At 40.9% G+C, this 72,089-nt stretch overlaps 4 protein-coding genes across 8 annotated transcripts in view; 1 reads left to right on the forward strand and 3 right to left on the reverse strand.

Annotated features, from left to right (window-relative positions):
* The first annotated feature begins 3,203 nt into the window (after positions 1–3,203).
* On the forward strand, positions 3,204–53,045 carry LOC131235284 (serine/threonine-protein kinase ATG1t). 5 transcript variants are annotated; one of them, XM_058232418.1, is made up of 9 exons: positions 3,204–3,537; positions 36,183–36,300; positions 36,396–36,454; positions 36,848–36,912; positions 37,920–38,013; positions 51,703–51,783; positions 51,870–51,981; positions 52,116–52,197; positions 52,418–53,045. In XM_058232418.1, exons 1-9 carry the CDS (start codon positions 3,265–3,267, stop codon positions 52,452–52,454), a joined length of 921 nt encoding a protein of 306 aa, XP_058088401.1. In that variant the 5' UTR covers positions 3,204–3,264; the 3' UTR covers positions 52,455–53,045. The 5 variants fall into 5 exon arrangements, with proteins under 5 accessions (XP_058088401.1, XP_058088403.1, XP_058088402.1 ...); XM_058232420.1 differs by having other exon boundaries at positions 3,205–3,537; positions 52,268–53,045; XM_058232419.1 differs by having other exon boundaries at positions 3,205–3,537; positions 52,292–53,045.
* LOC131235285 (uncharacterized) lies at positions 20,334–22,105 on the reverse strand. The gene is made up of 3 exons (XM_058232424.1): positions 20,933–22,105; positions 20,774–20,849; positions 20,334–20,696 (listed from the first exon to the last, which is right to left on the reverse strand). The coding sequence occupies exons 1-3, from the start codon at positions 21,083–21,085 to the stop codon at positions 20,443–20,445; spliced, it is 483 nt and encodes a 160-aa protein (XP_058088407.1). The 5' UTR covers positions 21,086–22,105; the 3' UTR covers positions 20,334–20,442.
* On the reverse strand, positions 52,982–55,541 carry LOC131235283 (pentatricopeptide repeat-containing protein At2g20540). Its single transcript, XM_058232417.1, has one exon. It carries the CDS (start codon positions 54,651–54,653, stop codon positions 53,040–53,042), a length of 1,614 nt encoding a protein of 537 aa, XP_058088400.1. The 5' UTR covers positions 54,654–55,541; the 3' UTR covers positions 52,982–53,039.
* Positions 55,542–63,029: 7,488 nt separating this feature from the next.
* The window catches only part of LOC131234771 (RNA-binding protein 1-like), a 15,538-nt gene continuing 6,478 nt past the window's right edge, over positions 63,030–72,089 (reverse strand). Inside the window, exons 5-6 of the mRNA XM_058231722.1 lie at positions 66,751–66,832; positions 63,030–63,458 (exon numbers count right to left, since the gene is read on the reverse strand). Of these exons, the coding sequence (XP_058087705.1) occupies positions 63,331–63,458; positions 66,751–66,832 (210 nt within the window). The 3' untranslated portion in view covers positions 63,030–63,330. The remainder of the gene's footprint in view (positions 63,459–66,750; positions 66,833–72,089) is intronic.

The following is a 72,089-nucleotide window of genomic DNA, read 5'->3' on the forward strand; positions in this document are numbered from 1 at the left end:
GGATAGGTTGGATGACAAACAAACAAATGGTTGTATTGTTGTATATGTTCATTTCTCTTAATTAAAGGGAATCTGTTCCCTTTTAATTTCGCATCAACCATAAATTGAAAAGATAGAATCCTCCTCCCAATGTTAGTTTTTGTCTATGGTCCATCTACAGTGGAGCCCACTATTTGGATGGTTTGGATTAGTTCATATTTATGGTCATTTTTCTATTAATATAGTAGGTAATCTGACTCTTATTCAAGAGTTTTTTCGTCCCAAACACCTGTTACCAGAAGGGCGTGCAACATATTTCTGTTAATATAGTTGGTAATCTATTAACCTTCGTGGTGAATTTCACTCACTTCGTGGTCAATTTAATTTACTTCATTCACTTCGCGGTCAATTTCATTCACTTGATGGTCAATTTCATTCACTTCGCAATCAATTTCAATCAGTCCGTGGTAAATTTCATTCACTTCATTCACTTTGTGGTCAATTTCAATCACTTCGCGGTCAATTTTATTCACTTCATTCACTTCGCGGTAAACTTCATTCACTTCACGGTGAATTTCATTCACTTCGCAGTGAATTCCACTCACTTTGCGGTGAATTTCATTCACTTCGTGGTGAACTTCACTCTTTTCGCAGTGAATTTCATTCACTTTGAGATCAATTTCACTTCGTCGTCAATCAATTTCACGATGTTCGCGGTCAATTTCAGTTATTTTGCGGTCAATTTCATTCACTTCGCGGTCAATTTCAATCAGTTCGCGGTAATTTCATTCACTTTATTTACTTCGCGGTCAATTTCATTCACTTCGTGGTCAATTTCATTCGCTTCGCGGTCAATTTCACTCACTTCATTCACTTCGCGGTTAATTTCATTTACTTCGCAATGAATTTCATTCACTTTGCAGTCAATTTCAATCAGTTCGCGATCAATTTCATTCACTTTATTCACTTCGCGGTGAATTTCACTCACTTCACGGTCAATTTCATTCACTGCATTCACTTCACAAAGTGAGTGAACTTGACCGTGAAGTGAATGAACTTAACCGCGAAGTGAATGAAATTCACCGCGAAGTGAGTGAACTTCACTACAAAGTGAGTGAAATTCACCACGAAGTGAGTGAACTTGACCGCGAAGTGAGTGAACTTCATCGCGAACAAAGTAAAATTAACTGCGAACAGAGTTAAATTGACCGCGAACTAAGTTAAATTGACCGCGGCCTAAGTGAAATTAACTGAGGACTGCTTGAAATTGATATCTTGACAGAGAACTGTGTGAAATTGACCGATAACTTAGTCAAATTAACCGATAACTGCTTCAAATTGACATTGTGTTGACCAAGAACTTGCAGAAATTGGCTGATAACTTCATGAGCAAGTTCTCGATCAATTTCAGTCACTTACCAGTCAATTTCACTTCGTTCGCGGTCAATTTAACTTGGTTCACAGTCAATTTCAGTCAGTCCTCGGTCAATTTTCACCAATAGTGAGTTCTCGGTCAACTTTACTCAGTTATCGGTCAGTTTCACGATGTTCACGGTCAATTTCACGATGTTCGTGGTCAATTTAGCTCAGTTGAAGACGTTATTTCCAAGTAGTTATCAGTTAATTTTACTTTGTCGTTGGTCAATTTTACGATGTTTGCGGTCAATTTTAATCACTTTGTGGTGAATTTCAACAACTTCGCGGTGAATTTCATTCACTTCGCGGTCAATTTAAATCACTTCACAGTGAATTTCATTCACTTTGTGGTTAATTTTAATCACTTCGCAGTAAACTTCACTCTTTTTGCGGTGAATTTCATTCACTTCACAGTCAATTTCACTTCGCCATCAGTCAATTTCACGATGTTCGCGATCAATTTTAGTCACTTCGTGGTTGATTTCAATCACTTCGTGTCAAATTTCATTCACTTTGCGGTCAATTTAAATCACTTCATGGTGAATTTCATTCACTTCGCGGTTTATTTTAATCACTTCGTGGTGAACTTCACTCTTTTCGCGATGAACTTCACTCTTTTTGTGGTGAATTTCATTCATTTCGCGGTCAATTTCTTTGCAGTCAATTTCAATCAGTTCGTGGTAAACTTCTTTCACTTCACAGTGAATTTCATTCACTTCGCGGTGAATTCCACTCACTTCGCGGTGAATTTCATTCACTTTGCGGTCAATTTCAGTCTGTGTGCAGTAAACTTTATTCACTTAACGGTAAATTTCATTCACTTCGCGGTGAATTCCACTCACTTCGCAGTCAACTTCACTCACTTCGCGGTGAACTTTATTCACTTCGCGGTGAATTCCATGGTGAATTCCATTCACTTTGCGGTGAATTCCACTCATTTCGCGTGGAATTTCACTCACTTCGCGGTGAATTTTACTCACTTCGCAGTCAATTTCGCTCCGATAAAAGTGCATCGTATAGCAGGGGATTAGTTTGGTAAGGTAAGTTTGGACAGATGTAATAAGGTAAGTGGCTTAAAAGTGAGGTGTACATTAGGAAAAAAGCTCTTTTTATTATAATAAAAAAATGTACTTATATGAACTAGATTTCAATTCATATAAGATGTATTTGGGATCAAATGTACTCTCCCAAATGCACCAATCACTGTCTATTAGCACTAATTACCACCAATTACTTGCTCTGTAATATGACCTCTACTAGCGTGAAGAGAAAATACAAATATATAAACTCATTTCAAGCTTTATTGGATCTTAATCAGGTTCCAACCATGAGTTTTCTTATCCATTGCCAACATTTCTTCCATTGCCAACATTTCTTGTAATCGTAGCCCTTAGCCTAACATGATGAGCTGGCACAAACGGATTGGTAGAGTGAATAGAGGACGAAAACCATTTGCCCATAGAGCTTGGTGTTGGGGACCTAGTCGATACTGTAGGTGCACACAACACTTGATGGGCATGCGCTTAGAAATAATACACGTGGCATAAATTAAAGCAAATTAAACTGATTAATTTGTGGGAACCACTTCCGTTAAGTTGCGGGTTTATCTTGAACAATCCGGGTGGTGTACGTACACTTGTTTTCTGAAACTAAGCCACTTTGACAATTTTTATTTATTTATCATTTCCAACCGTTGGATAAATGCAAATAAATATAATATTTAGATAACCGAATAAGATTAATTTTTCGTTAATGGTTGTAGCTGGCTGCGTGTCATCCATCACCACTGCCAGAGTATCAAAGTAGTCCGCCGAGTAGGAGGATGGTTATTTTGGGACAGAGAGGGAAAGAGAGTGACAGGAGAAGGGAATGTCTGGAGAGGAAGAGGCGGCGAGCAGCAGCGGCGATGACGATGATGTTGTTGTTTTTGTTGGAAATTATGCAACGAAAGGGAGAGTAAAAGGAGGGAATATGTCTGTTGTTTGGAAAGCTGTGCATAGACGGAGCGGTCAGGAGGTTGTACTGAAGCAGGTCTACCTATCGAGGCTGAACAGGACTCTCAGGGATTCCTTGGATTGTGAGCTCAGCTTCCTCTCCTCTGTCCACCATCCTAACATCATCCGCCTTCTCGACGTTTTCCAGGTCTCCTTTCCCTTCCTCGCTCCTTCTCTCTCTCTCTCTCTCTCTCTCTCTCTCTCTCTCTTCTTCTTCTTCTTCTTCTTCTTCTTTTCAATGATCCAAACCGTTTATGTGATAGGGAATCCCTTGGATAGGGGATACCCGAAAAATTCTCCGGATCAAATATTTCTACCCTTCAACTACACAAAAATTACACCGTCCATTTTTCAAAGGAAAATAGCCAAATTTCAAACGGTTCAAATTATCAAATTTAGGAATTTTACTGTACGAATTGAGGGGGAACTGTATCAATGGTTTGGATCGTTGTAAGACGATCCAGATTCGTAGGCTGAAGTCCCGGGGTATCACATTAAAATACGTCAGGATGCATTCGAGCAAACCTCTCCACTTCAGCCATCCTTTCGTTTTGAGCGATTCTTGAAATACCCATTTGGTATTTTTCTTGGATTACAAACTCAATTTCAAAGGTTCAAAATATTGCCACGTTTCCCATGAAATGATGTTCTTAGGGGTCGTTTAGGTGCCTGTAAATGGTTTAAGGTGTAAATGATTTACACCCGTAAATCCTTTACAGCCTGTCCTGTTTAGCTTTAAGCTGTAAATGATTTACTGGTAAATGATTGTCTGTGTTTGGATAGCCTGTAAATTGTTTAACTCCTGTAAATGTAGAGCCTGTAAAGGAAATCCAAACTTTTTGCCTGTAAATGAGATGGGGATAAATGCTGTAAATCAATGATTTACATGCAAAAAAGGCCATCCAACCACAGTTTAAATGATTTACCTGTAAATCATTTACAACTTGGCCCATTACAGGCATCCAAACAAGTCATCTTCCATGTGACCGCCCTCATGAATTTCTTTGCTAGAATAGTCAAAGCTTCCTTGAAAGGCTTGGCCTCCAGCATCACCTTAAAAAAATAAAATAAAGGAACATTTGGATGACTCCTACATCAGGCTCAACCCGATTTTAACTTGGGCAGGGTTAGGGTTGGGTTGGGTAGGGTAGGTTCATTTTTTATTTTTATTTTTAAGGTGATCTATATTTGGGCTGAGTTCGTGGTGAATCATAATTGACCTGGTGCAACGGAAGTATGCATATGAAACTTGACCACTCTAATGTAGAAGAGTTTTGATCATCCGTTGTGTGCTTCATGTCAATGTCTCTGGAGCAGGTTTCACCACCCAAATACGGAGACTTGGGTTGGGTGACTTGGGTCGGGTAGGGTAGGGTTTGGATTGGTAATATGGAAATGGGTCTAGCTTGGGTTGAAAATTGGGTCAGTTAGAAAAAAAGGTCTCTTATTATTTAGAATATGTACTGCATGTGCGAACAAGATTCTGAAACAATTGATCATCACTTTATCTTTTGCCCATTTACCCAAAAGGTGTGGGATCATTTCTTAGCGGCCACTACTATATCTTGGGTGATGCCGGGGTTGGTTTGAGATCTTCTTTGGGCTTGGCACGGAGGCGGAGGGGGGGATGCAGTTTCAGTCAAGATGGTTTTTGACTTTGCTTGCGGTTTGGTGGGCTACTTGGGTGGAAAGGAACTAAAGGGACTTCTGGAATCAATCTCGGCCGGTTGATTCAGTTGTGGCAGGGGTGTGCTTGTCGCTGTCCAAATGGGATGGTGTGTAGCGGACCTCTTATTTGAGCATTGGTCTTCAGCCTTGTTGGGGCTGCAGGTTTTTTTCCCCCCTTTTGTTTTTGTTGTATTTTTTCCTGCCTAGCAGTTGCTAGTAGGTCTTTAATAAAATTTTCATCAGTCTTCAAAAAAAAAAAAAAGAAGGGTCAGTCAAGTTAGCAATAGAGTTGTCTGGGTTGGGTTTCAGACTTTCAGTTGACCTAAAGCAATGATTCCTCGAACTTCATTTTTTATGAGAGACCATTTAATGGGCCCACTTCTTTACCTCGTAACAGTCTTCAGCACATAACTACATACATCATCAACTCTTTACAAGTTCCCAACAATGTGCAGATGCAAGCATTCACCATAGGATTGTCCTCTTTCCAACTGACTCCCATGTTGAGATGTGGAGCCACATCTGGACGGCTGCTCGACCAGTCGAGTGGCCTGCTTGACCGGTTGAGTGGCCCACTTGACCAGTCGTGGACTGGCTCGACTCGTTTTCCAGCGAGTTGGGATTTTGGATTTTTGATGTGCTCGACCAATCGTGGGATGTGCTCGAACGGTCAAGGGTGCCACTCTACCGGTCGAAGACTCTGCACGACCAGTCGAGCTTACGCAGATTTGAGTCCGGATTTGATACGGACTGCGGAAATTTGAGTCGGTTTTCGCAGAGGTGCGAAAGGGGAGTTGCCTAAACTATAAATAGGTGTCCCTAGGGCTTTTCTAGGGGATGAGAAATAATTCTAAGGTGTGGGCAAAGGGTTTTCTCTGTACTTCCAAGGGAGAGGTTAGTATATTGCCTTGTAATCTTCGTTTTTCTTCATAGTGGAAGTTTGCATCCGTGGTTTTTTACCCTTGTTGGGGTTTTTCCATGTATATCTTGTCTTGTGGTTTGTTTGGAATGTTTTGATTCTTTTTCTAGTTTATATTTCTTCTTGTTTATCGTTTGTGGGTGAGACCGAAGATTGGATCTCAGTTCAGTGCGTTGTTGGCGTGCTGCGCAACAACTGGTATCAGAGCTATTAGTTTAGTTCTATTGGGAGCGATGACGGAAGAAGGGAAGACTAGAATTGAGAAGTTTGATGGTTCAAACTTTGCCTTCTGGAAGATGCAGATGGAGGATTATCTGTATCAGAAGGACCTTTATATTCCTCTAGGAGGAAAAGAGAAGAAACCAGAAAAGATGACAGATGATGAATGGTTTTTATTGGATCGGAAGGCTTTAGGAACGATCCGACTCTCTTTGTCTAAGAGCGTCGCCTTCAATATATCCAAGATGAAAACTATAAAAGAATTAATGGAAGCCCTAGCCACCATGTATGAAAAGCCCTCAGCGTCCAACAAGGTTCATCTTATGAAACAACTATTCAACATGAAGATGTCAGATGGTGGGAGCGTGACTAAACATCTAAACGAGTTCAATACAGTCACAAGCTAGTTGGAATCCGTTGGCGTTGTTTTTTAGGATGCGTTCAGGGCGTTATTGATCTTATTCAGTCTGTCAGACAATTGGGATGGTTTGGTGATTGCTGTGAGCAATTCTTCAGGGTCGACAAAATTGAAATTTGATGATCTGACCGGTCTAATTCTCAGCGAAGAATCTAGAAGAAAGGCATCAGGAGTTTCAGGGGATTCAGGAAATGCTCTAAACGTTGAAGGAGGAGGAAGATTGCTGAACAAATGAGGCAATAAACACGGACATTCTAAGTCGAGGAAGAAGTCTAAGGAACCGAAAGACAAAGACGGGTGTTGGCATTGCGGTAAGAAGGGGCACATGAAACATGATTGCAGGGCGTTCAAGAAACAAGAAGGAAGCTCTCAAGGCGGGAAGGATTCAGTGAATCTATCTGAGGAGAGTGACACAGGCGGTGATCTTGTCTCTTGATGCGAGGAATGAGTCTTGGGTCATAGAATCGGGTGCTTCGTTTCATGCTACTTCGTGTAAGAAAGTTCTACATAATTATGTATCAGGTGACTTCGGGAGAGTCTACTTGGGTGATGATGAGCCGTGCAGTATCGTTGGAAAGGGAGACGTTCATATAAATTAGAAAGACAGAATGGTTTTGAAATTGAAGGATGTCAGATATGTACCGAGTTTGAGACGAAATTTGATCTCAGTGGGGCAGTTGGCCGATACCGGTTATGTGACGACATTCACCATTGATTCCTGGAAGATCAAAAAAGGTGCCTTAGTGATATCTCGAGGTAAGAAGGAAAGGTACTTTGTACGTGACTGCAGGATCGTATAGTTCACTCGCAGTCGCATTAACTGGAGTGAATGGGCAGTTATGGCATCAGAGGTTGGGACATAGGAGTGAGAAAGGGATGAAAGTACTATTGTCAAAAGGGAAGCTACCAGGGCTGAAGTCTATTGATTTGGAATTCTGCGAGGATTGCGTGTATGGCAAGCAGAAGAGGGTAAGCTTCAAGAAGACAAGACGCGCTCCAAAGACGCATCTGTTGGAGCTTGCACACAATGATGTGTGGGGACCGGCACAGGTATCATCTTTTGGTGGCTCACGTTATTTTGTTTCTTTAATTGATGATGTTAGTAGAAAACTGTGGGTTTATTTCTTAAAACATAAATCTGATGTATTTGATGTATTTAAGAAGTGGAAAGTTATGGTAGAAAACGAGATAGGTAAAACAGTAAAATGTCTCAGATCTGATAATGGGGGAGAATACTGTGATAAGAAATTTGAGTATTGTGCAACAAGTGGAATCAAACATCAGAAAACGATTCCAGGGACACTGCAACAGAATGTTGTGGCTGAGCGCATTAACAGGACCATCCTTGAGCGCGCCATGAGCATGAGGTTACATGCAGGGTTACCCAAGACTTTTTGGGCAGATGCTGTGAATACTGCGACATATCTCATCAATAGAAGTCCCTCAACACTATTGGATGGTGGGCTACCAGAAGAAACGTGGACTAGGAAAAAAGTGAACCTTGCACATCTCAAAACTTATAACAGTGGAATAATAAAGAAAATGATAGCCAAATTAAATAACAATGCAAGAAAGAAAAACAACCTCAAACTTCAGATCTTGAGAGGTTGATACAAACATTATTCTAAGGACAACCTTACACCAAAACAGAGTTTATGGTAGGACAACCTTATTTCTAGAAAGGTCTTTGTATCAAGTCTCAAATCGAAGAGGAATACAAAAACAAATATGAACTCGAATTGAAATAACTTGTAATTAAAGATGTATTGTTCTAGGGACAGCCATACACCATAAAAATGGCAGGGCAACCTTGTTGGAACAACTTTCAAAATGAAATTGAAAAACAAGCTTATAAAGGAATAGCAGAAAGTAAATTCTAAGCTATTACAACATTCTCACAAAGCTTGAAATAATTACAACATTCACCACCATACATACATCCCACAAAAAGAATAAAAACAATTAAAAGAATAAATCAATCAACCACAACTCAAAGGATTTATAGTGGTTCGCTTGTGTGTTCACCAACTGTTATACAACAGCCACACAAAAGCTACTCCACTCCTAATATCCTCACACAGGGGATATTAGCGTTCACTAAAGATAGGTTTTCCCAGGTTCACCCAAAACCCTTACAATTGTGTCTTTGTATGTGGGCTTACACAATTAAAAACCCCCACTTCTGAGTTTTCCTGGCTTTCCTCAGATAACCAATATAACAAGATTTTTCCGGCAAATCTTGAAAGAAACCAAAATAATAGAAAGGAATTTACAATATGTAAAATACGTGAATATCTCCTTCGTTGTAGCAGCCCGGTAGAACCAAATCAAAGAGATGATTGAATGTCCAAGTTCAATGTCCAGTACTCGATTACAATGGTTCTAGATCTAATTGATTTTAAATTAAACCAAATAGGGCTTGCCTTAATTGATTTTGATTCCAAAGAAAGGGAATAACAATTCCTCTTTTCAAATCAAATTGGATAAGAAACAAAATCAATTAAAATAAAGATAAGGAAAGAAGATATTAAATAAGCACACTTAGCTTAAATGGAGCACGGAATTATCTCTCAGAAGTTCGACGAAGATTGGCTTAATACTATAATTAAATCGATGATTTCTTCTGAGATTCGTGCACTATTTATAGGTGAGAAGATCAGTACTTCGACTGGTCTAGAGTGCTCATCGACTAGTCGAAGCCATACCAGATATTTGAAAGATTAGGCGGGATAAGCGCAGACTCTACGATCGGTTGTAGCCCTCCTACGATCGTCGTAGGTCACCTACGATCGTCGTAGGTTTCCTTCGGGGTCGTAGTCCCGAATATCTTGGACTTCGAGTCGTAGATTCTACGATTGGTCGAAGATGCGTCGACACTGTTCCTACGATCGGTCGAAGTTTCGGACTAGTCGAAGGCTAACAATTTTATCCGTAATTTGTAACAAACTTACGATCGATCCAGGAATTTCTTAGACTCGTCGAAGCAAGTCTAGGACTAGTCGAAGCAGACTTAAGACTTCGAAGAAAAGACCAATCACATGTAAAATAACATTCGGCTTATGTATCCGAAATGACCTACTTCTAAGGTCATCCTATGGTCAAACAAACCTCAATCATGAAGTATGGACATTGAAACAAGAGACCATGAAGAATGAGCCTTGAAGTCTTGATGTAGACTAAACCTTGAAGTAGCTCAATCATGAAAGTGGCTTGAGTTTCAGCTTGAGTCTTGAGTTCAGCTTGACTTTCAACTTGAGTCTTGAGTTCAGCTTGAGTCTTGCCTTGTACTTTCTTTTTCTTTTCAGCTTGAGTCTTGTGAGCAGTTCTTGCATTCAAGAGTCTTGTCTTGTGATCAGTTCTTTCATTCAAGATCTTGAGTCTTGTACTTGAGAGCGTTGCTTGATGTGAGCTTAGCTTGTACATGTATGTTGATCCTTGAGAGAGCTTCACTTAAGATCCTTGAGAGAGCTTCACTTAAGCAGGTTATATAAAACATAACAGAGATTTTGTCATCACAAATTTGACAACAAACAGGGATATAAAGTATAGCACTTACAATCTCCCCCTTTGTCAAATTAGTGACAAAACACATAACCAAACAAAAGTAAAACAACTGGTTAAAACATGCAAATCAATAATCAACATACATTCCACAAGATCAAACATATATTCTTCTTGACACCCCACTCCCCCTGAGTAACACTCCCCCTGAGTAACATAACCAATGCTACTCCTCTCACAATCACATTAACAATAAACCATTCTCCCCCTTTTTGTCACAAGATGACAAAGGAGAACTAAATAAAGGAATGAGAGTAAACATGAGGAGGAAATAGAGTATAGCAAAAGAGTCATAGAGATACTCAAGATAGCATCACAGATATCCAGCATAAATATTACATTAAGAACAAATATCCAGCATAGAATCCAACTCAAACTCAATCAAACAAGAGCAAAGTAATAAAGTTATTACATACCAAAAGTCTCATAGAAACTAGTCCGACTTAGAACTTGAAGATGGAGCAGGAATAGAAGGATCAAGTTGGTGCATGCCTTTGTTCAAGCGCCTTAGGTATTTGCGCATGTATTTGAATTGCAAATCATGAGCAACAGACATGTTCTCCAACTTAACATTAATATTCTCAACTTTATCTTCTAATGCACTCGACGTGCATCAACATCGATGGTACAAAAATCGGATCATTAGCAGAGTCGAATCCGGTTCCTCAAAAATATCATCCATATTAATATCAACACCACTTGATCAGACCACCACCACCACCACCTTGTTCGGGAAGGAGATCCAACTTCATCTTATTAATATTTGTATTGTTGAAGATCAGATGATGGATAGGTGCTTCATCAACAGGCATATCGACTAACATATGAGTAGCCAATACAGTCATAAAGTATGCAAATGGAATGTCACTATGACCAGGATGGAGGCGAAACTGAAGAATGAAATGACAGATTAAGGAAGGCAAACAAATCTGAGTACCATTTGAGATAGCATGGATAACACGAACCATAAATGAAGTCAGGTCAGATTTATACTCAAATTGAAGTGAAACCCGTGCTCCACGACTGGTCGTGGGTATCTACGACCGGTCGTAGTACGACTGGTCGTGTATACTGACGACTGGTCATATAAACCCCAAAAATTCAATTTTCTTGCAATTTAAACAAAAATTGAAATTCAATCTAGCAAATATATACAATAATATACAAGAAGGCATAAATTATCAATTTAAAATGCACATGCCAAGATCAAATTTCATCTTTTTGAACCTGCTTTTATCAAGAGGTTTTGTGAAAATATCAGCACGTTGATCTTCAGTAGGAATATATTCTAGAGATATAACTTTTTCTTCTACTAATTCCCTTATATAATGAAATCTAATGTCAATGTGCTTAGTACGAGAATGCTGAATAGGATTTTTTGAAATATTTATCGCACTGGAATTATCACAATGTAATAACATAGAATCCTGTTTAATTCCATAATCACTTAGCATTCGTTGCATCCAAACAAGCTGTGTACACGCATTACCAGCTCATTACCAGTTGTTGAAAGTGATATAGAATTTTGTTTCTTACTAAACCAGAAACTAGACAATTTCCAATGAAAAACAACCACCACCGGTTGATTTTCTATCATCTAGATTACCACCCCAGTCAAGTACCCAACTAATTGAACATTGGTTTCATGAGGATACCAGAGACCGAGATTTACGATTTGCGACATATCTAATAATTCGCTTGACAAAGAATCAAGTGAGATTCTTTTGGATCGATTGATATCTTGCGCAAATACCAACACTTAGAGAAATATCAGTCTACTAGCTTAGATATAACAAACTACCAATCATACTCCGATAAAGTTTTGAGTCAACATTTTTACCATTAGAGTCTTTTGATAGTTTCGTGGTAGTACTCATAGGAGTATCGAAATTCTTGCCATTCTCAAATCCAAATCTCTTGATTAGATTCAAGGCATACTTAGATTGAGAAATGAATATTCCTTCGATTGTTGCTTTACTTGCAATCCAAGGAAATAAGTCAATTCCCCAACCATGCTCATTTCAAACCGTGATTTCATCAAATCTGCAAACTCAGTAGTCAAGTTAGTACAAGTTGATCCATAAATGATATCATCAACATAAATCTGTACCATTAAGATATGATCATTTTGTTTTTTAACAAACAGAGTTTTATCAACAGATCCCATTTGAAAATTATGAGTTAAAAGAAATTTCGTTAGTTTCTCATACCATGCCCTAGGTGCTTGTTTTAATCCATAAAGTACCTTTTAAGCCGATACACATAATCAGTATTTTTGGAATCTTCAAAACCCATTAGCTGTTCAACATAGACTTCTTCATGTAAATCGCCATTTAGAAAAGCACTTTTCACATCCATCGATAGATCTTTATCTTTTTAAAACATGCAATGGATATAAATAGTCCGATAGATTCAAGACGTGATCGGTGCAAAGGTTTCATCGAAATCAATCCCTTCAATTTGAGTATAACCTTGTACCACCAGCCTAGCCTTGTTTCTAATTATATTTCCACATTCGTCCGACTTATTTTTGAAAATCCATTTTGTTCCAATGATGTGTTTATCTTTAGGTCTTGGTACGAGATAACAAACATCATTTCTTATAAATTGGTTGAGTTCATCTTGCATCGCAACAATCCGGTTCTCATCAGCCTGAGCTTCTTTACGTTAGATGGTTCAATTTGGGATGTAAAACATACATAATTACATATATCCTCAAGTTGTCTACAGTGCGAACACCGGTGAGAGGGTTTCCAAGAATTTGTGTGGTTGGATGATCTTTAATAGTCCTCAACTCAGAATCAGTTTGATTTGTTGAAGTATCGGTTTTATCACTGATTAGTACTTCATCATTATCTGAATTAGAAGTTGGTGTGTTTAAATGATCATCAATGACAACATTAATGGATTCTTGAATCACACCGATCCTTTTGTTCAGGACCCTATAAGCTCGATTGTTTAAAGAGTATCCTAGAAAAATACCTTCATCACTCTTCGTATCGAACTTTCCCAAATTTTCACGATCACGTAAAATATAGCACTTCCTGCCAAAAACTCGAAAGTATTTAACAGTAGGCTTTTTATTGAACCACAATTCGTAAGCCGTCTTATTATTATCTTTTTGTGTGTAGACTCGGTTAATAATATAGCAAGTGTGTTGACTGCTTCACCCCAAAGATTTTTAGAGAGCTTCATGCTATTCAACATGACATTAGCCATTTCTTGAAGCACCCTATTCTTCCTTTCTACAATTCCATTTTGTTGTGGAGTTTTGGGAGCAGAGAATTCATGTAATATTCCTTGGTCGGTATAGAACTTCTCAAAATTGCTATTCTCAAATTCGATCCATGATCACTACGAATTTTACTGATTTGAGAAGATTTTTCAGTTTGAATCCTTTTGAGAACTTTTCTTACTTCTTCAAGGGTTTCGGATTTATCCCTTAAGAAGACTACCCAAGTGAATCTGGTAAAGTCATCAACTATTACCAAGATATACTTTTTACCACCACGACTTTCCGTTCTGGTAGGTCCTATCAAGTCCATGTGGAGAAGTTCGAGTGGTCTTGATGTGGTATTTGAATTCACCTTTTTGTGTGAGTTCTTTGTTTGTTTGCCTATCTGGCACTCACCACATATTTTATCTAATTTCTGAAGTTTGGGTAAACCTCTTACAAGTTCTCGTTTGCTCAATCGATATAAATTTCGATAATGTACATGTCCAAGACGTTTGTGCCATAAATCGTCTCGTCCGTATGGACCATGTAACATGTTTGATTAGATGAGCTGGATTCACTAATAATATAGCAATTTTCAGACGTTCTACGTCCAGTTAATATTACAGAACCCTTATTATTTAATATCTCACAGCTTTGATTAGAAAACCGAACATTATGGTTATTATCACATATTTGTGATATACTAAGCAAGTTGTGCTTTAGGCCTTCAACGTATAAAACATTTTTAAACACTAGAAGATTAAAAAGTTAAACCGTACCTTGGCCTAAAATCTTGCAGTTGCTTCCATCACCAAATGTGACTGAACCATCAGTCATATCTTTCAGATCGGTGAATAAAGCTTTGTCACCTGTCATATGCCTGGAGCATCCACTGTCTAGGTACCACTTTGAATGACTTGTTGCTTTGAAAGCAGTGTGAGCAACCAAGCAGGTGACTTTAGGAACCTATTTCATAACTGTTTTGGGTTTAGGAACATAGTTGGTCTTCTTTTGTGTATATTTGTAGGAATGACCTATAGAGTTAGATTTTAATAGCTCCTTGAGTAAATCAACTATCTTTTCAGCTAGTGGATTTCGATTCGATTAAAGTTGACATGGCTGTTTCTAGGTTTTTGAAAAGTTTTTGAATTTTTAGAAAAATCTTGATAAGTACTTTTCCCTTTTGAGTTTGAGGACTCTCCTTTAACAAACATAGGAGGAGTATACTTTTGTTTAGGAGGTTGATTTTTATCATAGCCCAACCCGGATCGATCGCCACATTTTCTTGATCCGGATAACAATTTTTCTAACTTTGGATCACCTTGGGCATATTTCCATGTGTCCTTTAAACTCTGAAGAGAGGAAACTACATTTTTAAGTTTCTCAATTTCAGATTTTAAATCAACAATTTGAGAGTTTTTAAATTCCAAATCGCATTTTGATTTTTCAAAATTATCTGAAATTTGTGATTTTTCTAAGACAAGCGATTCAAAACAATTTTTGAGTTTAGAAAACTTTTCTTTTTGAAGTTTAAGTTTGACAGCAATTTTACAACTTTCCTTATATAGGGCATTGTAAGCATCTTGAAGATCATCTTCATTTTCACATTCACTATTCAGATTTTCTTCACTTGTAGAGTCATTATCTGAAAATGTGAATTTGGCTAGAGTCATAAGAGCTTTGACCTCATTGCCCGACTCGATTTCAGAATCTTCTGATTCAGAACCTTCAGAATCCGATGATTCATCCCATGTAGCCAACATACCCTTCTTCTTGGGTTTGTCCCTTTTAGGACATCTATTTGCTAAGTGCCCATATTCTCGACAGTTGTAACATTGACTATCTTTCAAAGATTTTCGAGATTTGGGTCTAAACTTCTTTTTGTCATTTGATTTTTGAAAATCAACTCTTTTCTTGCTTTTGAAAATTTTGTAAAATTTTTAGCTAAAAGAGCCATGTCATCTTCTGAATCAGAATTTTCTTTTGAATTACATTTAGAAGATTTTAGAGCGATAGATTTACCTTTAGGAGCTTTAAAGTTTAACTCGTAGGTTTGTAGAGAACCAACTAGTTCTTCAACCCTCATATTATCCGTATCACGAAGTTCCTGGATTGCGGTTACTTTAGAATTGAACCGTTCAGGAAGTGAGCGTAGTATTTTTGCACATACTTTACTTTCTGGGATTTTATCGCCAAGACCCCACATTGAGTTTACAATGTCATTCAATCTAGTGTAAAAGTCCATAAACATCTCATTTTCCTCCATATGAATTTCTTCAAATCTGGTTGTGAGGAGTTGGACTTTAGATTTTTTGACAATTGTAGTACCCTCGTGTGTCATTTCTAATGTATCCCAAGCTTGCTTTGCAGTATCACAGGAAATGATTCTTTTGAACTCATCCGGTGATAGTGCGTAAGTAATTGCATTTAGTGCTTTAGCATTTGCACTACTCTCACTTTTCTGAAGGGTGGTCCATTGGTAATATGGTGTGGTTTTCATAGACTTTGAACCATCAACCCCAAGAACTTCCATGATAGGAGGATTCCATTCACCACCGTGGCTTGCCACACATTTTCATCCATTGATTTGAGGAAGATCCTCATTCGGCTTTCCAATAAGCATAGTTGGAGCCATCAAAGGGTGGAGGCCTAGTGATCGAAAGGCTATCAAAATTTGACATCTTAAATAGCTTAAATCGTTAGCTCAGAATTAAATCCAAGAATTAAAAGGAGCTATTAGGCTCGATACCACTTGAAAAGGCCAAGCTATATGTCCTAGAGGGGGTGAATAGGACAATGCCAAATAAAAACTTATAACAGCGGAATAATAAAGTAAATGATAGCCAAATTAAATAATAATGCAGGAAAGAAAAACAACCTCAAAATTCAGATCTTGAGAGGTTGATACAAACGTTATTCTAAGGACAACCTTACACCAAAAACAGAGTTTATGGTAGGACAACCTTATTTCTAGAAAGGTCTTTGTATCAAGTCTCAAATCGAAGAGGAATACAAAAACAAATATGAATTGAATTGAAATAACTTGTAATTAAAGATGTATTGTTCTAGGGACAGCCATACACCATAAACATGGCAGGGCAACCTTGCTTGAACAACTTTCAAAATGAAATTGAAAAACAAGCTTATAAAGGAATAGCAGAAAGTAAATTCTAAGCTATTACAACATTCTCACAAAGCTTGAAATAATTACAACATTCACCACCATACATACATCCCACAAAAAGAATAAAAACAATTAAAAGAATAAATCAATCAACCACAACTCAAAGGATTTATAGTGGTTCGCCTGTGTGTTCACCAACTGTTATCCAACAGCCACACAAAAAGTTACTCCACTCCTAATATCCTCACACAGGGGATATTAGCGTTCACTAAAAATAGGTTTTCCTATGTTCACCCAAAACCCTTACAATTGTGTCTTTGTATGTGGGCTTACACAATTAAAAACCCCACTTCTGAGTTTTCCTGGCTTTCCTCAGATAACCAATATAACAAGATTTTTCTGGCAAATCTTGAAAGAAACCAAAATAATAGAAAGGAATTTACAATATGTAAAATACCCGAATATCTTCTTCGTTGTAGCAGCCCGGTAGAACCAAATCAAAGTAGAATTGAATGTCCAAGTTCAATGTCCAGTACTTGATTACAATGGTTCTAGATCTAATAGATTTTAAATTAAACCAAATAGGGCTTGCCTTAATTGATTTTGATTCCAAAGAAAGGGAATAACAATTCCTCTTTTCAAATCAAATTATAATAGAAACAAAATCAATTAAAATAAAGCTAAGGAAAGAAGATATTAAATAAGCACACTTAGCTTAAATGGAGCACGGAATTATCTCACAAGTTCGACGAAGATTGGCTTGAATACTATAATTAAATCGATGATTTCTTCCGAGATTCGTGCACTATTTATAGGTGAGAAGATCAGTTCTTCGACTCGTCTAGAGTGCTCTTCGACTAGTCAAGCCATCATATATTTGAAAGATTAGGCGGGATAAGCGCAGCTTCTACGATCGGTCGTAGCCCTCCTACGATCGTCGTAGGTCACCTACGATCGGTCGTAGGTTTCCTTCGATCGGTCGAAGAACCTAAAAGGTTCGCTCGACTTCGAGTCGTAGATTCTACGATCGTCGAAGATGCGTAAACACTGCTCCTACGATCGGTCGAATGCATTCCGTGACTAGTCGAAGGCTAATGCATTTTATCCTAATTTGTAACAAACTTACGATCGATCCAGGAAATGTTAGACTGGTCGAAGCAAGTCTAGACTAGTCGAAGCAGACCTAAGACTGGTCAAGAACAGATCAATCACATGTAAAATAACAATCGACTAATGTATCCGAAATGACCTACTTCTAAGGTCATCCTATGGTCAAACAAACCTCAATCATGAAGTATGGAAATTGAAACAAGAGAACATGAAGAATGAGCCTTGAGTTTTGAGTTCAATCATGAAAGTGGCTTGAGTTTCAGCTTGAGTCTTGAGTTCAGCTTGAGTCTTGCCTTGTACTTTCTTTTTCTTTTCAGCTTGAGTCTTGTGAGCAGTTCTTGCATTCAAGAGTCTTGTCTTGTGATCAGTTCTTTCATTCAAGAGTCTTGTCTTGTGATCAGTTCTTTCATTCAAGATCTTGAGTCTTGTACTTGAGAGCGTTGCTTGATGTGAGCTTAGCTTGTACATGTATGTTGATCCTTGAGAGAGCTTCACTTAAGATCCTTGAGAGAGCTTCACTTAAGCAGTTATATAAAACATAACAGAGATTTTGTCACCACAAATTTGTCCCTCAACACTATTGGATGGTGGGCTACTAGAAGAAACGTGGACTAGGAAAAAAGTGAACCTTGCACATCTCAGAGTGTTCGGTTGCACTTCATATGTTCACATTGATGCAGAGTACAGAAACAAGCTGGATGCGAAGTCCAGGAGGTGTACGTTTATAGGCTACGGGCAGCATGATTTTGGCTATAGGTTTTGGGATGCAGAAAACAAGAAAATCATCAGAAGCAAGGACGTAGTTTTAAATGAAAAAGTGATGCATAAGGACAGTGTGCAGGAAAATAAGACCCAGGAAAAAGAATTCGTAGAGTTAGAAGAGTTACCAGACACGGGTGTTACAGCGCCACAGAATGATCATGCACATGAGCATTATGAGGCAGAGCCACAGATACCAATTGTGAGGAGGTCCACTCGGGAGAGGAGACCCACGGTCCGATACTCACCCTCCTTATATTATCTACTGCTGACAGATAATGGTGAACCAGAGTGTTTTGAAGAGGCATTACAGTCGGATACACGGGTTAAGTAGGGGTAGGCCATGGATGATGAGATGGACTCTCTTGAGTCTAATCGTAAATGGGAGCTAGTCACTCTATCCAAGGGTAAGAAAGCTCTTCATAACAAGTGGGTTTATAGACTGAAGGAGGAGCACGATGGTTCAAAACGGTACAAGGCTAGACTAGTTGTGAAAGGGTTTCAATAAAAGGCAGGTATCAATTTCACTGAAATATTTTTATCGGTAGTGAAAATGTCTACGATTTGCATGGTCTTGAGCAGTGTTCAAAATATCGGTATCGCACCATGTATTGCACCCTTGGGATATAGATACGTATCGGTTATCACACGGGATATATCGTTTGTATCGCACTTTTTGGGAAACATGGGGAACATTGAGAAAATGGTTGAATTTTTTTAATGAAACTTTGGGGATTGTTAAAAAAGCCCTTAATACACACTTTTAAATCATAAGATCTCAAAAAAAAAATGCACATAATAAATTTCCTTTGTATAGGGTCTTAAGTTATGTGTTGTTTAATTGAACTAATGCAACTATATTTAAATTGAATGCATGATATTTATAAATATATCAAAGTCATGTATGAAAACACAATCAATTCATTGAAACGCAAAATAAGAAGTAAAAATTGAAAAATATGCATATCAATGATGGGACTGGTTGTGGCCTAGACCCACATAGAGTTGTGCGGTGGCTTGTAATCATCGTCTCCATCTTGATGGGGCTGAGAATAGTACTGCTGCTTCACAAATCGACAATATTGTGCCCAGGTCATAGTAGAGTGGTACTAGTTAAGATACTCTCTGACATAACACTGCATAATTGTCACAGTATATGGCTGATATGGATCTGGGAAGGGCATATATGAAGCTCCCTGGTATCCATATTGTTGGTCATATCCATACTGCTGCTCATATCTCTGCCCATATGCAGAAGTGAACTCCTGACCATAGTTGAAAAATGATGTGCCGTAACTGCTGAAGTCACTCGCCGCATATCCACTAGGTCCTTATCCATGCCCATACTGTGGCACAGAAATCGAGCTACTCTCCTGTGTTTGTGATCCGGATTCATGTTGTGGCCTGTAACTTGAGCTCTCCTTCCTCGTCCGTGATCCAAATCTAGAGCCACCTCGCCTATCACGAACGCTTGTCCCTCATGCATTTTGCCAGCAACTTCTCAAAATCTGAAAGTTTGTCTTTTTTTTTTTTATAGTAGCTTTTGACGCGTGTCTTATTGTAAACAAGACGGGGTCGTGGTTCTCCTGGACGAGAACCATGTTTAGGGTCCTGCGTGGAATGATCGAAATTCTCCTCTCCAGTGAAAGGGCTAAGAGGCCTCTTATCCTGACTCCCACTCGTGCCGCCATCATCCCCGTCGCCATCATCATCATCATTATTATCATCAGAGTCATCTTCACCCTTATCGCTGCCATCACCATCACCAGACCCATTCCCCGCATCACTGTCTGACTCAGTCTCGGTGTCAGGCAATGTCTCCCCGCCCCGTGTCCCGCGTGATAGTGACTGACGCGGGCTACCCACCGGACTCCTCGTCAATGGGTCGAATGCCTCATCAGGAGACCACATGTGCGTCAATATCAATCCCTTGTGCTTCTGCTTCCGCCGCAACGCGTGGCTCTGGTCGTCCATCCGAGGTATCCAAGTCATCTGACCTGACCCACTGGTAAACTGGATCATCCTCATCCCCAACATATGCATGCTGTCCGACCCTCGTCAGGTCCAGTGGGTCTTCCTACGCTTTTCTTCTTTTGCGCGGAGCAGCCTCTCTTGTGACTTCATATTGTAGTGACAATACACTAGCTTTTGAAGCTTTTCATATCCTATTCTATTACGTTTACTTGTGTGGATGAGGGAGAATGTACTCCAATTCCTTTCACAAGGTGACGAGGACACCGTTTGTGCAAGCACACGGACAGCCAGTCGCTGTAAAACCTCGCAGTTAGTTCCATACATGGACCACCATTCGCCTGCATATCATAAATTTCTTTCATTATTTTAGATATTCCAAAATAATATGAAATTTATGTTTATCGCATTAACTCACATGCCATCATGGTGTTCCTTGACATCACCGCAGGGTGGCACCCAAACGTTCTAACCGCGTCGCGGAATCTAACAATCTGTTGATGGCGTATAACAACCAGGATAAGTATGAAATGATTAAGATGAAGATATGGAGAATGTAAGTGCGGAACATATTTACCTCAGTATCAAAGGTGTCTTTCCCCGGACAATCGGGGAATGAGTGATCGTACACCTCATGTACAACCCTCTTTAATGAATCATCTTCGTAGATTTTCCGGCTGTAATGGTATTTGGGGTTCAGGAAATACGCTGAAAACCAATATCTACACATCAGTACAACCCTCGCTTATTATTGCATATAGTAAAGAAAAAAATTGTAAATTAAGTACTTACCAGCCTAATGTAATGGGTGAGAAAGCTTCTTTTCCCAGCGGTCGTCTATTATTGCATGCACCCACTTATAAGCATTGAGAGCTTTAGTTATGATGGCCTCTTTCATCAGCTGTATGGATGGATACAGCGACCCCATCGACGGATTTGTCTCATTCTCCACCATCCTCAACACTATATAAATGGGCTCTAGAAGACCTAGCATGTTACGCACATGATCCCAAAATTCATTTCTCAGCACTAGCTCCTCGATTCTCCAGGTTACTTTCGTCAACCTCTTTTTCCATTCTTCGTAATCATGAGATGCGAAAAGTTCCCGTAACCCCTGTCTGTGTTTGAGGAGGCTACTTAAGGCGATATAATTTGTGGCGAATCGCGTCGCCCCGGGGCGCACTATATCCCCACTTCACCTCTCGCGCATCGCGGCTAATAACCAGGTGTGGTCGTATATGAAGTTTGTAATGAGCCGTGCATTAGTAATTACGGTCTTCACCGACGGCCTATCCCCGATTGCCTCCAACATGAGATCGATGCACTGGGCTGCGCAAGGGGTCCAATACATATGATAATTCGCCTGAATATCCTTTCCCGCCTTGACAAATGCACTCTCATTGTCTATAACAAACTGCACAATGTTTCTCCTCCCAATATCTTGTATGACGTTGTGCATTAGTTTGTAGATGTAATCACCATTTTTAATCTTATTACTCGTATCTATAAATTTTAGGAACACCGCCCGTCCCCTGCAATAGACCATAAAATTTATAATCGACATCTTCGTCGGTCCAGTCCAACCGTTGCACATGACGGTGCAACCGTACGTCTCCCATGACTGCTGATACGAATCAACGTATGTCTTCATTTCTGCATGTTCATCATCCAAGTATTTCCCCATGATCTGTGCGGGTGTGGGCAGCTGCACACCCTCACCCCCACGCTGCACTTATCATATTTTTGAAGTGCGGGCTTGCTGCGATATTTGCGGGGATTTGATCGTATATAAAAAAAATTTACCATAAAATTTTCAACTTTTTTCCTCACATCCCCTCCACTAAACATCTCCTTTATTTTCTTTTTTGTCCCTCCTGCCACTTTGTACATCCTCGGATCTGAAGTTAAATCCAGCACCCGCATGCTACTACTCCTGCCCATGCCTCATATTCCTCCCCGCCTACTACCCTCCCCTGATCCACCCCTAACACTCTCCCCTGCTCCACTACCCCCTACCATACTCCCCCTTGCTCCACTACCCCTTGCCATACTCCCCCTACCACGCTCATGGATAGACCCCTCAAATCTAGGCCTACTCGTGTCCCACCTCCTATCCTGATCTCTCTCTTACTAATCCCGGATAGGCTTTTGAATTGCACGTCTATAATCGGGATCATCATCACCATCGAGATCCACGACATCCTTCTCACCTACGTATGGTGGTCGCCCCAACTCCTCTCTAATCTCCCTGTCCCGTGCATGTCGTTCATTTTTTGTCTTCACATTTTTTTCCAATATGGCCCTCATCTCTTCTCGCACATCGTGTGGGCACTTAGGGCAATCCACAACATTGCGACACCCTCCCGCTAAATGCTCCTTCAAGCGGGTTACCCCCCCACTCCTTGATACATGGCCACATAAATTACATATACTCCCGAATCGATTATCGAGAGTGGGCCGGCCATATTGCCACCCTTTATCTGGTTGTCTCCCTCCTCTGCCTCCCGACCTTTTATCTGTAAAAGAATATTATATTGTGTATGTCCATCATGACATTTCATGAAAGCTTGTTCACCAAGTTTCCATATTATACAGGTGGGCCGTATTTCATGGTACTTTTTGACAATCACATGGTCTATGTTGGTTATCACATGTTTCACGTATTGAAATTTTATTTTTTATTTTTATTTTAAAAAAAAACATAATGAAAAAACAACATAATAGAAAATTGAAAAAAAAAAACATAATGAAAATTACAAAGGCTACATCATAGGATGGATGAGATGTTTATATACAATAGGAATGTGTATAATAGAAAATTGCATGCTGGCATGCTTGAGTATGAACAAGAATAATATTATATTTTTCAACTGAAAACTACTTCAAGAATCCGTGTGCGGCCCACCTTAAGATTATTTTTTATATCCAGGCCGATCATCTGTCTTATTAACTGCTATTTTTCAAGTTATGGTCCATCTATGGTGGGCCTATGATTTGGATGGTGAGGATTGAATTAAATGCAGGCCAGGTGCACAGCAGTGTGCATGTATGTGGATCAGCATACTCTGTCATGCAGTATACATTTGGCCTAGTAGATGATGGTACATGGTGATCCAAACCGTTCATGTGGTGGGCTCCAGCTTGGATGGGAAATAGCCTGAAAAATCTCTCCCATTGATCATCCTGGCCATCTGATTTGGCTGCCATTAAATGTGGACCCTTGGATGCATTGTTTCTGGGCTAAATAATAAATCTGCACCACTTTTGATCCATATATGCTAATCCGATCCGATAAGATCCGATCCGGTCATATAGTATTAGTACTACTTTTTCTGATGATATGGTCCACTTGAGCTTTGCATATGCATAAATTTTTAGGTTCAACCCCTAAAATGATCTGGAAAAACGAATGGACGGTGTGGATCAACCACATGCATTCACGGTGGGACCACATGTATTCGCCGTATATCAAAAGCCAACTCTACTTGATAGAATTCAAAACTTTGCTTGTATCACACGCAAGCTAGTACTGACAGAGTGACGGTGGTGACAGGTTGAGTACCCAGCGGGACTCTTTGTTGAAGTGACGTCACTAGGTTTTGTGGGACCCACCATGATATATGTGTTGTATCCACACCGTCCATCAATTTGTAGAGATCATTTTAGGCCATGAGAGAAGGAATGAGTCAGATCTAAATTTGGAGTGGACCCCACCACAGAAAACAGTGGGAAGAGTAACTCCTACCGTTGAAACCTTCCTAAGGTCCACTATGATGTTTATTTGAGATCCAACGTGTTCACAGGTTAATACAGACATGAAAGAAGGGAAAACACAAATTTCAGTTTGATCGAAAACTTCCATGGGCCTTAGAAAATTTTAATGGTGGGCATCACTCTCTCCACTTCTTTTTTTTTTTTTTTTTTGTGGTGGGGTCCATTTGAGCTTTAGATCTGACTCATTCTTTGGCTCCTGCCCTAAATTGATATCTCCAAATGAATGGACGGTGCGGATATAACACATATATCATGGTGGGTCCCACAGAAATTGGTCACGTCACTTCAGCAGGATTATAGCTACTCAACTAGTAGCTAATCGGCGTCCCACGTGGAAACGGATTGGCTACTCCCCCTGACACCAGTGCTCCGTGGGCCCCACCATGATGTATGTGTTTCATCCATGCCGTCCATCTATTTAAACAAATCATTTTATGGTATAATAACAAAAATGAGTTAAATCCCAATCTTAAGTGGACCACATTATAGGAAACAGTGTTGAATGAGTGTCGACCATTAAAAAACATTTTGGGGCCATAGAAGTTTTGGATCAAGCTGATTTTTGTTTTTTCCCTTCATCTGGGGTTGTATGACCTAATCAACCTATTGGATGTCAAATAAACAGTACAGTGGGCCTTAGGAGGGTTTTAATGATGGATGTCCAATTACTATTGTTTTCATGTGGTGTGGTCCAACTGAGATTTATATACCTCTCATTTTTGGGATCGAGCCATAAAATGATCTGTAAAAATGGATGAACGGAAAAGATGAAACATATACATCATGATGGGGCCCACAGAGCATCGACCACCAGCGACGGGGCTAGTGTCAGGGGGAGTAGCCAATCCGTTCCCGTCCCACGCAAGCCAACTGTGCAGCCAGCTGTTGTAGGTACATGTCGTGCGAAGACGAGCGCGTACGCGCCTTGAGCTCCAAGTTGTACAAACGGCTCAAATGAGATCAAAGTTATATGGGCCCCACCATAACGTTAATTTTCCATCTAATCTACTAATAATGTTAAAAATATATGAATGAAATGGAAAAACAAAATTCATATTGTTACCATTGAAAAATGGACCACACCACTTGAAACAGTGTGAATTGAATGTTACCGTTGAAAAATTCTTGGGGCCCATAAAAGTTTTGGATCAACATTATATTTGTTTTTTGCCCTTCATCCATGTTTAACGTGATCTTATGAACTGTTTGGATGACAAATAAACCTGATATATCGGCCTAGAAATGTTTCAATGGTGGAAATAATTATTTCCACTGTTTCCTGTGGTATGGTCCACTTGGGCTCTGGATAAGCTTCAAATTTTGTATCAATCCCTAAACTGATCTGGAAAACGGATGGACGGTGTGGATAAACCACAAACATTTACAGTGGGCCCAACAAAGTTTAGTCAGCACGATAAGAGCGTACTGAGTAACTCAGTACCCAATCCGATTTCTCTTCGAAGTACCCAATCCAATTTCTCTTCAACAGTCAAAACCTCATCCGCGTCCCTCTCCCTCCCTTTCGAAATGAAAGAGGGCCGTGAGGGTTACGACAGCGAGATTTTGGCGAGGGTTTCGGAAGTGAAGGGTTTCGGAAGGAAGAGGATTCCTCAATTGCATTCAATCCGGCCTGATTTCTCGCCAGAATCTCTAAGATATCCTATTTCGAAGAAAAAATAGAAGAAAATCGGCAAAAGGATAATCGAACTTACCTCCGTCAATCGATGGAACGGCCCACCTCCGAATCTCTGATCGCTATGGCCACAGGTACTCTACGATTTTTCCTCTTTTTTCTTCTTTTTTTTTTTAAAATTTTCTGGTAAACATGCAACCTTTTTTTATTGTCGTTGCGGGTTATTGGCTATAGTGGACTTGTGAGTCCTCTGCAATGAACCCGTGACTCTGTCAAGCTGAGGATATCGTGAAGATATCGATGATATCGCACGAAATCTGCGATATATTGCGTGATATTGGCCGATATATCGTGCGATAACTGAAATTGCGGAATTTTTTAGGCTTCCGGTGGAAATATTGTGGGTTTCGTATCGCTGGGCTGCGATACCGATATTATCGACCGATATTATCGATATTGCGAACACTGGTCTTGAGTATAGTGGCTACAGAGGACTTAACATCTAGAGTAGCTAGATGTTAAGACATCCTTTCTTCATGGGGACCTTGAAGAAGAGATATATATGCATCAGCTGATAGGATAAGTGGCACTAGGAAAGGAGAACAAGGTGTGCAGACTGAAGAAGAGTTTATATGGCCTAAAGTAGGCCCCGAGGCAGTGGTACAAGAAGTTCGACAGTTTCATGTCAGGAAACGGTTTTAGGAGATGTCATGCAGACCACTATTGCTATTTGAAGAAGTTTGATACGTCGTAGATCATCCTTCTTCTGTACGTTGATGATATGCTTGTGGCCGGTTCAAGCATGAAGGACTTCTTAGATCTCAAAAGACAACTGTCTAGAGAATTTGCCATGAAGGATTTAGGAGCTGCAAAACAAATCCTAGGCATGAGGATAAAGTGTGACAGGGAAAACAAGAAAATAGTTTTGTCACAGGCAGAGTACATAGCCAAGGTACTTGATCAATTCAATATGGGAGGTGCTAAGCCGGTTAGCACACCATTAGCCAACCACTTCAAGCTATCTAAGGAGTAAGGTGCAAAGACGTAGGAGGAACGAGACTACATGGCTAAAGTCCCATACGCGTCAGCTATTGAGAGTCTCATGTATGTTATGGTAAGCACGAGGCCAGACATTGCTCAAGCAGTGGGAGTTGTTAGCAGGTTCATGAACAACCTCGGGAAGGAACATTGGGAAGCTTTGAAGTGGATCCTTAGATACGTGGTAGGTACTAAGGATGTAGGGTTGTGTTATGGAGGATCGGAAATTAAGCTACAAGCCTACGTGGATTCAGATTTGGCAGGAGATATCGACAGCAGAAGAAGCACTACAAGTTATGTTTTTCTCTGAGTAGTGCTGCAGTCAGTTGGGTCTCTCAGTTACAGAAGATAGTATCTATCAGTACAACGGAAGCAGAATATGTTGCGGCTACAGAAGCGTGCAAGGAGATGGTGTGGATGCAAGGTTTCATGGAAGAGTTGGGTAAGAAGCAAGCAAATTGCAAGTTGTACAGTGACAGTTAGAGTGCAATACACTTGACTAAGAATTCAGTCTTTCATTCAAGGACCAAGAATATCGACATCAGATATCACTTCATACGTTCGTTACTGGAAGATGGATCGATTACTTTGGAGAAGATTCATACAAGTGAGAATCCTGCGGATATGCTGACCAAGGTGGTCACATGGGAGAAGCTGAAGCTCTGTTCAGCTTTAATTGATCTTCAGGCTTGACGACATGGAGATGGTGCACTTTGAATAAAGAAGACAAAGGTTTATGGCGATGTGTCTCCAAGTGGGAGATTGTTGAGATATGGAGTCACATCTGGACGGCCCGCTCGACCGGTTGAGTGGCCCACTCGACCAGTCGTGGACTGGCTTGACTCGTTTTCCAGCGAGTTGGGATTTTGGATTTCCGAGGTGCTCGACCAGTCATGAGATGTGCTCGATCGGTCGAGGGTGCCGCTCGACTGGTCGAAGACTCCGCACGACCAGTCGAGCTTAAGCAGATTTGAGTCCGGATTTGATACAGACCACGGAAATTTGAGTCGGTTTTCGCAGAGGTGCGAAAGGGGAGTTGCCTAAACTATAAATAGGTGTCCCTAGGGCTTTTCTAGGGGATGAGAAATAATTCTAAGGTGTGGGTAAAGGGTTTTCTCTATATTTCCAAGGGAGAGGTTAGTATATTGCCTTGTAATCTTCGTTTTTCTTCATAGTGGAAGTTTGCATCCGTGGTTTTTTACCCTTGTTGGGGTTTTTCCACGTATATCTTGTCTTGTGGTTTGTTTGGAATGCTTTGATTCTGTTTCTAGTCTATATTTCTTCTTGTTTATCGTTTGTGGGTGAGACCGGAGATTGGATCTCGGTTCACTGCGTTGTTGGCGTGCTGCGCAACATCCCAACCTTTAGAAAATTGTACAATGCTACAAAGTCGTAGAATTCCCCAAGACTCCAAAACCTAAACCAACTTGTAGAAGTTAGCTCAAATTACTATTTCAAATTGGTCTCTTGATGAGCCCTACCCCACTGTGGGATCCTATTATTTTTGTGGGTGGCATTTTTTTCTTCTTTTTTTGAGAGATAACTGAAATTTTACTAAGTGGGTGGCATCTTATTAATGAGTCTTTTGTTTGAATTTGATATCCCACCATTTATGTTGACTTTCAAACAACATATTTGAAACATGTTTTTTTTCTTTATTATTATTATTTTTTTGTTTTCAAAAATATATTTATTCTCTCTTAATTGACAGAGCTTTGCTAGCCCACAAACATGTGCAGTAAAGCTCATGTACATGCCACACGTGCTGGCATCGCATGATATGTCTAAGATCCAATCCACCCATTAGAATAGGAACTCTACGTTGCTGCCCTAGCCCAAGAATCAGGTTGATCCCCTGGTCAGGTGGTGCACAGTTTCAAATACAAATGTATAAACCATCCACCTATTTCCAATATTGTGGCCCACATGCAGATTGGACCAGATTGTATTTTTGGGAAAACCTGTACAAGGCCAGACCAACCTTATGGATGGATTAGATATTGCACCGGAAAACATGTACAAGGTTGGATCAATCTTATGGATGGATTAGATATTGCGCCTATGTGCCATTTTGGCACATGTGTGGTGTGTACATAGCGCCTAGCAAAGTTCTCCTCGATATATCATTAGTTATCATTTGTAATTTATTATATTTGTGTGTGTGTGTGTGTGTGTGTGTGTGTGTGTGTGTGTGTATTGCATTTAATTGATTTATGGAATAAAAGCATGCCTCTCCTCAGCCACTTGGAAACTCACCTGAGTTGGCAAGTTGAGCCCATCTAGTTTGACCTGAGTTGCTAGTTTCCCAACAATGGTTATAATGCCCACAATATCATTGCCTGTGTGAGCACAAGATCGTTCACATAGACTACTCACTTACCTTTTGTTATTTTATAAAACTAGGAATCTTGTCAAACTTGGCCTCGGGAGATTGATTGAGTTCTAAGTGTGTAATCATGTGTAGCTTAGGGCGTGTTTGGATTCGCGTTTGCGGTGTACAGTATTGTATTCAGGTACTGTTCATGTATACGTTGGGTGATTTTCAGAATACATTCATCACAAACATGCCTCAGCCCAATGTTTGGATAGGAGGTATTGTCCTAGCATGTATACAGTTTCTTGTACAGATCAATGTCTGGAAACGACGTATAAGGGCCACACATTGTATATACATATAAATATTGGTAGTCTGTATAGTATTGTCGCAATTTGTAAACTCTCATACATTCTATCCCAGGTGGGGCCCAGTGTGGTTGTTGTGATTAATCCTAGCCGTGCATCACGTTATGATTGAATAATTATGACCGTTCATCCATTGTCCTCAACTTGGATTGATATCTTTAACAATATGAATGTCATAAAAAACTTAAAAATCGTCCTTCAATCTTCCACATGGCCCAGTGTTGTTGTTGTGATTAATCAATGCCCTACCTCACGTTAACAGCAGAATAATCACGACTGTTCATCCATTGTCCCCAACTTGGATTGATGTGTTTAACGGTCTGGATGTCATAAAAAATTACACATCATCCTTCAATCTTGAATACGACGCAGTGTTGTTGTTGTGATTAATCCTAGCCGTCCATCATGTTAACAGCAGAATAATCATGACTGTTCATCCATTGTCCTCAACTTGGATTCACGTGTTTAACGGTCTGGATGTCATAAAAAATGGCCCAGGTTTCTTCAATCTTCCACACGGCCCAGTGTTGTATTTGTGATTAATCATAGCCATCCATTATGTTAGGATTGAATAATCATGACTGCCTATCCATTGTCCCCAACTTGGATTAACGGTATATCTAGCATGAAAAATGGCACATTGTGCTTTCCACAACACGAATGAGAAGCACGAATGCCCGGTTTGCAACGAGGAAGGTGGTAGGAAGGTTATCGTGGCCACTGTATGTGAAAATCTGTCTTCGGAATGGCCTCTTCTCAGTTCATCTCCGACATGCAGACTCTCGGAGATGATCTACGGAGAAGACGGTGTAGAGAATCGCCCGTTCTCCTCATGGCTATATTCCATATGCTGCGTTTTGAAACTCCCTCCCACTTCAATACAATGCATTGAAGAGACAATACAGTTCCCTGCGTAGCCGTCAGTCAATACATTATAATCAAGGAGATTTTTTGGCTCCACGCCGTATTCGCGTGTGGAATTCGTCGGTCGCCCCCTACGAAACAAACACCTGACATGTCACATCAGGGTCTTTAATACAATATTGTACACCTGCTATCGCGAATCCAAACATATATTTTTATATATTTATATATATTATATCGGGAAATGGGACTGAGGTTGACCTCATCGGAGCTCCCATGAGGTCGAGTCGTGTGGACCCCACAATGATGTGTAATGGACATCCACACCGTGCATTTGGTGGGTCCCCTCTAGGTTATGGGATATCCCAAAAATCAGCCATATCTGGAACTCAAGTGGGCCACACCATTTGAAAAAGTGTGAAGTCATGCCTAAAACATCTAAAAGCACTCATTAGAGCCCACCGGAGTTTTGGATATGCTTGAAACTTGGTGTGACCCCTCAACCAACTGGGACACACAATGGATGGGCTGGATTTCTAAACCACATCTCGGCAGGCCCTCAATGGGTGGATACCCACTCTCAAATTTTGTCCATGGTGTGGCCCACCTAAATCATGGATTGGCCTGATTTTTTGGCCCATGGTCCACCATGGAAGGTTGCATCTGATTGATGGGGGGATGTCCGTCACACATCACGGTGGGGTCCACAGAGCTCAGCCTCATCGTACCTTTTCCCATGTATGTGTCTATATATATGTATGTGTATATCTATATGTGTGTGTGTAGATAAATATGTATGTATATTTGAATGATGTTGATACATGAGATATTTTCCATGCAATACCAGTATGTTTCTGTATCCCAAGGGTGCGAAGCAATACCGATACATATAACATTTGTTTGGAGGAGGTGGCTGGTGAAGCTGTGCAAATTTGCGATGTTAAAGCCATTGCTGCAACGCCAACTGCATTGAAAGCTGGCCAAGGACGGCTAGAGCCATAACTCTTCTAGCAACAAAGGAGATCATGTGTCTGAGAGAGCAAGCACCAAAGAGAAAAGTAACGTCCTTTCTTTAGCTAGTATGGCAAAGGGGCCTGTTTTACAATGGAAGGAGTTTGAAAGGATTAAATGCCTTTTCAGCAATGAGTGTAAAACCAACTACGGTGGTTGTCCTAAGCTCCTAGGATGGGGTGTTATTAGCAATTTACAGCTTTTCATTGCACTTGTCACATCCTAGAGGCAAGCTCGAGAAGTTAAGAAGTATAATGGTCCCATTGGAATGAGTTCGCAACGGGAATTAGATTTGTGTGTCGTCATGTGCCCTTTTAGACCCACTGAGCCAACTGTCGATGTTGTTGTGAGTCTTGATGCCAATTCTTGCATTATGGGGAGTCGAGTGCCACTCCTGATTTCCGGATGTTTCTAAGGGCGCGGTCATCTTCAATAGGTGGTGTGAATTATCATGGTAACTTCATGCCTGGCTGATGCCAAGTCTTTAGCGAACTTGTCACCTGAACTTGAGTGGATGTTTAGCCTCCTGAGAATTGCCAACTCTTCTACGAAGGGGATGCACCAGGAGTCTGAGACATTGATGACCTCATGGCTATTGCTAAGTAGATTGAGAGGTTAAGGGGTGAGTTGAACCCTACAGCTACACCCTAAGTTTGTGATCGCTGGCTACGAGTGTTCAAGGAGAACTCTCGAAGGTGTAGAATGGGAGCACCACTATGGTTATGAAGAAGTGGCAGTTCTTGTAGGTCCAAGAATCAGGTTTTCACTTAAGGGCCTGTTTGGATTCGCGGTAGTGGGTGTACAATATTGTATTAAAGACATGATGTGACATGTCGGGTGTTTGTTTCGGAGTGAGCGACCGACGAATTCCACGCGCGCGAATATAGCGTGGAGCCAAAAAATCTCCTCGATTGTAATGTATTGACTAACGGCTACGCAGGGAACTGTACTGTCTCTTCAATGCATTGTATTGAAGTGGGAGGGAGTTTCAAAACGCAGCATATGGAATATAGCCATGAGGAGAACGGGCGATTCTCTACACCGTCTTCTCCGTAGATCATCTCCGAGAGTCTGCATGTCAGAGATGAACTGAGAAGAGGCCCTTCCAAAGACAGATTTCAATATAGTGGCCATGATAACCTTCCTACCACCTTCCTCGTTGCAAACTGGGCATTCGTGCTTCTCATTCGTGTTGCGGAAAGCACAATGTGCTATTTTTGATGTTGGATATACCATTAATCCAAGTTGGGGACAATGGATGGACAGTCATGATTATTCAATCCTAACATGATGGATGGCTATGATTAATCACAACTACAACACTGGGCCGTGTGGAAGATTGAAGAAACCTAGGCCATTTTTTATGACATCCAGACCGTTAAACACGTTAATCCAAGTAGGGGACAATGGATGAACAGTCATGATTGTTCTGTTGTTAACATGATGGACGGCTAGGATTAATCACAACAACAACACTGCGCCGTGTTCAAGATTGAAGGATGATGTGCCATTTTTTATGACATCCAAACCATTAAACATGTCAATCCAAGTTGGGGACAATCGATGAACAGTCATGATTATTCTGCTGTTAACGTGAGGTAGGGCATTGATTAATCACAACAACAACACTGGGCCGTGTGGAAGATTGAAGGACGATTTTTAAGTTTTTTATGACATCCATACCGTTAAAGACGTCAATCCAAGTTGGGGACAATGGATGAACGGTCATGATTATTCAATCATAACGTGATGCACGGCTAGGATTAATCACAACAACCACACTGGGCCCCGCATGGGATAAAATGTATGAGAGTTTACAAATTGCAACAGTACTACACAGACTACCAATATTTATATGTATATACAATGTGTGGCCCTTATACGTTGTTTCTAAACATTGATCTGTACAAGAAACTGTATACATGCTAGGACAATACCTCCTATCCAAACATTGGGCTGAGGCATGTTTGTGATGGATGTATTATGAAAATCACCCAACGTATACATGAACAGTACCTGAATACAATACTGTACACAGCAAACGCGAATTCAAACACGTCCTTAGAGAAGAGATTGCCAAACTCGAGGAGGAGCTTCAGAAAGTAAAGGAGGAGAAGGCCCTCAAACATTATGAGAAGATGCACCTGTCATGCTAAAAGTGGTGGAAAAGCAGACCCGGGAGTTGCCAGCCAGGTTGTTTTGGTAGTGGTATGCAGTGTAGATCTCAGTGGTGGGAATGATGGAGAAGAACGGGTGGCTGATCCAACGGGAAAATCTTGGAAGGATTAGAAGGCACTGGCACTTGCAAAGTGTGACTTTCCAATTTTTTACATATTTATGATATTTAATTCATTGTGTTTTTTGTTTCTAGAAGAAAGTGTAAGACACCTTTTTCTGTGAATTAAATGGTGCTTTTGTTTTGTTTTTGTTTTTTTTAAAAAAAAATAATAATTTAATGCTTGGTTTATTTGCTTGTTTACATGATGACAAAAACGTTACTTTGTTATTCTAATACAATAGTTTACACTGCATATCTTCATAGTTTATAATATACTCATCTTCCTTGGAGTGTATTACATTTATCCTTGGGTGTCTAGAAGGCCACTGCGAAGACAGTTTCAGCTTGTGTTAGACAGCAGCGTATCTAGATCACCCTTGTAGATCAGTAGGCTAATGCTTCATAGTGTACACATGTAGCTAGGAGCATGTGGCATTTTGTTGAGGCTCTTATCCTAAAGGACATCGGCTAGCTTAACATAGCAACTTCGTTATGTAGAGCCCATCAAAAGCTGGGTTGCACTTATCCCCTTGTTCATTGGTAGATGATAGGCCCTGTTAGAGTAGACCATTTTGATGACTTTGGGTCTTTATATTTTGTCTCAAACTCTCCACATGATTTTCGTGTGATTATGATTGTTTGTCACGAGGCAAGGATTAGGTCACCTATTTTGAAGGATCGATAGAAAACCTTCTTATTGAATGCGCCTGCCATGTGGGCTGGATGCATCTCAAACTTTGGAGACATTTTTTGTCTAGTGCGCCGAGTTTCTTGAGATGGGTCTGGCTTTGGTATTGGTGACAAACTCTCTTATCTAATGCACCTCCGTGCAGGCCTGGTACATCTCCATACGGCTTTGGGACATGGCTTGTTTAGTGCAATCAGTTACTGGCATTCTCATCATCATCATCCAAGCCTTATTCCAACTGATTGGGGTTGGAGAAATAACCTCAGTTAAACCAGAGGCCATCAAATGTTTGCTATTTGTATCCACATCTCTTCGGGCCTTTTCCTTGCCCTTTTATAGCCTTCAAATTGTGGACTGACTCAATCCTAATCAGTGTGGTTCTTGGTCTCCAATGCACATGGCCAAACTGCCTAAGTCTTCTTCCCCTCATCTTAATACCCATTGGGCTGCTCATAAGTTCCCTCAAATGTATTCATTTCTAGTTCTATCCTTGTCTTGCCACTCATACATCTCAATATCTTCATTTCAGCTACACCCATTTTACGAACGTGTTGTTCCTTAATTGCTCAACATTTTGTCTCATAAAGCATGGCTGGTCTTATAGCTCTCCTCTAAAATATCCTTTTTAGTTTAATGGTATGTGGATCACACAGAACTCCAAAAGCACATCTCCACTTCATCCACCCTGCTCTAGTCCTTTTCCACCCTATCCTTCCACATCTAATTCTATGAGCAACATCCACCTCAATCTCTCCGTTCTCATGAACTATCGACCCAAGATATTGGGAATGGTCATTTTTGGGATACTTCTTGGCCATCAATCTTAATTAATTCCTCATTTCCACTCCTATTTTTACTAAAATAGCATTCCATCTAATGTATTTATCAGTCTAATTTTAATTCTAAAGCATTCCTCCTTAATTCTGTGTTACGTTTACCCCCTCCCTTGTCTCGTCAATCAAAACTATGTCATCTCCAAATACACCACCGAACCTCTTCTTGCAAATGCCTAGTTAATCTTGACATTCTGATTGATAAAAAAATAAAAAAATCTCAGCATTATCTTCTTGAGTAAGATTTCCCATACTGCAATCCGTAGTGACAACAACTGAGTTTGAGTGCCAGAACAACTGCGTCGAAGACCAAAGAGTAAGGAGTTGCCTGAGTAGGGGGATGGTGTGTCATATGACAAGTTCAGAGACTCTCAGACAGCTTGTTGTGTCAATCTCACTTGCACTTCGAGACTACCTTGTTTATGATCTGGCAGGTGGTCTTGTTGAGTCTTTCAACAAGGCTGTTAGCACTGTTAGAAGGTTGTGTAGTTCTCATGTTTGATGTGATACTTCCGAGAGAACTTCTCAGTGACCCAGATCTTAGAGGACATACATTTTCCATAACAATCCTTTTGGGGATGCCACATTGGTAGGAGAATCTTTATGTGGATAGAGACCACTGCAGCTCTTGTGGTATGCTTTAGGGGCACGTCATCAGCCCACTTCGAGAAGTAGTATGTACTATTGATTTTAAAACTAATGCATTCATTCATCATTGTCCAAATGTGAATGTTGGCTTCACCATGGAGATTTACATTGCTCGTTTGAGTACTGTGGTCACTCATTTAGCATGAGAAAAATTAAGAATCTTAATTAATTAGAGAATGATACTGATAAAAAAGATTCCTAATTTCTTCAAGAAGAATCTTAATTATTCCAATCTCTTAATGTTCAACCCCCTCCCCCCCAACAAAAAAAAAAAAAAAAAGATTCTTCCATACTCCTGTTGTTTATGTGTGCACCTTTATTAACATTTCAGGGCTTTTGATTTAGTGAGGTTAAGAAGTTAAATGCTCTCTATTTCAGGTGGAAGCGTGTGTATTCCTTGTCTTTGAGTTTTGTGCTGGGGGAGATTTAGCATCTTACATTCAGCACAAAGGGAGAGTCGAGGAACAGATTGCTCGGAAATTCATACAGCAGCTTGGTACTTGTGTTTGTTCGCGAACTAATTGATTTGATTGGCAATCTTCTGTTTCTTCTCTTTCAAATGCTAGATAATTAAACTGATGTCTGGTGCAGGAACTGGATTAGAGGTACTACATGCTCACCACATAATACATCGGGACCTGAAACCAGAGGTAGCAAGCTCATTCATCTACTTCCTTGCTTGAAAATTAGCATTCTTTGAAAGAGTTAATTGGCATATTAATGCACACAATTCAATGAACAATAATCCAAACTGTGAAAATCATGGTTGCCACTTTTGGGTGCATCATTGATGTCTGTTTTGCTGGATGATCCTAAATATGATTAATGGATATCTGTTTGTTGAATCTAGTACCTTGGCTATTTTTCATTTTAACCATTTGTTGATGGCCATCAATTGGATAGTTAGGATCATCACTGCAGTTTTGAATTTTGGGTTGTGACTCAGTATCTTGGCTGTGAGCATCTGTGTGGTTTGTCTTACCCTTTTATTGTTCAAATCTCTTCTTGAGATTGTGTTTGATCTGGTGCTTTTATCGTTACAGAATATTCTACTCTCTACCTCTGACAGTGATTCTGTGTTAAAGATAGCAGATTTTGGTCTTGCAAGGTAATTCAAGAAATTTTATTGCCACACTTAACCATTAGGGGTTTTGTAGCTGGAGCTTTGCTAATCCTGCATGCTTGTGCAATAAAGCTCATGTAAATGCCAAAGATGTGCCAGCATGGTATGATAGATCCAAGATCCAATCCATCCATAAAAAAAGGCACTACTATGGTGATGCCCTGCCCAATAAGTGGGTTGATCCACTGATCAAGTGGGCCACAATTTCAACACAAATGTACAGCTCTGAAAAACTTGGCTTAAGTTTTCCACCCCATCCACCTTTTTCCAATATTGGGGCCCACATGCTGAGGGGAGAAGATTTATTATTGCGAAAAACATGTAAAAGGTTGGACCATCCTGATGGATGATGAATTGGATCTCACACCTATGTGCCATGCTGGCACGTGTGGTGTGTTCATGAGCTTTATTGCACACACATATGCACTTAGCAAAACGCATGTACACGCCAAACATGTGCCAGCATGGTTCGATAGATCCAGGATCCAATCCATCCATAAAAAGACACTACTATTGTGATGCCCTGCCCAATAAGCAGGTTGATCCACTGATCAAGTGGGCCACAGTTTCAACACAAATGTACAGCTCTGAAAAACTTGGCTGAAGTTTTCCAACCCATCCACCTTTTTCTGATATTGGGGCCCACATGCTGAGGGGAGAAGATTTATTATTGCGAAAACATGTAGAAGGTTGGACCATCCTGATGGATGGATTGGATCTCACGCCTATGTGCCATGCTGGCACGTGTGGTGTGTTCATGAGCTTTATTGCACACACATATGCACTTAGCAAAGCTCTTGTAACATTCAATATAAGTTATTTCTTGGGTCCGGCTCCATGGCTCAATGGTAGACAGGCTCTGTTTCAACATTGAGATCATGGGATTGAGTACCCATGTGGTGAGGGTGTGTGTGTGTGTGTGTAAGTTATTTCTTATTTGCGTTATTTAAGAGCTCTAAATAATTCATGATTCCTTTCAATTTGCGTGACAGAATTGTACATCCCGGGGACTATGCTGAGACAGTTTGTGGTTCACCCTTGTACATGGCTCCAGAAGTCCTACAATTTCAAAAGTACAATGAAAAGGTAGCTGCAATGTGACCTAGATAAATATTCTTACTATGATGCACATTTCATGCAATTTCCATGAAGTGCAATCTTTTTGTTACATGCATGCAACAAACACACATGACAATCAAGACCATTGGTCTGGTGGACCACCATGTGGATGGGCCATTCTATAGACAAAAATTGCATTGTTTGGATGATCCTATCCATCTGCCCATTGTCTGTTTTCCTTGTTGTATGGATGGTTGCATAGCTTCTCTCCTCATCTAATTAGGGACATGCGTGGAGTGGATTCATGCTCAATGGGGCTGTTTGGCATTGCATGCTCTAAGCAACAACTGTTCACATATCTCCCTTTGTCAGTGTTACTTGGACTTGTGGCATAGATACAGTGTCAAAGTGTCCTGAAGTGTTCGACACGACCAACTCAAATATTCTAGTCACATGGACATTCCCATACATAAATAGAAAATTTTTTCATAAAAAAAAATAATAATAAAACAATGAGAATGTTAAAGGTTTGCGAAGAACCAAGAATGAAACAGATGAGGTGGGCGAGATATGCTAAGGCTGGCTTGCTAATGAAGCTAAACAATGAACGGACAGAGAACTTTCCCAAGCCATTCCTCACCCAAATCATCGAATCCTCTTCTTGAGAAGAAGGATAGACGCTCTTAAGACGGTTAACAAACTGGTGAACTCGACAATCTTCTCATCCGTCATATTCCTACAAAAAGGAGGGTTCCACCCCACTGAGCCATCGCCAAAAGAAATAGAAACTTGTCACGGAAATGAAGTGATTAGGAGCAAGGTGAGACAATCTAGGAAAAAGCTCGTGGAGAGCATAGTCATCGCACCAAGTGTCCACCAAAAAAACGAATGCGAAGACCATTGGTCCATTGCCCAACGAAAAAGAAACCCCCCTACGAACTAGATGATTTGTTGCTACAATCACTTTCTAAATATGAGACACTTGATATAGCGAGGGTCTTTTTACAAACCACCCACCCTCTTGGACCCCGTACTTACTAGCAATAAGCTCCCTCCAAAGCCTTCCCTCTTCTGAGCCAAATCTCCAAACCCACTTCAAGAGAAGTGCTAAATTCATATCACCCGGCCTTTTAAAATTGACCCCACCCTCCTAAACGGCTGGCATGCCTCTTCCCACTTTAGGAGATGGAACTTCCTACTACCGTTGCACCTTTTTAGAAGAAATCTCTTCTTAGCTTTTTGAGCTTATCCAAAACATCTTTCGGACATTTGAAAAGAGGCATAAAATACATGGGCATATTAGTAAAAGCCACCTTGATTAGAGTCAGCCGACCTATACTTCTAACGAGCCGTTCACTTGTGCCAAAGGTTCTTACGTGGCTTCCCAATGCAAATAGACAACACTAAGTATGTTGAACGAAAAGACCTAGACTTACACAAAATAAAAATAAAAATGCACACAAGATGGCGGAGATCTTCATCACTAACATGAACTCCCAAAGTCTCCCTAAAAATTAGAGGTCCATCACGACATAGTGGTTTACATGAACATCTTCCCTAAAAAAATTAGAGAATCCCAACAAAAGAAGAATAAGAAAGCTTGTGTTTATTATTATTATTATTATAAATATATATATGTATGGGTCTCAAGGAGAGATGAGGTCCTAAGCCTTTGATAGTCGAGTTATCATGGCTCGAATAGATGGTTTCTCCTACATATTTAATAATTGGCAGTCCTCCGTTTTAGGCCTCCTGGGATTTGTCCTTACCAGAAGCCCAAGTTTTTAAAAAAATTGGCGTTCTAAAGAAATGAGTCTTTCGGAAATAACGACTTCGATTTCAATGTAATCCTTCCATTTATCCAATCACTAGATGCTAAGGAAGAAGGTGGCTTGCTCTTTGAGGAAGATAAAGTTTCTTTATGTTGACTACTTGAACAAGGTCAAGCAAGACGAGATAAAATGGAGGCAATGGTCATGCATTCTTTGACTTAAGAAGGGACTAAGAACACCCGCTTCTTCCATTGTATTTCTACGGGGGACCGATGGAATAGGATAAATAACGTTTCCATACATAATAATAGAGTGGAGGATAGGTGTCAAATCTGTGATCATATTATTTCCTTCTCTAGCAACTTATTATCCCATGATGGTTGGATTTGGCCTAAGCTGGATAACTTAACCGTCTCTCAAATTTCTGTTGAGGAAGCCATGGCCCTTGCATTCCCTTTCTATGAGGAGGAAATTAAGGCTGCTGTGTTTTCTCTCGGTAGAGACAAAACCCTTGGTTCTGGTGGGTTTCCCCTAGCATTCTTCCAACTTTTCTAGGATGTGATAAAATTGGATGTAATAGGTTTCTTCTCAGATATCTTCTTCAAAGGCCAGCCGCCTTGGGAAATGGGCACATCCTTATTACCATCATTCCTAAAATCAATTGTGCGGTTCATCTCAAGGATTTCCGGCCCATTAGCCTATTGGGGGGCCCCTATAAAATTTTGGCCAAGGTTCTTGCCTCTAGGCTTTGGCCTATTCTTCCGTATTGATAACGGTGGCTGTAACGGTCATCACGATTACCGATACGACCCCCATAACGGTTGAAAAAAATTTGCCCAAAAAATTCTGAAAATTAGTTAGGAAATCCATAATAATATAAATATTCCAAATCTGTATTTATTTATTTTTGTTTTGAACATGTTTATGGTAGCATAATGGTTTACTCTTTGGTGAGAGTGTCGTATTGGATTGCTTGGTGGATTTATGAACATGGTTATGTGTCTTTATATTTACACATCAGAATCAAGCAGTAGAATTAGAAATTGGGAAAAAAGTATATATACTACTTTTTTGAAAAAAATGGCCCAGGGAGCTTTTATTCGCCCTAATCACTTCAATCTATTGTTTTAATCCTAAAAACTATAGTATAAGTGGTCGAAATCTCCTTTAAAATGATCTAGGAAAGTTTTTGGAATGAGAAAAGTGGAAAAAATGGGGAGAAAAATGGATTTACTTAGAAAAAGAGTGGTTATTTTTTGACCGTTACGGGGGTAACAGTCGTTATGCCCCATAATGGCTCTTATGGCCTCCGTAATGGTTGATATGGTCCCCAAAAAACAATTGCCTTGTTTCACCCCTGTCTCGTGCAACGGTCACGGTCGTTAACTATACGTATTGGCCTTTATGGCTGTATCATAACAGATATGGGACACTTCGCTTTCAGGTCTTTGAAACCTAGTGAGCTTTCATGGCTAATCAACAAATCCTTGATTGTTCCCTCATTGTCCACGAATGTATCGATTCCTGTTACTGGGAAGGTAGGAGTGGAGTAGTTTGTAAGCTCGACATTGAGAAAGCCTTTGATCATGTTCACCTGGATGGCCTAGACTACATGTTGGGTTGGCTTGGCTTTAAGTTAAAATGGTGCAGATAGATCAAGGTTTATATATTAATAAAATTCTCTATTTTAGTTAATGGTTCCCCTAAAGGTTTCTTTCAATCTTCTAGAGGTTTTGAGGCAGGGTGACTCGCTTTCTCCTTCCTTTTTGCCATTGTTGTTAAGTCCTCAGCAAAATGCTGGGAAAAGGTGTCTGCTCCCTCTTTAGTGGGTTAAAGTTGGTGAATTCCGGTTCCTCTATTATCCACATTCAGTTTGTTGATGATACTCCTCTTTTGCAATGTTGAAGAGGTGTCTGGCAAAATCCTTCGGAAAATTGTTCGATGTTTAGCGGCAATCTTTAGCCTTAAGATAAATCTTTCCAAAAGCGAGATGCTTGGTATTAATCTCTCGTTCTCTGTTATTTCTTCTTTGGCGGTTGTTTTTGGTTATAAGGCAGGATCCTTCCCCTTCTTATTTCTTAGTCTCCCACTCTGCATTGGGATGCTTGATAAGCATTTATAGGATGTGGTTATTGAACGAGTTTGAGTGGAAGCTATCTCACTGGAAAAATCACTCCTTGTCCCTTGGGGGTGTTTGACTCGTATTAAAGCCACCATCTCCAAACTTTTGACTTACTTTCTCTTTGTTGTCCGAAGTCTATTTTTAGCAAGTTGGGTAGGCTCAGAAGGGACTTTCTGTAAAATGGTAATGCAGGGGCATTTTCACACTGGGCTCGAGTGGGGTAGCTCGTGGGATGCAGGGATACACTCGGGGTGGGTGACCCATGTGATTTGGGGCCCACGGGGGAGGTCTTGTGTTCGAGACTCCTCACCGGGGGTGATTAATGCGCATTTCACACCGGGCTCGAGTGGGGTAGCCTGTGGGATGCAGGGACGCACTCGGGGTGGGCGGTCCGTGTGAGGCGGTACCCATGTGATTTGGGGCCCACGAGGGGGATTCGGCCGAGGTCCTAACCCATACGATGTAGGGCCTAGGCCATGAGATAAAGGGATTAATTCGCCATACTCTAACAGTTTGAGCTTTTAGAGCAAGTGGTTAATTGTCCTACATCAAATTGGTATCAGAGCGGGAGGTCTCGTGTTCGAGACTCCTCACCGGGGGTGATTAATGCAGGGACATTTTCACACCGGGTTCGAGTGGGGTAGCCCGTGGGATGCGGGGACACACTCGGGGCAGGCGACCCATGTGATTTGGGGCCCACGGGGGAGGTCTTATGTTCGAAATTCCTCACCGGGGGTGATTAATGCGCATTTCACATCGGGCTTGAGTGGGGTAGCCTGTGGGATGCGGGGACACACTTGGGGTGATCGGCCCGTGTGAGGCAGCACCCATGTGATTTGAGGCCCACAAGGGGGGTTTGGCCGAGGTCCTAACCCCCCATGCGATATGGGGCCTGGGCTATGAGATAAAATGATTAATTCGCTTTGCTCGCTTTTAGAGCAAGTGGTTAATTGTCCTGCATCAAATGGGAATTCCGATAGCCGCAAGTTCCACCTTCTCAGCTGGTTAGAGGTTTGCAAGCCTACTCGGATGGTGGCAGCTGGTCTTGGTAAATGGACTTGGCGATTTGGCTTGAATGTTGGCAACTAGTGGAGAGAGATCATTGCCATCAAATATGGGACGTTATGCAGGATGGCATTTCAAATCCTCTCTTTACAGAGCCTCTGGAGTGTGGAGCCATTGCCAAAATGGGGCCCCAAATGCAAGAAGGCTTCTCTCTCTCTCTCTCTCTCTCTCTCTCTCTCTCTCTCGTCAACGGGTCTTGATCCGTTTTTGGATGGATCATTGGATTTCAAATAGGCCTCTTCACTCTCTCTTCCCTAGCCTAGCCTAAGTCACCTTGGATAGGTCTGTTTCTATAGCTAGTTGCTTGTTTGGCATTGGGTCTGGGACCTAGACTCCTCCTTGCAGGAGAAATCTGTTGGACTCAGAGTTGGATGACTTCCTTAGGCTTCTAGAGCTATTGAGTGGCAACCGCCCCTCCCTGTGAGTTAAAGACTCTTTGTTGTGGTCCCTAAACAACTCAGACAATTTCTCGGTTAGCTTGCTATTCATGCTACTTAGTGAGTCTCCCTTTAACAGTCGATGGTGATTCCCTTCCTTCACTCAGTCTTATAGAGCCTCCTCGGAAGTTGTTGTGTTCATTTAGCTTCTTGCTAGGCGAGAAGCCTCACCATTGACAACCTACAGAGAGGAGGGATGTCTTCGTGGTATCGATAAACTACCTTGTCATCCATTGCCCTTTCGCCCACGAGGTGTGGTCCTGCATTCTTTCTCTCTTCCATACCTCTTGGGTTATGACTTATGTCATTGAGGATCTTCTCTTTGCCTAGCGTGCGGGGGGTGGGGACCACAAGCTATCTGGCATGTGGTTATTATGGCTACCCTCTGGGCGATTTGAAAAGAAAGGAACAATCGTTGCTTTTAGAATTCCTCTTCTTCTATCTATTTGGTGGTCTCTTTTATAAAAAAAAGAGGTTGCATAGTGGTTGTCCTTTCTCACGATCTCTGATCCTTGTAAACTATTTTCCCTCTTTGGGTTGTAGTGGGCCTGGCTTGTATTTAATCTTCTCTTTGGGTTATAGTGGGCCCTACCTGTTCTCTTTTTGCCTTTGGCATTCTTCTAATAAATTTTGTTAATCTTCAACCCAAAAAAAAAAAAAAGAAGAAGAAGAAAGAAAGAAAGAAAGAAAGAAAAAGAAAAAAGAGAATGACTTTTTCTGAAGATTTTACTTGAAGATGAAAGGTACCACATGTGGCCCGCTGGGCACTTGAAGATGGATGGTGGCACATGTAGCATGGTAGCGTATGTGGGATGCTTGAAAATGGTCAGTTGCACATGTGGAATGCTTGAAGATGGACAACAACACATGTGGCACATGGAACATGTGGGGACTTGAAGATGATGGTGGCACATGTCGCATATGTGGTACATTTACGCATGGGGCAATTGAAGATGGGTGGTGACACATTTAGCACATATATAATGGCACTACAAGATGGATTGTGGAACATGTTGTACATGTCGCACATGTCGCACATTGGCACATGTGGGGTGTTTGAAGATGGATGGTTGCACATGTGAGACACTTGAAGATTGTTGGTGGCCCATGTGGCTACCATGTGGGGCAATTAATAGAGAGGGCCATTTCCTCCCCTTTTCCTCAAATTCTTAGAAATTATGTTTTTTTAGTATGGGCAAGGAAATGAAAGGGGCATTTTCCTGGAAATTGGAGGGAAATCAAATCATGCTCTAAGGAAATTTCCAAAAACAAACAATGGAATGATGTTACCATGCAAATGTCGTTTCCTCAATTTATGTTTCAATGAATCCAAACAAACCTAAAAATCGAACTAAAATAGAGACGGAGGGAGGGAGAATCAAATCATATTTTTTGACACTTGACATATCTCGGAGTGTCCCGACCGTCCCCAAGTGTCGACATGAGAAGAACCCAAAAAGCATGTCCTGGTAAAGACAGCCTTTTGTTGGTGGTGTCACGTGGAGTGTAGGTAACTGGGTATGACTGTGTTGGCATCGAGGTCATGTTGGTAATCACGTACCGTTGTGTTCCCTGCTATTTGTGTTGTCAATTACTTGAGCATGACCTTTGATTCGTTTGGGGGCTTCATGCTTAGTAATTTGCATGGCAACTGCCCCTCCCTAAAATTCTCAAAAAAAAAAAAAGAAGAAGAAGAAGAAGAAGAAGAAGAAGAAGAAGAAGAAAAGAAAAAAGCAAAAAGAAAAAGAAAAAAGGAAAAAAAGAAGCTGCTCCGTGACCCTGCTTTGCTTGTCAGCCATTTGAGGCATCTATTTATAGTTAGGTTTGCATCAATACTGGGTGGGACTTTTTTGGCACATGGGTGTTGGCAATGTGAGCCTTTACCAAGCTTGGTCCAAGAACCTGGGTAGATGAGAAAGGTTTTATCTCTGGTGGTGTAAAGCTTTCCAACTTACCATTTACAAGCTAACCCCAAATTACTGTGAGAAAGGCTAAGATGATGATGATGTCCATCTACATGTAACGGATTGGATAGCTACCATAGTTTGGCTATTTTGGGATAATGACTCATTCATGATCAATGCTACTTAGGCGCATGTCTGGGTGTCATGTGCAGGTCTAGGTGTCGTGCTCAATCCTAAATTGTAGGGTATTCTGATGCAGCCATGCATCCTGTGTGCTGATCAAATTGTTCTCCAGTGGTGGTCATTGAATGGGCCGTGACGAAGCTTTTCAAGGGATTGTGTATGGATCATCATTTTTGATACATGAGGATTGTGTTATAGGCTAGTCAGCCCACTCAATTGTTGCCACCTTCGTATGTTCCATACAAAGTTCCTTGGGGAGCAAGACTCGTCTATTTTGTTTTACTTTGAGAGAAGGTTTCTTTTAGTATTTACGTCACATATCTTACTGCCCAAGTTTTCCTTGTTTTCCCATGGTGCATGTTGTTTGCTGATAACATAATTTTGATTGATGAGACAATGGATGAAGTGGAGATATGCCTTTGGACTTTATGTGATTGCTGCATACGAATTAAATTGAAGGTGAGATTTTATAGGATAGTTATGAGATGGCCATGATTTATGAGGCAAAATGGTGAACAATCGAGGGAAAAAATCATTCTCAGATTCGAGAGGTTTCTCGCAAAGTGGCAAAGTCGGTTCCTCTCGTTAGGTGGCCACCTGACTCTCATTAAGTCAGCCCTTTCTAATCTCCCAATCTATTTTATGTCTCTGTACAAATGCCCCTCTGCTATCCTGAACACCATCGACAAGATAAGGCACGATTTCTTATGGCATGGCAAAGAGGACAAGAAGAGTTTCCACCTCATGGACTGGAAGCAGGTCTGCAAGCATATCAGAGATGGTGGTACAGGTATTAGAGACCTGAAGCAGATGAACAGGGCTCTTCTCGGAAAATGGATATGGAGGCTTGGCTCGTACAGGACAGTCTCTGGAACTCCGTTATTAAGTGCAAATATGGCAGATCTATAGGGGGATGGTGGACCAATCCTTCGTCTTCTTATAGGGCCTCCACGATTTGGAAAGGCATCCTCCGTCAAAAAGAGGAGGTTTTAAAGGGTATCGGTTTCGAGCTAGGCAAAGGGGACAGGATTCTTTTTTGGAAAGACAATTGGATAGGAGAAGCCCCTCTCAAAGATGTTTTCCAGTCCATTTTTCAGCTATCTCCCAATCAAGACATTTCAGTGGCTGATTGTTTTTCTGTTATAGATGGAAAACCGGTGTGGAATATTTGCTGCAGAAGGAACTTCGAGGATTGGGAGATTCGCGATTTGGCAAAGCTTCTGGACTGCGTCTACAACGCTAATCCTAATCCCGAAGCTGGCGACAGACTCGTGTGGAAGAATGAAAAGTCCTCCTCTTTCTCAGTGAGATCTTTTTACTCCTAGCTTTTTCCTATTCAGCCGGCAATATCAGATCCCCCCTCAGCCCATGTTTGGTCCCACTCGGCCCCTCCCAAGGTAGTGGCCTTCGCCTGGCTGGTCGCTAACAAGAGAATCCTCACGGTTGATAATCTGAGTAAAAGAGGAATGGTCCTCCCCAATATATGCCTTTGCTGCATGAAGAACACGGAGTCAATAGACCATTTACTGCTCCACTGTCCCTTCATTTCGCTTTTATGGGCAGATTTTGCCGGTCCGTTCAATGTTCAATGGTGCATATCAGGTTCTGTGGACCTTCGGTTCAAAGCTTGGCACGGTATCAGGTTCGGAAAGACGAAGACTCAAATCTGGAGAATGGTGATTCTTGCCATATGGTGGTCCGTTTGGCTAGAGAGAAACGATAGATGCTTTAGAAACTACTCCTCCTCAGCCGAGCCAGTCTCTTTCAAAGCTTTAAATGTGGTGATTGAATGGGCCACCTATGCGGATTCCTTAAGGGAAGCAGACCTTTCATTTCTTTTTGCTTAATGGCGATCGCTATCTCAGCGTTAGCCTTTTCTGTTTTTCTGTTTTAATGCTGTTTTTTTTTTTTTTTTTCAGTGCTGTATTCCTTTCCTTTTCTTTCAATACAATTTCATCAATTCTCAAAAAAAAAAACAATCGAGGAACAATATGTTCATAGGATGAGTGTAGTTGAAATGGATGAGTGAAGACTGAAGACAAAAGTACAAAATTAGAAATGAATGCATTTGAGGGAACTAAGAGTAACACCATACGTAATAAGATGTGAGAAAGTACACCTCGAAGGTTTGGCCGTGTGCAATGGAGATCAAGAACTACACCACTTAGGAGTGAGTTCATTCAAGTTGAAGGCTCTAAAAGGACAAGGGAAAGCCCTAAAGGACATGGGTGGAGGTAGTAAGGGTGATAATGATGATATCATACCCAAGTTTAGGGTTTCGAATGATGTTGGAATGCTATATAATTGATTGTAGTGGAAAGCATATCGAGTTAGCTTTCCAACAAGCTCAAGATCATGTGATTTTGATACCATTTGAGTGAGTTATAACTGATTTACTAAAGACCTATATGTTTGTGTTGGGATTAAATGATAGTTTGGTTTTCTTTTTATGTTTATTGAAATAGATGGCTAGGATTAGAAGCAATGGATGATTAAGGTAATATTATGATTTATATGGTTTTGCTTATTTTTTTTAGTTAGCTCAAGATTCACGAAAACTTTATATTTAAATAAGTTTTATTAGGGGTTGGATGTTATTTCTTTGGTCTTTTGAGGACTACTATTGAAGAAGGATTCATCACAGACCTGTTTCTTGTGGGATTCATTGCAGATAGCTTGTTTCTTTCCTTTCGCATGTGAGTTATTTCTTCTCACACTGCATTTCCAATCAGTTATTTGTTTAGCTGTTTGCCGCATCAAGTGGTACTATTTTTTGATAGGATAATGAAAATTCATTGAAATTAAAGGAGGGAAAGAGAATTCCCAACATAGAGCTGCGGATCCAGTGAACCTGCTAGTTGTCATGGTGATGGAATCTGAAAAATCATAGAAATTTCAGAAGATGTGGGAAAACAAGATATGAGAAATCAATAAGGAACTTAAGTGTAGCATGGAAGGGAAGCCCATGTTGAATTTAAACAAGCTGAAACCAAGTAACTGTAAATATGATATTGGACAAATTGTATGCCATGTAAGAAGACTTACCTGACGAGCATGATGGGGATCTGAATCTTGACAAAGGGCCATTCTTCAGCAAGGATTTTGACGAAGGTGAAGCGATCATCAAGGATGAGAAGTAACACACCATGCAATTGGTACAATAGAGCTGATCTTAGAGAAATATTTGTACCCTTGTGATCCAATGTGGTTCAACGAAAGACAACGACATTATGCTTGAAAAATTTTCACCTTAGGTAGTTGTACCAAATATGAGTGGAATTGAATGAAGGGCTAGGGTTCATCAAGTCAGCCAACAAATATCATGCACACTACGACCATTGGAGCGAGGCATATGTTTTCATTGCAAGGCTTCCCAAGGAACGAAACTTGAGGGTGAGATTTTACTTACTTGAGGAGTCTCTTGATGCGGTACCCGAACAATTTAAAATGATAATTGCATGGATGTGTTATATAAAAAGAAATAATAAGTAATAACATACGCAAATGTGAAGTAAAAGAAATGAGTTGTCCACAATGTATCTTGTAGAAAACTGGTTCATATGCAAATGATATACTAAAAGAGGGATAGAGCGTCCAATCTCTTCTTAAAAAATTGTTTTCTCAAAATACCATAACAATAACATTCATCTTAAAACCCTTATTACAACCAGTGTTCGAATCATCTCCGATATTATCGAAATATCTCCGATATTATCTTTATCTCCAGCTCAACGATACCGATAACACTGGTAGCGATATCGATAACGCTGGTAGAATCAGAAATTCCAGGTATTAGCAATGTATTGATGACTTATCAATATCGCTAATGTTATCGTCAATATTTTCGACTATGTAAATTCTAGGTGTCGCTTGTATTGCCAATGCATCAATATCGCCAATGTATCGCCAATATTTTTGACTAAGTAAATTCTTAGTAATGCTTATATCATAAGTATATTGACGATATTTCAATAATATTGCCAATGTATCGATATCATCAAAATTTTTATTTCAATTTTTTTTCATGGGCACATGGTTGTATGTAGTGTTCAATTTGTCATTGATAACATTGATAATATCTCGATATTATTAATATTGCAACATGCAACTACAACTTATCTTTATAGAAGGTTTGTTTGAACCTTAAGCTAACTTAACCATTAAGCAATACCCTGATAAACTCTAATGCTGTCCTGGCAATCTGTTGCTTATAATTCTAGCCATCTATTTTAATGAGCGCAAAAAATGACAAAAATATTACCTAATTCATCACAAGCACACCAGTCTTCAGAAAATCGGCCATAACTCAGTCAAATGGTATTGGAATTACATGATCGTGGGCTTGTTGGAAAGCTTACTCTATATGTTGCTAAATTGTTCCAATATTTTTTGCTATCTGAAACTTGGGCTGCAAGATAAATGATGTAAATACTAAGATAAACTTGTTCTTGAAACTAAATAAGGAAACTACGAAACAAAATAAACAAGGAATCTTGTTCCATGAGGAACTTTAGATGGGACCATGAAAGTGGGACTAGTTAGGTGGAATGACTAGCTTAGAGATGTTGGGCCAAAGATGATGATCAATACATGATCCCTAAAAATCTGGGCCTTTGAGGATAATGATCATGGGATGTTCCACGATCAATGTTGGAGAACAATTTTGGCTTGGGATGCAAGTTGCATAATATTGGGACATGAGTTTATGTGTACAAACACACAAGCACACAATATTTTAATTTTTAGCATACTCGGTTATGAATAACATACATTATTTACATGACTCTATTTAAGGAAGGCTTGGTGGTATTTTATTCTAGTTGTAAATTAGTGTACATTGGGTACGTAATACGATCGAGTTTTCTCCAACATGTATGTTGATCCAAATTCCGAACCCACATCATATCCAACATTGATGTCTGGTAGTATTTGAAGGGTTCAGATATCATGGCACAGAACATTTCACCAATAACTAGGATTGTCAACAGGTACCCGGATAGTGGGTTACTGAGGTATCCACCTTTTTAAAACAGGTTTGAGGCCAATTTCCATACCCATTGAACAAATTGGGTTGGGTCGGGTCAACTATCTTTGATCTAATTAAAAACTTAGTCAGATCAGGTACTCATTGGTCAATTTTAGTAACAACAGATGTGAAAACAAGGAATTAGTTAAGATTGCTGGCCAAGAAGTTCCCAAAGTGAGCACTTCCACATCCAATACCTAGGGTCAATAATTCATGAGTGGAGAGATTGAGATGGATGTTCGCCATAGAATTCAAACTGGGTGGAAGAAATGGAGATGTGCCTCTGGAGTTTTACGTGATCGCTGTGTACCACTCAAACTGAAAGGGACATTTTATAGGATAGCTATAAGACCATGCTTTATGGGACAAAATGTTGGGCAGTTAAGGAATAATGTCTTCATAAGATGTGTAGCTGAAACAAGGATTTTGAGACGGATGAGTGGCAAGACATGGAAGGATAGAATTAGAAATGAACTCGTTCGAGGGAACTTAGGAGTAGCACCAATAGGTAATAAGATGATGGACAGTAGACAGTGATGATTTGATGATGTGCAACGGAGATCAAGAACAATGCCATCTAGAAGAAGTGAGCTGGTTTTAAGTTGAAGGCTCTAAAAGGGCACGGGGCAGGCCCCAAAGGACATGGATGGAGGTAGCAAGAAAAGACTTGATGACCTATGGTCTAACTAAAGGTATGGCCCTTGATAGAGTGGAATGGCGGAACATGATTCATATAGCTGATCTCATGTAATTGGGATTAGGCTTAGACGACGACGATGATTGGGTACTTGCTGGTAGCTGGTTAATTTTCAATAGGATTGTGTTGGGTCAGTTATCTGGTTAATTTTTGTTGTAATATACTTCTGCCTCCACTGTTGCTGAATGAGGTTTGGTATACCCCACGTGTGTAAGAGACCTCATACACACCACCACAAGAGACCTCATACACACCACCACCCGTTTGTCAACATAAGATGTGTGAGATCCAAACTGTCCATTGGGTGAGCTCTAACCAAACCTGACATGAGCCAGGGTCCTAAGACCCAAAGGTACCTGAACCCGATTGAATTCGGTTCCAGGACAAAAAATTGACCCAAACCCGAACCTGAGCTGGATCCAGGTACAGGTACACCTGGTCTCATTCACCTTATGGCTGAAAACTAACGTTTGTGTACAGTTTGAGGCTGAAACTAATGTTTGTGTACAGGTTGACATGTGGAGTGTCGGGGCCATACTTTTTGAGCTTCTTAATGGATTCCCACCTTTCCGTGGTAGGAACAATGTTCAGGTAGCTAGCCTCTTCACCTACGTTCATACCAAGACTGCTCTTCCTCTTTTGGCACTAATCTTTTCTGTTGCATTGGTTTCCCTCAGTTGCTACAGAACATTAAGAAGTGTACCTGTCTGCCATTTTCTGAGCTCTTCGTCCCGGAGTTGCATCATGACTGTGTTGATATGTGTGTAAGACTACTGTGTAAAAATCCAGGTTTGGCAGATCAGCTTCAAATCTTTTGTTTCATCTACTAATCTCAGTCTTGTTTGTCTCTGAAAAATGCTGAGGGGATTTCCATGAAGATGATTAGGGGTTTTCGTGCAACATGGTATATGCGCACGATTCAGGTCATTTATCAGTGGGCCACCGTGAACATGCCCGATCACAAACAAAGATCAGTCTGGTCATCTTGCAAAGCGTGCCATTCAGGTGCATTGAATCAATCTGTTTTCTTTTGTTACTGTCCATTTTTCTCACACACACTTGGCCATCTGATTAGTGGACCTGCATGACTTTGGACCAGAGCATCTTCACCAGTGGGCTAGGATGATCTCACTTGTGCCAACTGCCACGTTGCACCAAGAAAACCCCCAAGAATCTCCTGCAAATCTCTGAAGCTACTGCTGATGAATGGTTTGCATCTTTGCAGGGAATCGCCTGTCCTTCGACGAGTTCTATTCCCATAAATTCTTGAGAAGATGATTTTGGTGATAGCAGTACTGTAAGATGTTCGGACCAAAGATTTTGACAGTATATTCTGGCTTCTTCAGTTTGTACAGGTTGGGGCCAGGGTTCAGTGATCCAAAACATGATATGATGGCACTTGACATGGATGGACTAGGCACCAAAAATACCTTCAGATTCCAATATCCCAACTATAGAATAGTTGGCCTTTTAATGGTTGAATGGAAACAGTTTCTGTATTTTCTTTCTTACCTGTTTCTGTTAGCCACCTATTGGAAAGTTTAGGATTTTCCCATCGTCAAGATCTCTCTCTCTCTCTCTCTCTCTCTCTCTCTCTGTATGGACCATATATACTGGGGCTCATATTGTCAATGGCTTGGATCACCAAGCAATGGGTCCCACTTGTACAAACTGAAAGGCTCAAATGATACTGCACAATCTCTTCTCCTTTGCATTGTATAAAACCTGTTGGTGTGACTTGAGAAGGAAGTGGCATTTGTATGACTTGGTTGTAAAATGAGTGTGAACCTAACAATTAAGAAGCCAATATTATTGGTTGCATCATCTAATGAAAATTTACAATATTTTTAACATCCTTCGTCACTGGCTATGGTTAGAGAAGTTTTCCTGCTAAGCTGTGAAGCCAAAAGCTCTAGCACCCTACAAATGTCATCCCCCAGTTGGTTTGAATCATCCCCTGCTATAAACTCATGGACATTGTTGTTCACCTCAATCAAACTGCACCCAGGCATTTTCTTCATTCGCTTACTTCTCATCAGCTTCCGCATCCTCAAAACTCCATCCCACTTCCCTGCAGCAGCATAAATATTCGAAAGTAGTACATAGTTGCCAGGATCATCTGGTTCAAGCTCAAGGAGGTGCTCCATTGCAGTTACGGCCATTTCGACGTTGTTGTGAGTTCTACAGGCACTGAGCAAAGACCCCCAGACAGCCGCGTCTGGTGCAATTGGCATCTTATCAATGAATTCAAGGGCTTGAGAGAGGTGACCTGAACGTCCAAGAAGATCTACCACACACCCATAGTGTTCAACACTTGGATTTATACAGTAATCCTTCATCATTGAGTCAAAGTACTTCAATCCCTCGTCCAGAAAGCCTGCATGAGCGCAGGCAGATAAAAGACCAAGAAAGGTGACACCATTCGGCTTCATCTGAATTCTCTCCATCTCCACAAACAGTCCAATTGCTTGTTGAGCTCTCCCGTGATTTGCTAACCTTCCAATCATGGTACTCCATGAGATCACATCTCTTTCACACATGTTATCAAACAACTGGTGGGCTTCATTGATACTGCCACAATCTGCATACATCTTGATCAAAGCGTTACAGATACACGTCCTGTGCAATAGCCTGTTCTTATCGACATAGACATGGATCCATTTGCCTAATTCGAGAGCTCCTACCTGCGCACAAGCAGGCAGAATAGAGACGATGCTGATCTCATCCATTTTCATGCCTGCGAGCTGCATTTGACGGAAGGCCTCCAAGGCGTTTAGGTATTCGCCAAATTGGGTATAACCCGAAATCAAAACGGTCCAAGAAACTATTGTTTTATTTGGCATTGAGTTGAAGATGTCTTTGGCAGGCTTCATCCGTCCAGATCTTGCATACCCAGAAATAAGGATGTTCCATGAGACTGAATCTTTCTCCCTCATTCCATCGAATACTTGGTGTGCATCAATTAGATTACCACATTTTACGTACATCTCTAGCAGTGAATTGTCAATTGCATTATTCTCAGTGGGCCAACATTTGCATAAATGGCCGTGTATCTGCTTCCCGAGGTTGAGATATAGAAGACCAGCAGAAGCTCTGAGTATGAAGGGGAAGGTGAACCTGTCGGCAGAAATGTGGTTTTCTGCTTGCTGGTGTCTCAGTAATTGCTTGTAAATGGTCACAGCTTGGTAATAGAGGTGGTTGTGAGTGTAAGCTCTGATTACTGCATTGTAAAGAAAGATGTTCGGTTGGATCACCTGCTTGAAGATTGAAATTGCATAGTCTGTTTCTCCTTTGCCACCACATATATCGATGATCTTTGTCGCAAGGAAGTTGCTTTGGGACATCGAGTATTTGATAATGTGGGCATGGATCCTCTTCAAATCTTTTATGCTGGTACAGTTTTGCAACACGGGTAGAAGTTGATCTTCTATTTCTCTGACAATCAAGGTAGTAATTCTCATTTTTATCAGTGAGGCAGAGTGGTAGAGAATAACCGCAAGCCCAGTGAGGAACTGTTCAAAGAACTACATGCTGGTTCAGGGAAATTCTGTTCATGCAGCTTCAGTGAAGATGGGTTACAAATCTGATCTAATTACAAGCGATGATCTTGGGTGCATGTATGGAAAATGTGGTAAAATTGATACTGCACATGATGTCTTTGACAGAATTCCAGAAAGAAACGCATTATCTTGGACGTGGCTCATGTGGGTGGGTATCTACAGACGGGTAAAGCCGTGCGAGGTTGGCCAAATGGGTTTTAAGGAATTGAACTGAATGAATTCACTGTTTTGACTGGTCTAAAAGCATGTGGGCTTTCTGGGCATTGCTGAACATGGAATGCAGATTGATGTTTTCTGTATTAAAAGTGAGTTAGAAGGGCATATCCTTATTTATGGATGCCTCTGCATGAGAAGTGGAAGCCTCAGCTTTTTGACTTAATGCCTGTTAGGGATCTCATATCTTTGGATATGCAAACTTATTTTCAGGAAAATGCAAGGACCCGGAGAGACGCCCCACGTTAAAAGGGATGCTAGAGAGATCCATGGTTTTCTGTTCAGGAAGAGGCTTCCAGCTCAAATGATCGACCCAGATTGATGGTTTCATCCTTTCATGCTTGATTGCATTTGTGGAGCAAGGGATACAAATTCGATACTACACCTACGCCCGGCAAAATTTCCATCTAGTTTAGATGTCCTAGTAGCTATCTGCGGATTAATGGAAGAATCTGAATTGAGCTTCAGTAAAATTGGCGCACGGAGGGACGTGATGAGGTTGATCACCGTCTTCCTCAGGGTATAACTACTTTGAATCCACAGAGTTCTTTGGACTCCTCACAGAGCTTCCTCGAATCCACGAGGGATAAAAGCAGGAATAATTCCTAATGAATTCGAAATAATTTGATTGATGATAAAAAATAAAAATAAAAATAAAAATGAGATTACAACTCTTGAAATAAGGAGTTCAAACCTAGGGCAGAGTTTTAGATTTAGACTCCAACTCAAACACCCTAAAAATGTGACTTACTATAAGTAGTGAATTTATTATTTATAGATGACCTCTATTCCTACTAGACTTTATGGTTTTGGGTGCAAAAAATAGTAAATGCCCAATTTGGCCCAACCACATTATTCTCCTAACTTTTCTAAGCCTTTTTCATGTTGGTCACGACTTCTACAACTCAAAAGATCAAAAGTTATACTTGAATTAAAACTTACTATTTATAGTAAAAATGAAAATAAGCGGAACTTTTAACCGTCAATCGGATGGAATCTCACAAATTCGGTGTGGGCAACCCAACGTAGCAAGTTGTTGGCTTAAGTAGGTTCTCCTACCCCAAAATCATATATAATAAGTTGAAAAACTCATCCTAATTTGCAAGATATGACTGATTTAAGGTTCCGATGGTTCGAATCGGTTTCGCCTCCAATCAGGCCTTCTCTGTTCCATCTTTGCCATGAAAGTGTCTGCGACCTGCCTTACATCAGTCCCCTGTACTTCAAAAGAACTCGACCTCAAGTCCTCGTTCAGCTTCGGTTTATGATACTCGTTCAGGTCCACGATGTTGAAAGTACGCGAGATCACTAGGTCATCTGGAAGATCAACAACATAAACATTGTCATTGATCTTTCAAAGGAACAGTACCGGTCCTATCTTCTTATTCTTCAACTTATTGTAAGTCCTGGTCGAAAATTTCTCCTTGCGTAGATGAACCATAACATTGTCGCTCACCTTGAATACATTTTGCCGTTGATGCCTGTCGATTTGCTCATTGTATTTGTCGTTCAAAGCATGCAACTTGGCTTGCATATCTGCATGAATGCCCACGATTCGGTCAGCCATATGTTCTATTGTAATGCTCATGCCCGGAAGCTTGGGTAAAGAGACCAAGTCAAGTATGTGGCGGGGCACTAGACCATAAATAATTTGAAACAGGGACTTCCCTGTCTAGCGGTTCATCATATTATTGAATGCAAACTCCACTTAAGATAAGGTCAAATCCTATTACTTCGACTTGACACCTGAAATACATAGGAAAAGGTTTCCCAACGTGCGATTCACAACTTCAATTTGCCCATTGGTCTGTGTGGTAGGCACTACTGAACTGAAGTAGCGTACTGAACCGATTTTACAAAGTCCACTAGAAGTGGCTAATGAATTTGTATCACAGTTAGAAGTAATGGTCTTGGGAACCCCGTGTAGCCGCACAACCTCTCTGAAGAATTGATTTGCCACATGTGTTGCATTGAGACTCTTCTTACATGGGTAAAGTGTGCTATCTTTGAGAAATGATCTACCACCACTAGCGCTGAATCCATGCTGCGCTTTGTTCATGGGAACCGAGCACGATGTCCATAGATAAGTTCTCGTAAGAATCGTCAGGCATAGGTAATGGGTGCAAAGGCCTGTATTCTGAGAGTGCCCATTGGAGGTCCAACAAACATGACAACGCTACACCGCTTTACCCACGTCACGTACCAATTGTGGCCAGTAATACCTTTCCTCAACAAGAGCTCGCATCTTGTCTCGCCTAAGGTGTTCACCACCTTAATGTAACTCTTGGATAATTTGCTCACTTAGAACTTTGGGGGATGCATAATTGATTCCCTTTGAAGAGAAAACCGTCTTACATATGTACGTCACTGGGATGATCCTTTTGATGCCTCATCTATGCATCTTTGAAATCTTCATCCTCAGCATACAACTCATTGAGACAGTTGAAACCGACCACCTAATTGCTCATCGTAACTAGTAGTGATACATATCGGCTAAGTGCATCAGCTACCTTGTTCTTTTACCCTGACTTGTGTGTTCAGGATGAATGTGAATTCTTATAAAAATGCGACCCATCTAGCATGCACATGGTTCACGTTAGCCTGACTATTAATAAACTTAAAGCTTAATGGTTAATATAGAGAACAAACTCTCTATAATCAGATAATGCCGCCAATGGCGTAGTGCTTGAACCACTGTGTACAACTTAAGCTCATATGTCGACCATTTATTTTAGGTTTCGTTGAGCTTTTCGCTGTAGAAGGCTACCGGCCTACCTTCCTATGGTAAGACTCCTCCAATTCCTACATATGAGGCGTCACACTTAACCTCAAACAACTTGTTGAAACTAGGAAGAACCAACACCAGTGTTGTGGACATCGATGCTTGATTTTAGCAAAGCTCTTGTCAGCTTCAGCAGTCCATTGAAACTTACCTTTTTTATGCAATCTGTAATGGATGCGTCTGGTGTTGAAATTCCACACGAATTGACGATAGAATGTGTTAACTCATGGAAACTCCTCACTTCATGAATATTCGTTGGAATCAACCATTCTTTGATAGCTCACACATTTTCATCGTACACACGGATGCTCGTGGAATAAATCCTAAGAACAATAAGTTGTCCATTCAAAAATTGTATTTCTTCAAGTTGAGGTACAACTTGTTAACTGCCAGGACTTGTAGCACCTGCCTGAGATGCTTCATGTGCTCCGTCTCACCCTGGTTATATATCATTGTATCATCAAAATAAAATGCCACAAACTGGCCAATGAACGACTTCGATACTTGATTCATCAGATGCATAAAAGTGCTCGGTGTGTTCGATAGATCAAAGGGCATGACCTGCCACTCATACAACCCTTCATTGGTCTTGATGTCATTTTCTACTCATCATCGGGCTGGATACAAATCTGATGGTACCCGCTCCTCATATCTAGTTTAGATAACACCTTGGCACCTTCTAGCGTATCAAGCATATCGTCCAACCGCGATATCAGGAACCAATATTTAATGATAATCTTGTTAATTGTCCGACTATCGACACATATGTGCTAGCTCCCATCTTTCTTTGATATTAATAAAGTCGGCACAATGCATGAGCTCATGCTCTCTCTCAGAAGACCTTTACAAATTAATTCCTCCACCTGCTCTTGAAGTATCTCACACTTTTTCGGACTCATTCGATAGTGAGAGCGGTTAGGCAAGCTAGTCTCAGAGATGAGGTTTATGTGATGTTGGATGTTCCACATGGGGGGCAATTCATCGGGTAATTCTTCAGGTCAGAGTTCTTTGAATTCATTTAACAATGACCTTAAATTTGGAGGAATGTCTAAGGGCTTCGATTCCTCGCCCTTCACCACCACAGCGTACACTTCGCCGGTTTTCTTGGATTCCTCCACAAAATCCTGAATGATCAGGAGGAAGCTCTCCTTTACTTTAGAAGCTTTGGGGTGTTCTCTGGTGCTATAGGGGCAAGGATAATCATTCGATCATCATTAACAAAGATGTATACATTGTCTCGTCCTTGGTGGGTCGTATCACGGTCTGATTGCCATGGTCGACTGAGAAACATACAACATGCTTCCATGTTGACCACATCACAAAATATTTGATCTTTATAATTCTTACAAATTGAAAATGAGATAATACATTGTTCAGTTATCTTGGTCTAATTCACCTTTTTTATCTAAACAATTGAGTAAGAGGAATGATGATTTTTCGTAGGTAGTGGCAACTTGTCCACCATCATCTTCGAGATGATGTTCTTGCTATTGTCACTGTCTATGATTATAGCACAGACCTTACCGTTGATGGTACACTGCGTGTGGAATATATTGTGACATTGCGGGTGCACCTCCTTCCTCGCAGTATACAATAACCGCCTCACGACCAATGATTCTCCATGATCCTAGGCCAACCATTCTTCATCACCAACTCTTTCTTCAACGACTTGTTCATCCTCATTAAATCCAGGGTCTTCTTCTGCTGCCTCACCTTCAATGCCTTTTTCGTTAATGGCCAAGTGGGTTGTGGGACGTTGAGGACAGGTGTTTGATAAGTGGCCTGATTAGCCACAATGGCAACAATGGTCCATCCTTGGTCGACCATAAGGGTTTGAAATCCTGTTTGGACTCACTGCTGTGAGTACTGCACGTTGAGGACTAGATAGACCGCTCCCCATGTCACGATTTGTGGTTGTAGGAGGTTAAGGACACCCTCCTATTGGTTCCTTTCCTTTAGCCAACGTTGAATATTGCCTGGGGCCCGTCACGGGGCTTGATGATAAGGTCGAGTAGGAACTCTTGCAAGCTGCGTTTTTACCTTACCCACCAACTAAACCGCTTCATCCACAATCCCAATTAGATATATCTGAACTTGGTCCTGAATTATCGGTTATAAATTGCTTATGAACCGTACTACCTTCTACAATTTGGTCTCCGACAAATCATTCTATGTTGCCAATCGCTAGAATTCTTCAGTGTAATCTGTGATGGTTCGATTTTCCTACTAACAATTTTGGTATTGCTGAAACAACACAAGCTCGTAATCACTGGGGATAAGTTGTGATTGAAGAAGGTGTCTCATTCGCGTCCATGTTCAAATGAGTGCCTTGTTCTGTCGGGCACGTGAGAGTTGTAATTGCTACTACCATGTAGAAGCACCAGATTTTAATTTGAACGCAACTTCACTTTCTTTTCTTCCAGCACGTATATGTAATCAAAATACTACTCTACTTCGGTTAACCAATTGAGGATGTCTTTTATATGCAATAAGTTATTAAAACTAAGAAGTTTGGCCTTATCTTGATAGTTTCTTTTAGCACAATCTAGTCGATCGTCTTTATGGACTGGCCATCGAGCAACGACGCCACCGATGTCCTCGTCGCTAGAGCTCGACCCATCTGGGATATCTCTGCGATTTGCTTTCAGAAGTACTCTACGGAAAACATGCTTGTGTCGTACAAGGATCACATGCAATTGAGCGTCTCCTTGGGCTCGGGGCGGAATTAGTACATCTACAATACGAGTGAGGGTTACCTGTAGCCTTTGCATGGTCAATTGACTCTCCTAGTGAAAAGATTCCATTCTTTCTGATAGATAATGAATCTCTGGATTACCGTCGACAAGATTATGATCCATTCTATCATTAATTGCCATCGGCCCAAGAGGAGTCCTCGGTCTGATACCACTTGGCACAGGGAAGGACGTGATGAGGTCGATCATCGTCTTCCTTAGGGTATAATTACTCCGAATACACAGAGTTCTCTGGACTTAGAAAGCTTACTCGAATCCATGAGGGATTAAAAGCAGGAGTCATTTCTAATAAATTTGAAATAATTTAATTGATGATAAAAAAGTGAGATTAGAACTATTTAAATAAGGATCTCAAACTTAGGACGGAGTTTTAGACTTAGACTCCAACTCAAACACCCTGAAAACGTGACTTGCTATAAATAGTAAACTTATTATTTATATACAAACTTTATTCCTACTATACTAAGAGGTTTTCGTCCAAAATAGGAAGTGTCCAATTTGGTCCAACCACATTATTCTCATAACTTTTCTAAGCCCTTTTCATGTTGGGCACGACTTCTACAACTGAAAGGATCAAAAGTTATACTTAAATTAAAACATAGTATTTATAGTAAAAATGAAACTAAATGGTACTTTTGACCATCGATCTGATGGAATCCAGCGTGGATAACCTCGCATAGCGGGTTGGTTGGCTTAAGTAGGTTCTCCTGGCCCAAAATCATATATAGTATGCGAAAAACTCATCCCTGTTTGTGAGATATGACTGATTTAAGGTTCTGACGGTCCAGATCATTTCCACCTCTGGTCTATCTTTGCCATGAAACTGTCTGCGACCTGCTCTACATCAGAAATAGTCTCACTTGATAAGGTAAGCACGGCCGTTACATAGAAGCAATCCGTCTATTCGAAGAAATGCAATTTGAAAAAGATGTACGCAGATGGGGTGATTTACTTACCAATTGAAAATTGACAATCCCTTCAGATCAAAGAGCGGAGCATTATTCTTGCATGCTTGATCTCTGCAGCCGGATCCAAAGCGTGGGACCACTGTAATGTTTTAATAAAATTCAATCCATCCATCACTTGTTGCCCATCCTACTCTTATCAGATCCCAAAACTCAGGTGGCCGTGGCCCCCATCTGAGTTGTGGAATAGTCTATCGGTATGCATTCATCCTGGTCTGATGCATCTTCTGGATGGATCAGATGGCATATATAATACATGGAAGGTTTTTAATGGTGCGTGGGCCCATCCCAACTGTTTGGGTGGCATGGTCCACCTGAGTTTTGGATGGGTGGGGCACACATGATAGACGGATTGTTTGGTCATTTAAACGTAAAAGTGGGGCCCATGCTTTGAATTGTACGTAGAAATGTTTGTAGTAGATCCGGCATCTGTACACGGGTTGTGAGGTTGGGTGGTTAAATGTGGATGTTTGATTGTTGAATATTGACAAAAATGAATATAGGGTTTGCAGGCATTTGTTGGGAATTTGGAGGAAGAGGGGGGTAATCCAGCCATTGCAAAGAATTCATTTGATTGTAGAGAGAGAGCGCAACTTGAATTAAAGGAATACCAAAGTGAGGCCACTGTTAAAACTCGATTGACCAAAGATGTTGCTCTCCTCCCTGGAATTGGAATATAAACCCAAACTTTGGATACCTTACCAACCAAGGTAAAATCTCTTTTGGAAAATGATGGGTGTGTTTGACGGTGATAAACTCTATATATATATATATATATATATATATATATATATCTGACTTGTTCGTCACTAGTGAGTTCCGTATCAAAACATGCAACTTGCATCACAATGCCGACTGGCAGGCTGTTTACCTGTCCCAATTTGGGGAATCAGTGACATTTTTGGCCGTCCCATAGTGGCGGTGGCTCTCTTGCTAGGATCATCGTAGTTTGTCACAAACATGGGGCAAGGAATACACCAGGACTTTCACCCTATATTTTTCAAAGATGGAAATAAACAAGATATATATATATATATATATATATATATATATATATAAGGCAGGACCCCAAATGAATGACACGCTCATCACTTGTTCCCCAGCAAGCCGATGGACTACATTGCTAGTGATGTGGCTTGCTTGTGAGATATGGTCATGGAAACTCACCATAGAGCTGCCTGAATCGACAAAACACAGATGCAACAGATGGAATGCCAGTACAAGTAAAGAGATTCAAAAGAAACAAGAAAAATAGTCAGGAAAAAAAAGAGAGAGAGAGAGAGAGAGAAGTAATGAAAGCCACCAACTGGAGATACGAGGCCGAAGATTTTGGAAATGTAAGCAAAAATCCCCGCACTGCAAGGGGAGCCATGGGTCAGGTAGCTGACCTGACAAACTCCCAAGTTCTCATCAGCACTATTCCAGTCATCCAGTCCAGTCCAGTCCAGTCCAGGTTTCAACACATTGGTTCATGCACTTAGTTGAGGTGGTTTGGATCAGTGTGTGGTTCACACGCATAAGATGTATCTCATGCACAATGAGGCTACATGTTAAAGGATGCAAATACTGTAATATAACATCAAATAAGTGAGAAATTGTTTTCAGCTTGTAGTAGACAAGCTTCTACATTTGAGATGCGATGTGGTGTAGGATTCAAAACTGATGTACAAGTTTTTTAGTTCAGATCAAACTACTCATTAGATCACATGATTGGAAGAGAAACACTTCCACTCGCCTTTCCAGCTCAGAAGTATTCTGTGATGCTACCTGAGCAACTAAAACTTGCAGTGTCAATGTGCTACAACACAAAAAATATTCCCAAAGACTGGCAACATCTGTATCCAAGGAGAGAACAGGGCACCCATCTATCGCTTGCTACGAGGACCTGACCTTGGTGGACCGGACCTTGGAGGGCCTGACCTTGGACTCGGGTAACGAGCATACTGCAGCCGCAAAATGGACGAGTCCGGATCATGTTCGTCCACTTTATAACCTGTGCAAATAACCAAACTCAAGCTTAAAGATTAATTTGAATTGTATAGAATACCGTCATTGGTTCCACATATATTGGAACCTCATACATGTGAATTTATTTCATTCCAAGTCCCAAGCGATTTAATATTTGAGATACAGAACTTCCTGATTAGATAATTGATAAAAGAAGAATTAAATGTTAACTTCTTACGGACAAATGCCAACATGGATATTTGGAAAGAACATCATCGTCTATTATCTAAGCCTTATCCCAATTAAATGGGGTCGGCTATATGAATCCTATTCCGCCATTCCACCCTATCAAGGGCTATAACTTAACTTTATTCATGAAAGAAGTTGCTATTGGCATTATTTCTACTTCCTTTTGTTCCATATACTGTTCAATTTGTAGATATCTTCACTAAGGCTTTTACTGTTGCAGTTGAATGATGTATTCTTAACAAGCTGGGCATGATTGATATTTATGCCTCAACTTTGGGGGGAGTGTATATAATTTTGGACTATGGGCCCTCTCGCTAGACTGTGGGCCTTCTCTTATTATTCTCTTATTTCTTTTATTAATTTTCTTTCCTTTGATTTTCTTCTTTTTCCCTTGGTTCCAAGTGTCTTTTACGTAATTCGGGACATCACTTATTAAACATAAGATGAGGGCTAGGCACCTAACCCAAGTCAGGAGTTTTTTTTTTCCTCTGACATGTTTATTTTGGAAGTGAAAAAGGCGTTTCCTTCACTTTTGCACTTATCCCATTTGGGAGTTTTGTTGGAGGTGAAAAGAAAAGGAGATTTCTTAGTCCAGCTTTTGGTGATACTCGCAATGTAGAATTGATGGATTCCACTCTACCTAGGGCCATAACTTCAGGAAAGAACCTCGATTTATATTTATATTCTTGTATTTTGGCAAATTATTCATATATTATTATATAATTTCAACATGTCTCTCGTCATGCAGCTACAATTTGCTATACCTTCCGTATTTATGAATCAAAATTTATATAATAATACATATTGTAATATCACTTTATATATATATATATATGTTGAGACTCAAATATTGTATATTTTTCCTCATTTATATCTTGGTTTTATGAACACGATAAGGCTTAATGGTATATTTTATACATGTTTGTGTTGCAAGGTGAGTTTAAGAGCTTAGACTGAAAAGAATGCTAAAAGCATAAATTTAAGGCTCAAGAAACACTAAAGCAAAGAATGGATCTTCGGAGACCAAGATTGAAGATTTCAAAACCCTAAGATCCAAGAAAACCAAGTGGATAAGGAAGTCGAAAGAACAAAGCGCTGAAATTCACTTCACAATTTGTGTCATCGACCACTGTTCGATGACATCAAATTTCTATAAGAAAATAAAGTTGGTTGCTGGACATATTGGATGCAATTCTCGATAAATCGAAGCCATGTTCGATGACTCGAAGAAGATGCTTGATGACATCGAAGGCTGTTCGATGGCATCGAATTTATAGAAGAAATTGAAGAACTTGCTGGACTGTTTTGTACACATTCTCGATGGATCGAAGACCCTTCGATGGCATCGAAGGACTTCTCGATGACATCGAAGGAAGGTTCGATGACACAAGAACTTATGCAGTGCAGAAAAGTTACGCAGTGCGTAAAGGCGCGAATTCCGAAATTCAACTTGTGTTCGATGATATTGAAGGTGGTTTGATGTCATCGAATGCGTTACGCAGAGTTGCGCGGACTGCGTAAATTGAGGCGGTTTTGCGATTTTACGCAGAATAGGCTATAAATATGGGTTTCCTACGGACTTTTTGAGATATCTAGGGTTTGGAAGAGCAGAGCAAAGGGGTGGAGCCGTCATCCAAGAGTTTCTTCTTCTCTTCTTCTTAGTTTTTACTGTTTTCTTCTAGGGTTTTGAATCCAATCATGTCTATGGTTGGCTAAATCCCTTAGCTAGGGCTAAGGGGTGAAGCATGTAACATGATTGGGATGTTTTTCTTGTTTGATTCTTGTTCTTGTTGAACCTCTTTGATTCTAATTTGATATTTAAGGAATACTTTCAGTTGTTAACGGTTTGTTGTGACTCAAATTACGATAGATCTGCAATAGCTTTGAGTATCTTCTTTTCCTGCTTTGAGATTGTGAAATTAGGAAATCCCGTCGTTCACCATCGTCCCTTGGGCATGGTTGGGTGATTGAATCCCTTCTAATCTTCATAATTCTCTTATGATTGATTGTGGAATTGGTATATCCTATTGTTTGCCATCGTCTCCTGGGCATGGCTAGGTGATGGAATCACTTCCAATCCTCACAACTCTCATCTATTGATAATTAGATACATGAGAAATTCAGAGATCTGACAATCTCTTCTTTCCAATTGGATAGGATAGGACTCCAATTCCAATTGCATTCCTTGAATCAAATAAGGAAACATCCTAATAGCTACAAGTGGATCCTTGGCACCCTAGTTCCTACCTTTGAATTTACAAGTTTCTATTAAATTACTCACAATTACTTCCTTATATTCTTGAATTAGATTTAGATCTTCTTCTAGTTCTACTTCTAGTTACTTTCAGAATACACATGAGATTAATCCCTGTGGATTTGACCCCGGTCTTATCGAGATTATTACTACATCGCGACCCTACACTTGGGGTTGTGAACAATATGCACAACTGTGTTTTGGTTTTAAGGTTCTACATGTCTGATGCCTAGTGTCCATGCCCAACACTGAGACATTATCTGCATTCAAGTTACACAGGTTTTCGCCAATTGGTGTCCCATAACGTGGCTGTTAGAGATGCTAAGAGAGTCCTAATTAAATACTCAAAGATGAATTATAGCACTTTTGTGTGGCATATCACAAAGAGGCATGCCCACCCGCTGCAAAGTGTGCATGCACCTCAACCAAGCTTCCCAGACAGTTGTCTACACTGCAGATGCTGCCTAACCTGAAAAGTCACACTTAACCGAACTATCCTAATCATCTGCTTCAGGGCCAGAATACAGATGGTTAAAATATATACTCAACAGTTAAAATTTAGTGAATGTCCACTAATCAGATGGTTAGGTTTGTCTTATGAGTGTTTTCTTTCCTCTTTTTTTTTATATTATAATTTTACACCATCTGTGGTGGCAAGTGGCGACAATGATTTGGATTGCTTGGATTGAAATACGTGCATGCCATGTCTGCATTGGGTGTGAGCACGTAAATGATATGCGATGCTATGGTAGAATGGTACAACTCCTGCAGTTTTTAGCACTACAAAACCCACAACAGAAGTAGAAAACACATGAGGCAAAGCATCACCACTCACCTTGCAAGGCACCCAATGCAGTTGCTGCACAGCCTGCAGTTGTGAAGTCCACAAAACAAAGGACCAGACGATCTCCACCTTGCTGCATGATAGTTTAAAGGAAAGTGTTACAACCAGAGCCAAAATGAAATTCGGATCAAGGAATAATGTGCAAAAAAGATAAACATGACTAGAGCTAAACGCCAGCCACACAGATCAGCCAACAGGTTTGCATGAATAATGGCATGTAGCCAGTGACACACTCGCCATTGTTTGGTCAAAGGTGCTCCTCCAAGAGTGGATGTGAATGGACGGCAGTGGGCATGGACATTTGATCCGAATAAAGGTTCGAATTGCATGCCTATTGTGTTTTATGTGTAGAAAGACTGAAGAAATGGGAGTTCACCTTTAGTCCTTTTAGGAGAGAATTTCAAGGACTAGGCTATTCCCATTGACATGCTTTTCTAGAGAACCAAGTTCTCTGTCGCTAAATGGGCCATTGTCAGGGACAAATATCGGTGGTTTTTTTTCAAGCCCATGGGGGTATAACCCCTTCTCGGCAAAGCCATCTGTGCAGAAAGATTGGCTGCACTGTGTGAGGAGAAGCAATGGGGGATTAGGAAGCGGGAGCAGGAAAGCATTCTGAAATGTTAGCAGGTATAAATAGCCAAGGAGTGCGAGCATGACTCGAAGTGGGAGCAGCAACTGGATAGACGGTTCGTGCAACTAAGCTCTGGGAAGCTAATTATTGAAGGAAGCCCTCATCTTAACTTTCAGTGCATTTTTGGGGATTGCTCGGAGCCTTCATGTCTAGCCTCTTGAATTCAGAAAGTTAAATCTCTTAGGACCTGTTTGATTTTCCTAATTACCCGTAAATGCAATGTAAATGGGTCATTATTACCTTTTACAATAGTTTGTTTGTTTGTTTGTTTGGTTTTTTTTTTTTTTTTTTTGAGAAATTACTGCCTCAAAAATTGTGATAAGTTTAATTGATTTTCATGTATTTGTACACACAGAAAAATGTGGGGCCCACCATGATGAATATGCTATATTCATGCCACCCATCCACTCCACAAGCCCATTTTAGGGCATACGTCAAAAAAAATGAGCCAAATCTACAACTCAAATGGACCACAACACATGAAACAATAGCTATACAACACATGAAACAATAGTTAAAACAGACCTCAACCGTTGACAGTTAATGCCTTTCTAGGGCCCACAATAATGTTTATTTGTCATTCAACCTATTCATAAGATTATACAAACATGTATAAATGGAAAACAAAAAAAAAAAAAAAAAAATCAGCTTGATCCAAAATTTCTGTGGGCCGCAAGCAATTATTAACGGCAAGAGTTCAATTTCCACTTTTTAATCTGGTGTGGTTCACTTGATCATTAGATCTGCCTCATTTTTGGGATCATGCCCTAAGATGAGCTGGCGGAATGGATGGATGGCATGGATATGATCTATACATCATGGTGGACCCCACAGTTTCTGCGCCCCAAATTTTTTCCTGCCTCTGTTTTGCACCACAACTTTTAACCTGTCAATGTCAACTTTGGGATAAGAGAAGGAAATAGCAGTGTAAACAATGATGACTATTTACAATGTATTTACGTTGTAAAATAGACATCAAACAGGCCCTCAGTGTCTAGTTGGGATTCTATGGCTGTGAAGGAAGCAAATGTTGTGGCCAATAGACTCAGTTGTGTGGAACTGACGAGAGGGTCACTCACTGTTGGTCACATGTCACCCCTCTTATGATGGTCCTCTTTGTCCTTTGAATAAAATTTTTGTAGCCAACCAAAAGAAACAATAATGATAATAATCATTGGTCAATCATTTCACCAGGAGAAAGTCGAGCGTTGGAACTGTGCCCGCCACCAGGGAATGGTACCCCAATTTTGACGACTCTTTCCTAGGAAAGCCACCCTTCCAACATCAACATTGGGGTTTTAATTAGAGATGATAAGGGTGTGATTCACACGCACGTCTTCGGGCTGGTTGGTTTGGGTGATTCCAATGGAGTGAAGGCATGTGCTCCCAGGAAGGTCTTAGAATCTTCACTTGCTAATTTTTTAGAAGTACTACAATCAAAGGCTATTCTAAGAGAGTTATTGAAGGGGCCTCAAATGAGCTGGCTAAGCCTAGGAAGTTGGCCTGCCAAAGATTGACACCTGTACTAATGTGTAGAATGCATTTATATTGGTGATCTTCAGTCTTCAAAGATATTCGTGCCATAAGTCAGGGATTAAACATTTGTTTAATCATATGTCACGGACTCATGCCTTTTGTATTTTTTGCTTTCGGGCTTCTTTTAATAAATCTGGTAATGACTCACTTCCTAAGGATGGGGTCACAAAGCTGAAGCCATCTTCTCAATGCTGTTTTGGCCTCTCTGTCTTTCTTTTTTTCTCTCTTGTGAACATTGTTGTTGAATCGCATATGCGATCGCATACTCTCTTTTTTTTTATTTTTAATTTTTTTTTTTTGAAATATATATATAAGGGAAATTTTCAAAAAATTGTAAAAAAAAATTATAAGAAACTGAGGAGAACTTTTCTAAGTTAATAGATAACTAATTTTACATATTTAAAATACATTTGAGAGAGATAAAATCAATTAAACAATGAATTAAACATCAAGTCATCCACATTGAACAATATAGTTAACAAGAAGTAACAACAAAATCAACAAGCTATTGATGACATTGTTGATGACTAGACCAAGGTGAGAAGGAAAACACCGGATCGAATATCAAGAAGATCCAAATACGACAACCTTCCAACCCTTTTCGTGAAAGGATACCCGTCTGGATGGGTACCCCTGAATCTGGAAAGAGTTTTCGAGAGGGCTGGGGCAGTTATGGACGTGATTATGCCAAGATCCAAAGCAATGGCCAATACAGGGGTTTCACACTCATTAGGATGAGTTCTGAGGACGAGCTTTCAAGAGCTGTCGCTATGTTACATGGCCAAAGTTTCAGAGGGGAGAAGCTCCTCGTACAACGAGCAAGGTATGGGCCGGAAAGAAACCTAAAGAGAACGAGTCCAGAACCCCGTCCAAATCTCAAGACTCGAACAACCGATCCCTCCAAAGCTCCCTCCACCTCTACCGCTGACCGAGATGCACTGGTAAATCCTTCCCGTGCCACTCGACAACTCGGGCACACATCTCCCCCAACCGATGCGGTTGTAAGCAGGAAGACCTGTCTACCCATAAAAGGATTAAACTTCCCCCATTCCATCCGTATCAGATCCGATGACATACTCAAAGCTAAGGACGCGCTAAAGGAATCTGTGGTGATCCTTGCTCGTGAGGATGCCACCATCTCTCAAATCTACGACTGGATCGATGAATGCACAACCATCCGTGCCAGATCGTTTACTCTGCATCCCATAGGTTACAACGAAATTTGGGTTAAAGCCGACCCGGGAGTTAATTTGGAGGCTCTGATCGTTGCGGGAGCAATCCACAGGGAAGGACCCGTTACGGGTGTTATATCCTGGAATGAGTTTTCTGCTTTCGGTGACGAGGACATATGGGCCCTTATCTGGGGTGTTCCACTCGAATTATGGAACAAAGATTTCTTCTGTGCTGTTGCTTCGTGCCTGGGTTCCTTCGTCGAGTTGGATTTGAAAACAAAGCGAGGGGTGGAGATGGGTGTCATAAGAGTACGTGTCAACAGAAGAAAGGGAACGCCCCTTCCATCATCCATCGCTATCCCGGTGGTAGAACGAACGATATCCCAGTCCAAAGGGAAGGACCCAATTCCCCCCTGCCTCGCTGGGGTGATTTGTGGCGGAGCAGAATGCATCCGCAACCGCTGGTTCCAAGCTATGGCCATGGTGGGGAAGAAGACGTTATCTGCCTCCCATGCACCCGTGGAGCACCGAAAGATTTCAGCGCGGTAGGTGGTCGCCTTAATTGCTCTGCCTCGTCGATGCCAGACCGCTCGCCACGTGCCTCGTCAATGCCAGAGTGCTCGCCACGTGCCGAAAATCCATCCGCATCCCGATCTCGAGACACCCACCTCCTCAGTTCGCCCATCTTGAGAATCCCACGTGGCGATAAGTCGGCGACGGCCCGACCTCGATTTGCTCGCCTCAACCATCCCGAGGTGAGAACTACACGTGGCGCACCCGATGTTGCTTTTCGATCTCCCGATTCTACTCCGAACAAGGAGATCTCAACACGTCCTATTTGCTTTGAGCTGGCGACCTCACGTGTCGAGATCCCCGCGATTAACTCTCTACCATCCCCATGCCTCGGTTCCAAGCCTTCCTTTTCAGCCGGCTCTGATTCTAGTTCGGTGGGTGTGTTGAGGGTGAAACCTTGTTCGGATCACGAGTCTACTACTTCGGGTCTCGTTCCGATGGTCCCGGACGACCCCGTTCCTACCCATCTTGATCTCAACCGAACACCTGGCACTGGTCGCATCTACCCTACTTCCTCGGCTCCCTATCTCTCTTCGCACGTTCGAATTTCTGCTGACCAGCCCGACGCGAGTTTCAAACGCTCTTACGGTATCGCCTACCAAGAAGACATGAATCTGCACTTGCAGCTGATCCCCTTCGACGTTCCTTCCGAAGACCCGCTCCGGGATGAAGATACGTCCTCCAACTCACATTCCCCATCATCCCCAGACTCTTCCAAATCTGATATTCTATCTCAATCTTTCAAGGGTTCCGAGTGTAACCTCCTTTCTCTGTTTCAAGACTCCCCAGGTACAGAGATTATCATCGCGGAACCCCTACAGATCAAAAATGGAAAACCTGAAGTCAGACTGATAGAGGAAGAGTTAAGGACCTCTCTGAGCAAGAAAATCTAGAGGAAGAAATGGATCCGTGATGCAATGGGACATATTGGGAGATTGTTCGGTCTTTCATTCGGCGATTGTCCGGAGGATTTCCTCGCTCTTTTCCAATGCGTGGAGAATAGCAGCAGACCGTTGGACCCAAATAGAACCCCCCACAAATGGTCCCCAAGGACAGGAAGAAAGGGGAACGTGAAGCGAAAGGTCATCCCTTCACTAACTGCAGATCAACTTCGGTCGAAGATGGAGCCAAGGGTATTCGGGGAAGTGTTGTTCTCTCATGAAGATCATCTTGTGGAATGTTCGAGGGGTGGGGTCCAAGCAAAAAAAAAGTCTTATAAAGAACTGTTGTAGCAGATACAACCCCCACATTATTTGTCTCCAGGAAACAAAAGTGACTATGTTCGATGATCGTCTAATGAGATCGCTCTGGAAGGCCTCAAACGCTCAATGGGTGGCAAAAGAAGCTTCGGGCACCTCTGGGGGAATTCTAATCGCTTGGAAGTCGGCTTTCTGCACTCTCCTGAACAACTCAATGGG

The sequence above is a fragment of the Magnolia sinica genome, chromosome 19, assembly GCF_029962835.1.
Source record: "Magnolia sinica isolate HGM2019 chromosome 19, MsV1, whole genome shotgun sequence".
Classification (NCBI taxonomy): domain Eukaryota; kingdom Viridiplantae; phylum Streptophyta; class Magnoliopsida; order Magnoliales; family Magnoliaceae; genus Magnolia; species Magnolia sinica.

Coding starts and splice junctions, on each gene's coding strand:
- LOC131235284 (XM_058232418.1), top strand. CDS start 3,265: ATGTCTGGAGAGGAAGAGGCGGCGAGCAGCAGCGGCGATGACGATGAT. Junction 36,301..36,395: donor GAAATTCATACAGCAGCTTG/GTACTTGTGTTT, acceptor TGTCTGGTGCAG/GAACTGGATTAGAGGTACTA. Junction 51,784..51,869: donor GTGGTAGGAACAATGTTCAG/GTAGCTAGCCTC, acceptor GGTTTCCCTCAG/TTGCTACAGAACATTAAGAA.
- LOC131235285 (XM_058232424.1), bottom strand. CDS start 21,085: ATGTGTAGATATTGGTTTTCAGCGTATTTCCTGAACCCCAAATACCAT. Junction 20,850..20,932: donor AAGACACCTTTGATACTGAG/GTAAATATGTTC, acceptor CGCCATCAACAG/ATTGTTAGATTCCGCGACGC. Junction 20,697..20,773: donor AAGGAACACCATGATGGCAT/GTGAGTTAATGC, acceptor TATGATATGCAG/GCGAATGGTGGTCCATGTAT.
- LOC131235283 (XM_058232417.1), bottom strand. CDS start 54,653: ATGAGAATTACTACCTTGATTGTCAGAGAAATAGAAGATCAACTTCTA.